Here is a 65,525-nt window from a genome sequence, read left to right on the forward strand (position 1 = left end):
CTTTCTCCCCCTTTGTCATCTAAAAAAAATGGGTGGGAGACTAAATGAATAAATAAATAAAAATAACTTGCCATTTCAGGAAATATCAGAGAAAAATGAATTAAAGGGCAAATGATGAGCAAATATGTCATTTTATAGATAACAGAAGTCAATACAGAAGGAGACTGTGAACACGACTACCATATGACAGACAAAAGCATAGTTTATAAAACACAGGTAAAAAAAAAAAAGGCTTCTCTAAAGCAAATAAAGCTAATAAGTGCACACAAAAGTAGGTTTGAAATGGAGAAAAACTATTCTAAGGAGAAGAAGGTCCATATTGGTTTCGAAATTCTGCAAAATCCTCATTAAGATGAGTGATTGCTATGTGCATTTCGTCAAGTTGAGTTTGTTATTTTTCAAGAGTGGCTTGGTTTTGACGAGTGCCTTTGAGAATTTCCAACAAGAGGGCACGATTGGTACGATTTTCAACTGGAACTTCCTAATTTTCATTATTGTCATCACTTTCATGTTTGTCTTCATCCCCATCATCAACATCCTCAACCTCTTCTCCTCTAGCTCTAGCCTCTTCGAACTTGCATTGCCTAGGATAAAACCGCACTCCATTGGAATCCCTTTTTAGCCCCATTGACGCAAGATTTGAGGCAGTGAGAATGTGTTTTGGCCTTGGTTTAACTGCTTCACAACTATCAAGCAGAACCTTCTTAGCCATAAAAATGTGAGTGAGAACCATGGCATAATATAGAGAGACCTTTTTCTTTCTTTTGCATGTAAGTAGGTGATGAAATATTATGTATGCAAGATCAAAGTGTTTGCCATTTAAGATACATCAAATAAGAAAGACATCCATGTGGGAAACTTTGGATCGACTGCCGGATTTGGGAAGAATAGAGTACATGATGATCTTGTGAATCAACCGGGCTTCCATAGTTAATTGCTTGGTGTTGACCTTTTTGGTATTGGTTTCATTGGAATCATAACTCATTTGCCGAATAGCCGTGAGTTTGTCAAAACCTTGTCCTTTAAACCAGTTGAAATGAGAATAGAATTGAATTCCATTCACAGGGTGAAGGTTAAGGATTCGAGCAATGCTGTTTGTATTGAGGTGAAAATATATTCCAGCCACATACCAGTTAAGTTTTTCTTCTCCAGGCATTTTTTCAAGATGAGTGTAGAATAGCTTCAGTAATTTTAGATAGTATCCTTCATTCATCCTAACAAATGATCCAATGCCAATTGCATCAAACAATCTATAGGTGCTGAGATTAAAATCATTGCAGATTGTGTCAGATAACACCATTGCTGTGGCCATTTTTCTATACTGAAAGAATTTGTCATATATGCTTTTGTATATGGGGGTTTTATATAGCATGGTGGCAGAGATTTGAAGTGGATGAGGATTTGGTTCACTAGGGCTTGATTCATCATTATGTTGAGTAGACCGTTTTTGTCCACGAGAAGGATTCATTCTACGTGAGGATGAAGTCGTGGACATTTTTATAAATTAAACTGAAATTACAGAAGGAATTCTCTGAATAAAAATCCAAGTTAAAAGATAATGAAAATTTCAAGACTCAAATTAGTTTAGACGGAAGATTAATATTATAAATAATAAAACAAATTGAACCAATGGAAAAGGCCTGGTTTAAAATTCTCATTCAGTTAGAATTTTGAGTGTAAAAAAAAATTGTCTAGACATGAAGAACCAAAATGGAATCATAATAGAGGATTCAAATTTAAACTTAAATGGAAGCACATGGAATTTTGACAAGTCAGTGCATGAAACAACCTAAAATTTTTGCTTGATAAACCCAATTTTTTTATATATAACATGCTTTAGGGATTGAAATAGATAAATTCATCTTAAGAGTAGAAATTCGACAGAATTTTGAAATGTACTACCCAAATGAACCATAGTCATCACATGTTTCAAATTTATTCAAAAATAAATTCAAAAAAAAAAAAAAAGGGGTTTGATAACAAAATTTATGCAATAACTCAAGATTTGATCTAAATATGATGGATCAACAAATTGATTAAAGGACAAATAGAAGCTTGTTGAATAAATTTTGAATTTACAGACCATAAACTAAGCAGATTTTATATGGAAGAGAAAAGCTACGGTATAGTTAAGGGATTCATGGAATGATGGATTAAAAGGATGAAATTAAAAATTAATGACTGAAAATACAATTAAAAGGCAATGAATTTATGAAATGTGGAAAGAATTAGATGGATATTCACTTACTTGTGAAGAAACTGCAGGAGAATGAAGAATGCCCTTGCTGAGATGCTATCTAGAAGTGGATGTGGTTTTGCCCAATAGTGAATAGATGTATATATATATAACATCCAACAATGCAGAGAGGAATTCGTGAGTGCCTAGATTCAGGGAATGGAGCCGGCTCTTGGAATTTTAATGGAGCCAGCTCTTAGATTGTTGAGCCGGTTCTTTGTCCATTGGCAACCGGCTCTTAAAAAATTGATGGAGCCGGCTCATTGCCAAGAAGTGATGACAGCCGGCTCAAGGAAGAAATGGAAATGGCTATAATTTTTTTTTTTTTTTTTGGAGACGGCTCAGATAATTTATGGAGACGGCTCTTAAAATTTTTGTGGAGACGGTTCGAAAATTTTTGGAGATGGCTCAAGTTATTTTTGGAGACGGCTCAAGCAATTTTTAGAGCCGGCTCTTTTGGGCTTTTGAGAGATGCTGAGAGTTGGTTGTTTAAGGTATTTTAGGAGCCGGCTCTTCCTTTTTGTTGAGCAGGCTTAATTGTCTGTAGAGGAGATCCCAAGAGTTGGAAGAAAATAGCACTGAAGGAGTCGGCTTTACCTTTTTCTAGAGACGGCTCTTCCTATTCCAATTTTGTATGCAGGTTGGGGAGCCGGCTCTTGTTTTTATAGAGTAGGTTCTTTCTTCAAATTTTTGAGATCCCGAGAGCAAGCAATTTGATATCATCTGTGGAGACTGCTCTGCCTTATGTAGAGATGGCTCTTTTTCTTCAAAGAGACGACTTTTTTTCTAAATGGAGCTGGCTCTGCTGCTGCTTTGCTTTACTGCTGTATTTCTTCTTCTGAGCACATTCCAATTTCCCTTCTAAGCAAACAAAATCTATCTTCTTGGAGTGGTTTTCTAAAAATATCGGCTAATTGTTTCTCTGTATTGACAAACATAAGTTCAATGTCGCCCTTAGAGACATGATCCCTAAAAAAGTGGTACCTAATTTCTATATGCTTTGTCTTAGAATGCTGAATCGGATTTTTTGAAATACAAATTGCACTTGTATTATCACACATTATAGGAACATGATCAAAATAAAGTCCAAAGTCCTCAAGTTGTTGCTTAATGTAAAGCGTTTGAGCGCAACAACTATCGGCTGCAATATACTCGGTTTCCGCCGTTGATAAAGCTACAGAGTTTTGTTTCTTACAGGACCAAGATACCAATGATTGTCCAATGAAGTGACAAGTCCCGCTAGTGCTTTTTCTATCAACTTTGCATCTTCCAAAGTCAGCATCCGAGTAACCAACAAGTTCAAATGATGTATGTCTAGGATACCAAAGACCTAAGAATGTAGTATAATTTAAATAGCGAAAGATGCATTTAACGGCACATAGATGAGATTCTTTAGGGCAAGATTGAAAATGAGTACATAAGCATACACTAAACATGATGTCCGGTCTACTTGCGGTTAAATATAAGAGACTACCAATCATACCTCTATATTTTTTAATATCCACATTAATGCCCTTTTCATCTTTGTCAAGTTTCAAAGATGAGCTCATTGGAGTATTGGCATGTTTGACTTCCTCTAAGCCAAATTTTTTTAGCAAATCCTTAACATACTTAGATTGGCAAAGAAAAATGCCATCAAGTGTTTGTTTGATTTGCAACCCTAAGAAGAAGGTTAGTTCACCCATCATGCTCATTTCAAATTCATTTTGCATACTAGAAGCAAACTTTTCACATAATACACTATGGGTTGATCCAAAGATAATATCATCAACGTAAATTTAAATAACCAACAAGTTGCAATAAATGGTTTTAGTGAAAAAAGTATTGTCAATTTTTCCTCGAATGAACCCATTAACAAGTAGAAAACCACTTAGTCTTTCATACCAAGCTCTTGGAGCTTATTTCAAACCATACAATGCTTTTGTCAATTTGAAAACATGGTTTGGACAATTATAGCTTTCAAAGCCAGGTGGTTGTTCAACATACACTTCTTCTTCAATGAAGCCATTTAAAAAAGCACTTTTTACATCCATTTGATATAACTTAAAGTTTTTATGAGATGCAAATGCAAGGAGCATTCTTATAGCTTCAAGTCGAGCTACGGGGGCAAAGGTTTCCTCATAATCAATTCCTTCTTCTTGATTATAACCTTGAGCAACAAGCCTTGCCTTATTTCTCACAATTGTTCCTAATTTATCCTTTTTATTTCTAAACACCCACGTTGTGCCAATGATAGTTTTATCTTTAGGTCTTGGAACCAAATGCCAAACTTTATTTCTTTCAAATTGATTAAGTTCTTCTTACATGGCCAAGAGCCAAGATTCATCATTTTCGGCTTCAAGAATATTCTTTGGTTCAAGTTGGGAAACAAAAGCTACATAGTTGCAAACATTACTTATTTGAGATCTAGTGTTTACTCCTTAGATGGATCGCCAATAATTTGATTTATTGGATGATTAGACACTTGCTTCCAAGCCTTAGGAAGAGTATCTTCATGAGAGTGACTATCTTTTGGAACATCTTTGGAGTGATCTTCAATAGATGAACCATTTAAATCAAGATTTTCAATGTTCTTTTCAATTTCAATCACATCTTCATTATCATCCAATGAGCACCTAAGAGGGGGTAATGGTGATTCATCAAATACAATGTGTATAGATTCCACAACCACTAGTATTCTGTTGTTGAACACTCTAAATGCTTTGCTACGAGATGAATATCCTAGAAAAATACCTTCATCCGATTTAGGTTCAAATTTTCCTAAACTATCTTTGTCATTCAACACGAAGCATTTACACCAAAAAACTTTAAAGTAACCAATATTTGGCTTCCTTTTGTTCCAAAGTTCATAAGGAGTCTTATTAAGAAATTTTCTAATGATGACTCCATTTATGACATAGCATGAGGTACTAACGGCTTCGGCCCGTAGAGTTCTAGAAGATTTATGTTCATTTAACATAATCCTAGCCATTTCTTGGAGAGACCTATTTTTCCTTTCAACAACTCCATTTTGTTGAGGAGTTCTAGGAGCCGAAAGATTATGATTGTATCCATTTTCATCACAAAATCTTTCTACATCTTGGTTATCGAACTCTCTTCCTCTATCACTTCTAATGGACTTAATCTTACACCCTTTCTCGTTCTCGACTCTCTTACAAAATTTAGCAAAGATTGCATGAGCCTCATTTTTGTGTGTAAGGAAAAATACCCAAGAGAATCTAGAGTAATCATCAACAATGACAAATGCATAGAGTTTTCCACCAAGAATAGCAATTCTCTCCGGACCGAATAAGTTCATATGAATGAATTCAAGTGGCCTTTTAGTTGTTATGTCTTTTTTCCTTTTAAATGATGTCTTGATTTATTTGCCTATTTGGCATGCGCTACAAGTTTTATCTTTAAAAAAATTAGTCTTTGGGAGGCCTTTGACTAATTCATTTCTAGATAGTTTTGAAATCAAATTCATACTAGCATGACCTAATCTTCTATGCCATAACCAACTATTTTCATTTGAGGATACAAGGCACTTGACATCTTGATCATGTAATTCACACAAAAGCAAAGTGTACACATTACCATTTCTTAGAGCATGAAAAACTTCATTATTATCCTTTTTGACAATGTATTTATCCGATTTAAATAAAACATCATATCCTTTATCACATAGTTGGCTAATACTAAATAAGTTATGTTTTAAGCCTTTAACAAGTAAAACGTTATCAATAGATAAGGAAGAGGAGATACCAATAGTTCCAATGCCAATGACCTTGCCTTTTGAATTGTTGTTGAATGTAACATTTCCTCCTTTGTGAGGTTTGATGGAGCGAAATTTTGATTGATCTCCCGTCATATGTCTTGAGTATCCACTATCAAGGAACCATTTGTCCTTGGATGAATATGAAGACTTCACGCAAACCTACAAAATGAATTTGAGTAATCTTCTTTTGGTACCCACATTCTTTTGGGTCTATGAGATTTAGGAAAAAGCACATAAGTCCCTTTAACAACCCAAACTTCTTTTGTCCTACGTGGCCTAATAGGACAATGATTGATCTTATGTCCTACCTTTTTACAATAATTACATGTTGGACTAAAGGAGGAATTTTTAACAAAGTAATTATTCAAGGGTTTTCTCCTTTTCAATAAACAAGTATCTTTGTTGTGAGGATCAAATCCAAGCCCATCCTTAGCATAAGCATTTCGTTGCTTTCCAAGAATGATGCCTAAATTCTCTCTACCTTTTGTGAATTTGGCTAAGGTTTCAACTTGATCCTCAATAATGACTTTCAATGATTCATTTTCAGAAATTAATTAATTGAGGCCGCTTCTTTAGCTAATTCTTTTTCCTTTTTCAAAGTTTCATTTTCAAGTTGAGATTTTTCAAGGTTTTGAGAGATGATAAGCTTTTCTCTTCTAAGGGCTAGCACACTTTCGAACCATTTTGCCTAATTCATCATGTAATTCTTTAAAAGCATCTAGCAAATTGTTATGTGCATCAACTAATTCATCATACGAAGTTTCTAAATCAAATGAGTTATGATTAGAATTTACCTCATCTTCATCGGCCATGAGACAAAGATTGACCAATTCATTGAGTTCATCGTCACTTTTGGATCCATTTGAATCATCATCTTCCCATGTAGCTTGCATGGCTTTGTCTTTCTTTTTCCTTTCCTTTTCATTTTTGTAGGCATAGCAATTGGATTTGAAATGCCCCGATTTTCCACAATGAAAACATGTAGGTGCTTCTCTTTTTCCTTGCTCACTTGATGAACCATTTCTTTTGAAGTTGTTACTCTTTTAGAACTTTTTCATTTGAAGGACTCTTCTCACGGTCTTGGTAATGAGAGCAACTTCTTTTTCTTCATCATCATTAGGAGCTTTATCAATTGTGACTTCTTTGGTAGTAGCTTGAAGAGCTATATCCTTCTTTTGAGCTTCTTTATCTTCATCTCTATTATTCATCTCTAACTCATAGGCCATTAATAAACCAATGAGTTCATCTATGGGGAGTGTATTGAGATCTTTGGCCTCTTTGATGGCCGTCTTCTTGGTTTCCCAATTTTTAGGCAAAGACCTAAGAATTTTTCTCATATTGTCAAACGAGAATACATTTCACTAATAGTTTCTCTATTGTTGATGGTGAAAAGTTCATATTTATGGACAAGTATATTCATTTTGGATTCCTTAATATGACTAGTCCCTACATAGGTAACTTCAAGTTTATCCCAAATTTCTTTGGCCGTTTCGCAATCCGAAATTCTATTGAATTGGTCTTTGCTTAAGGCACAATAGAGATTAGTAATAGCCTTGACATTACATTGTACAAGCCTACGGTCATTGAGGGTCCATTCAATATCAGGTGTTGGAACAGTTTCACCATTTACTATTTTGGTTGGAACATGGTCTCCTTTTTCTATGGCTTTCCAAACATCTATATCTACACCTCTTAGGAATGCTCTCATTTTGATCTTCCAATAGTTGTAGTCATTTCCATCAAACCAAGGAGGTCTATTATTAGATTGACCTTCTTAATGAAAATTTGTATTGGCCATGGTCATTCTCTAAGATGGTTAAATCATTTTCTAGAGATTAGGCTCTGATACCAATTGTTAGTCACTAATTGACTCTAGAGGGGGGGTGAATAGAGTCAAGGGACAATTTTTGCAATTTATAAAATATTAAATCTAACAAACTGTTAAGCACAGAGAAATTGAAATATTCAAGCAGTATATGGCACAAGTATAAGAGAGATAGAGATGAGAGATTGCAAACTATGACTCTGCGATTTAGCGAGGTTCGGAAACTCCTACTCCTCGGCTCAAGATCCCCCTTGAGACTTCCCAAATTCACTAGAGCTTCTCCTTAATAGTGGAGAGCAAACCTTCAATTGAAGCAAGACCTTGCATCTCTTCATTGCTAAGAGAACACCCTTAACCTAGGCTTTCTTTTGGGTCACACCAACCCTTTTACAATAACTTGGAATAGAAATGAATTGTACAATAAATCTCTTAAAGATAGAAGTACATAGTTCTGTTCACGACTATAGTAAAGATGAATATATATGAAGCTCAGAATTACTACAGTAGAATAAAATGTAAGAGAAGAAATGAAAGCTCAATGAATGCTTCTTTAATGCTTTTCAAGAATGGTAGAATGCTCTCTGTAATGGTGTATTTTATTATGCAGACCAAACTCTGTATTTATAGATAAATAATGGTCAATATAGATGTTGCAGGTGGCTGGGAAAGAATAAATGAAAAAGTTTCCGTTGTAGATCAAAACCCTAGAAGGAGCCGGCTCTTATAAACAAGAGGAGGTGGCTCCCTAGCCTTGAGAGCCGGCTCTCCATTGCATGGAGACGGCTCCCAGCCTCTGAGAGCCTGCTCCCTATTTTGGGAGCCTGTTCTTTGGATGGAAACTTTATTTTTCGTTGAAAAATAGCTTATAGGAATGTTAAGAGCCGTCTCTATTTTTGTGGAGCCTTCTCTATTTGAAATAGAGCCGGCTCTAATTTTCTTGAGCCTTCTCTAATTTTGTAGAACCTTCTCTACTTTCCTGAGCCTTCTCTAATTTTGTAGAGCCTTCTCTACTTTCAGTAGGAGATTTAAAATGAAATCCAGTATGATGTGAGGCTCATGTGTGAATGTGTTCAAAAACCTAATGAGCTACTTTTATGTTCTTTGAAAAATGAAATGAGAATAATATGCATGAATTGTAATTTTGAGCTTCAAAATATATTCAACTGAACTTTGACATTAAACCTTAAGCTCTCACCATCCTATCTACCCTTTTCTTCATTTATTGACCATGATCGTTTAGGCTTGATGAAGATTTGCTGAAGGGCTTGAAAAATCTTTGAAGTCCGAGTTTTTTTTTAATTTCTTGCACTTTGAGGCTTTCTTGAATCCATTGCTTAAGTATTTGGAATGCTTGGAATGAATTTTCTAGCTCAACATTGAGGATTGAATATTGATCAACTGTATATCATTCAATGAATAGAATCCTTAGGCCAATATATGTATATGCACCGGTATGAGACGATGGCATATTAGGGACGGCTTAGTTCAAAACACTAAGACCTACCTATTCTAGGGACGGATTAGTTCAAACACTAAGTCCTACCTATAGTGAAATAAGATGGATTAACTACAAAAGTTAAGTCATATTTATATCTATGTATCAGGTCAATAAACCTTTTGAATGACACACCTTGAACGAACTTTATATATTTATGTTATGGTGCCATGGTATGAGCTTGATTCTCATGATCATGGTTAGGGTGCGTATATTGCCTAGGATGGATAACTGGAACGTAGTTGTTGTTCCCTGGTAGGTCTAGGTACACATGACCACATTATGTTCGATTTGCATGGTATCTTTACTTAAGCTGAGACAGACCTATTGGACTAGTGAGCGTCCTATAGTGTGTACTTATACATATATGGACTACTCTAGCTATTGTTGAGCTATCTATGATGTATTTGCGTATCGAATTTCTGTATGGATCGTAGTAGGATAGGACTTGTATGTGGGCCTGACCCACTCTTTTATTTTTCAGGTGCTCGTCAGTTTCAGGGTTAAAGCTTGATCATGATAATGCAGATACAGACACTCATTCTTCCGACTACTTAGGATTTCCTTTCTTATTTTAGTTTTGGATATCAGTTATGTAATTTATTTTCACTTGGGATTATTAGGGGTCCACTGGATGGATTCCCGAGTTGTACGGATTTGAAGGATTTAAAGGATATTAATTTATTATTTAAAGTTTGAGGATTTTTATTTTAGTTTTCTTTCAGCGTATTATTATTTTATTCTTAATTCAGTTTTTATTCCTGCTTGTTTACATATTGATTGTTTGGTATCCCTCAGATCTGTACTCGGACTTGATCACCCGTGACTCTAGAATCGAGGGGTATCACACCATGCCTACCATTTTTCGTCACCATACTCCTTATACACAATCAACATGCTCCCCCCCCCCCCCCCCTCTTTTTTCACATTTTATTTACACGATTAGATCATCTAACTATTCCTTATACATGGCCATGTAACATAAACTTTAGCATATAAACATATAAATGTGCAAACACATAGCAAGGAAATATGTCTTTCGAAACTGTAAACACATAAACATGTAAACAAGTAGACAGTTAAACATGCTTTTCAATTAACAAAACACTTTAGCAATTAGTCACATAAATGATACAAATGACTTCCCACACAACCCTAGGTAGGCCTCTACCCGACGTCCTAATGGTATTCGAACCATTACTCTAGCACCAATTTTGTAACGACCCGAACCCGAGGGTCCGAATCGCTAATCGGGTCCTTACCCAAACCCGAGGTCAACTAAGGGCTCTACCGTCCTTTCATAAGTCAATACATAATATACGTGTCATCCTAGGGTTTATAAAATAATAATAATAAAATAAATAAATAATAATATGAGATCATAACTACAAAGTATGTCAAAACGATTTACTAACTCATCCCTGTGGAGGAGCGTCGTCCACCACTTCCCATCCATGTCTTGAAAAATGTTAAATATAAGGGGTAAGCAAATTGCTCAGTAGGAAGTGCCTAAGACACACTTCTTATGATCCCGTGAATCCATATAAAGAATAGAAAGTATGAGAACGGGATCATATCTTGGGAGTCGAGTAAAACCACTGTATCATCAACAAATATACATATATCAACCAACTACCAAATGCACCAAGTATGCCAATGATGCGCCATGCCATGCAATATCACTTTCTATTTCTGAAACAACGCCGTTTCAACTTCCAAACCGTTAGTGTAATCCGACCCAAGACACTTCCAAGGCGTCACGAAAGGGGGATTGGCTAACTATCCAGAACTACAAGGCACCTTCAAGGCCTCACATCCAGCCTAGTTAACTCAATCCCTAGTCCTCTCTAGACTGCACCAACACCACGGACCACTAGGCGTCTCCTAGGCGTCCAGTTTTCACAAACACTTTCCAAAACAATTTTTCCAAAATTATTTCATTTCATTTCAAAACAAATTTTCCTTTTCTTGCCCAATGCAATGCATGAATGCTTCATGCTTTAATCCCCATACCATATCAAGTTCACAATTCCATATAATTCATCTATATCTCATTTGCATGCTTTTGGGAAAATTAAATTAATAAACTCTAAATTAACAATTTTGACAACATAGTATTTGACATTCAAATATTCAAGTGTATATAATCAAAATCAATAAATAATACAAGCAATTTTAATCACTTTCAACACATTATACACCTTGCCATGCTCATTATATATAAAATGTCTATAATCATAAACAATACTCATAATTTAGTAAGCAACTTAACAACTTTTATAAGAAAACTCACAAAGTCAAAGAAAATTGTGGATTAGAAACCCCTACCTCAATGGAAGTGAAAACTTCCAAAAATTATCCAAAATTTTGAAATTCAATAGTGCTAAAATAGGACTTTGCTCTGATCAAAACGTAGATCTCGACGTGCTCGTTGGCTTTACCTTAAGCGGCAAAATCAAAATCCCTATAGAAATGCTTAGATTTAAGCTTATATGGGGTGAAGGAAAAAGAAAATTAAAAGCTTATTGAGAGGAGAAAAACTGGCGCAGAAAATGGGCTGAGATAAATGGTCATGTAATGATCTTGTAGTCATTATAATGATAAAAAAACATTTGTGAGCCCCACGCAATAATATAACTTCCTTTTTGCTTTTCTCCTCATGTTTTTCTTTTTTTAATCTATAAATCACCTAAGAAACAACAACATCAGTCGCACAAAGCCAAAGCCAATGACTTTTTGGGTAAAAGAAAATCCAAGTGGGTCCCACGAAAATAATCATCACCATTCCCTCACAATTTTCCTTTCTATCTTCCGATTGATTTTCGGCTGCCACCTACTTCCTTTAGCATAGAATATATATATATATATAATCAAAATATCAAACCCATTAACCCTTGTGGGACCCGCCACCCACCAATTTCCATTTCAATTCTCCTCATCTCCTTAGGAATCTATATACACATGAATCATAAAATCAACCCATTAGATATCTCAATTGGGTATTAATTATGACAATTAAAAATCATGAAATAAATATAAATCTTAAAAATTCAGATTATCACAATTTCATATCCTTAATTAATTCAAATAAATCTTAAATTTATAATTGACATATGAATCTTCAATTGAAAATATATATACCATCTCGTCGTCTGATTTGGAGTTGGGTATCGGTTAATTCAAGTTGTAGAGTTAGATACAAGTTAATCAAGTTGTAATGCTTTCAATAACTAACTTATCTTAGGGAATGTTTGCAGTATCTAAACAATCTCTCCATCTTTTTTTTCTGAAAATTATTTATGTTGAAAATATACCAAGTGCTGGGAAAGATTATTACTATTCTTATTTTTTTTTTCATGAATTTATTGATACGGCTATTGGAACTTTTAAAATATGAAAGAAACTATAGAACCGTTGGAATCATGGTTTGAAACCAAACTAAATCGGTCTTTCACGATTTGGTTCAGTTCAAAATAAAGTATCAACGATTCCAATTTTTTAGAAACGATTGGAATCAATTTGGTTCTGATTTAGCCTGAAATGCCCGTGATGCATTTATAGGTCTTCATTAAAATGATGAAATTGCCCCCTAGAGAGCAACACCCTTTCCCCTCCATGATCCATCACTTGCAATGTAAGCTGGCAGGGACCAATTTTGGATAATATTTGGATCAATTTTGGATAATATAAGTTAACACAAAAAACGAATCAAGGAAAGAAACCTTGAAATTAAGTCCAAGTCTTGATTTAAGCCATATAAGGCCGCAGCCATTGGGAGCCCTAATTGTCACTCCTAATAAATTCCCCCAATGCATAAACAATGATGTCTCAACAAACCACAGAAATAAGTATAGTTTTACCGCTAAAATTCTCAAATGCTTAACACAAATCACCACTACAACAACAAAACTCCATTATATATATCAAGACATTGAATAATAGAGGAAATAGGGGACTCGAAGGGTGTAAGAAACAACCAACAAAAACATCTATGCAAATAGCTCTTCATAGGAAGTGCAGTATCAAAGTCTTCACACTAGTGGGGCTCAGTGTGGCTAGGCTTGATTTTTATCTTACCCTTGGGTGAGGTGGAGGACGATGGTGCAAAGGTTGCTAGGCTTGACTCTGGTTTTTCATTAATGGTTTCAATCAATTCTAGATTCTCCACAACTTCTTTAATTGATGGCCTGTATTTGGGTTCACGTTCAAGACATCTTAGAGCAAGTTGAATCATTTGTGTAGCGGCTCTGGAAGGATATTTCCCTTCAAACCGGGAGTCCATTACATCCTTCAACTTCATTTTTTTCTTAAAATATGGTTTGATCCAGTCAACCAGATAGCGTTTCCCATTTGGACGGTTTGTGTCAAGTGCCCGCAACCCAGTTAGCATTTCAACCAATACAACGCCAAAACCATACAAGTCGCTCTTTACATCCGGATATCCTGTTAAATAAGCATGATATCAGTAACATGACACCATTTATTTAGTTGGCCAAGCTCAAGTGGCTTTAGATCATGCAAAGGCCAAAACTTTGATTCTGATCAACATTTAGCCATAGAAGCAACGAAGCTCAAAAAGGTTCAGGGGGTTACCTGTGGCAATATATTCGGGTGCAGCATAGACATATGGGCCGATAAGCCATGGTACCTCATAGATTTCACCATTAGAGGAGCCCACTTTTGCCATACCAATGTCTGATATCTTGGCATTATAACACTGGAAAAAAAAAAACGACAACAAATGAAAAAAAAGATAGAATCAGTTTATTGCATAGGATCTAATTGATAAACACTTATTTTACAATCAATTACATCAGCTTTCCTTTCCCCCCAATAATGTGGTAGGTTAGAAAGGGTCCAGGTTTTATTGGGGTAAATTGCATAGTGTTGACTGCACATAACTTACCGCATCAAGCAATATATTTGATGTCTTGAAGTTACTATAAATTATTTGTTTTTCTGATGTGTGTAAGAATTCCAGGCCCCGAGCTGCTCCCATTAAAATCTTAAACCGTATGCCCCATGGAAGTGACTGAACAGATAATCCCCCTGCACTAGTCAAAGCATTGGTGTTGAGTGAACCAACTAAATGAGTTCAACTAATTTTTAGAAGAAAAGTGTGTTAATATTGACTAATGTTAGGACATTTGCATTAATTCGTACACGCGCGCACACAGAGTCTTACTTCCAAAAAGGTGTTTCTCCAAGCTACCCTTTTGCATGAATTCATGGACAAGGAGTAGCTCTCCATCCTCCCAACAGTATCCCAGCAACTTAACAATGTTAGGATGAGAAAGCCTTCCTAGGAAATTCACCATAGACTGCAGAAATAAATGAAAAAACAAATACATTACAGCATTTAGGAGAACTACTATAAATTCCATTTATTAAAAACAAAAATAAAAATGGTGAAAAAATAACTAGTTCTCCACATGTCAAGGGGGGAAGAGTAAATTCAACGCAGTAGAGCATTAAGAACTTATAAATATTAGCCCCTTTAAATAAGAATTTATTTTTTTTCTAGTTGGAACTCACACACCTCTTCCAAGGAATTGTTTGCACTTAGTAGGAATCGATCCTAAAACTTGATGCTACATGAGGCACTAGGGCCCAAGTATTTTCCAACTAGATCAACCCATTGGTGTCATTAAATAAGAATTTAAGATTAATAATATCACTTCTCACATAATCAAAATTTCCAAGAAAGAATAGAAAATCACATTAATAACTTTTTTAGTATATAATTGTAATGTCTGTAAATTACAAAGAAAAAGAAAAAGAGAAAAAAAAAAAAATGTGTGGGACTCAAGAAGTTTAAGTGGTCATAAGACCACGTTTTTTTTTTCCTTTTTTTTTTTTTTTTTTTTTTTTTTTTTTTTTTTTTTTGTTCTCTGTTGTTTCTTCTCTCTCGTAGCTCTCTGCCTCTTTGTATTTCTTTTTTTTTTTTTTTCTTTTTCTTTTGCAAGCTTTCACTCTTGATTTCTCCCTCATCTCTTGGCAGATTTAGGTGCCGTTTGAGGTAAAACGACGAGCACGACGAGCTCTACGTGTTAGTACCAGAATTTGCAGCTTTTGGTCCTCTTTGGGAGCTCGACTTTAAGAACCCATTTCTAGGGATTTTGCTCATTTTGAGGTAGGGGCATCTTAATCCACTCCTTTCTTGTTCTATTGTGAATTACACCTCCTTGTTGTGTCAAACATGTTTAATTGGGAGTTAATTGTATCTATGATTGTATGAATGATGTCTAGAGAATTTTCAAGAGCTTGATTATGACTTGTTTCATGTGTAAAATATGTTTAGATGTTATTTTATCATGCCCACTATGTGTTAACATGCTAAAAATGACTAATGAGAACATGTTTATTTAGATTGTGCCAAATTTCCCATTGTCATAATATTGAGGTTATATGTACATCCATGCACATGTCATTGGGATGCATGAAATGGGAGAATTTGTCTTGAAATGAAAATGGGAGAAATTTTGGGAGAAGAGTTTTGTCAAATAGTTTTGATAAACCCGGTCGCTGCGGGGTTACCAACGGGCCGGAGGTTAATATAGCCTAGAGGGGACTAGGGAGTCGCCCTAGTGTGGTTGAGCTATTCGGGCCCCTCGATGACGCTGCGGGGTTACCAAAGGTCTAGGGACGATAGCCAATCCTCCTCTCGTGTCGCGGCGGGGTTACCAAAGGGCGGGTTGTATTAACATTTGAAAGTGATGGTTTTGTGAATGAAAATGGGGAGTGACATTAGCATGCATTGCATTTCATTGCACTGCATGGTTTATAATTGGCATTGACGTGCATATTGTTTTAATTCCCTATATTGCATGATTCCTATTTCCATTGGCCAATGCTTTGTTTGGATTCACAATGACATAAGAATTGTGTCTTAAGTGTCACCTATTGAGCTTTATGCTCACCCTACTATTTATATTATTTTTGTCAGGTCTTGGAAATGAACCGGTGGACGACAATCCACCTCAAGCTTGAAAGTTATTAGAAGGTTGTTTGCTATTTTGTATTTTGACCGTTTTATGTATATTCATAGTTGTGGGAATGTAACTAAGTTAGTATTCATGGCCTTGTAACTTAAGAACGAACTTATCTTTTGTTTGATGTAAATGAAACTAATGGAATTATGGTATATGTTTCCATGCAATTGTATCATGTAATGTTGTAAGACAGGGACTTTAAATCTTAACCATGTATTTTGGAAATGTAATTATGATAATTTAGATTAATTGGTGTGTGGATGTTCCACCATAAGAGGAACTATGTTGAGGTATAATGAACGGATGAATGGGATGCTGGATGATATTATATGTTTTGTGTATTGGGACAAGTTGTTGAAGGCCCATTTTTAGGGGAGGTTATGCCGATTTTTTTTTTAAATTTTGGCATCAGCTAGGGTCGTTACAAATTTGGTATCAGAGCCCATGGTTCGAAAACCATTAGGACGACGGGTAGAGGCCTACATAGGATTGCGTGGGATGTTGATTTCATTGTGTATTGACTATTTGCTACTTGCTTATTACTTGAACAAGCATGCTTAACTGCTTATGTGCTTACGTGCTTAAATGTCTATGGTAAAATGTTTCTTGCATGGTTTTGCATGCTAAGTGTCATTACGACATCATTTCACGTTGAGTTGTCTATAGTGGACTTTAGTGTTATGTCATTGAACCGTTTTCTCGTTTTGTAGCACGATGTCATGGCGGAGGAACAAAGGGAAGTTGGCTCCAGGCCGACTAGGGGTGATGTTGGCGAGAGCACCCGTCGAAGTGGGTGAAGGTTCTGTGGCACTGGAGTTGAATCGTTTGTTGCAAAATGTCGTGAGGGCAACGATTGCTGCTCAGTCGCAGTCGGCACCACAACCTACAGTTCAAGTTGAGGAGACGCCAGCTTAGAAGCGTCTCAAGATTATTAAGGGGTTTTCTCAGCTGATGCTGGTTATGTTTGAGGGCGGTGCGGATCCAATGATAGCAGATGACTACATGGAGCAAGTTGAAACTCAATTGATTTCAATGGATGTGATGGAGGATCATTTGAAGATCATCCTAGCTACTTATAAGTTTGCTAAGGATGCCAAATTATGGTGGAAGTCGGTTACGAGCCGGTATAAGGTGGAGGAGATGAGTTGGGACAAGTTTAAGGAATTGTTTTATGAAAAGTACTTTCCGCTTTCCAAAAGATGGGAGTTACAAGACCAGTTTCATAACCTTATCCAAGGGAGTATGTTAGTGGCAGAATATGAAAACAAGTTCACTTCACTTTCTCGCTTTGCTCCAGAAATTGTGAGAGATGAAGTTAACAAGACTCGGAAGTTTGTTTCTGGTCTTAATGATCGGATGAGGCCGTTGATCACGACACAGTTCATCAAGGTATATTCTGAAGCAGTGGAAAAGGGCTTTAATGTTAGAAGCGGATAACAGAGATAAGGATACGAGAAGAGAACAGTGGAAGCAGAAAAGGGGTGTAGGGCCATCCTCAGAAGGATCTTCTTGGAAGAAGAACAAAAGTGGTTTATTTCAGTTTCAGGGGCAGCAATCTACACGATCTGTTCTTACCACTCCTATGCCAGTTGGATCTGACAAGGGTAGAGTTGTTTGTTATCAATGTCAGCAGCTTGGGCATTACAAGTCCAGTTGTCCCATGAGATTGACTTCAGTTTCTTCAGCTCCTAAGGCTTGTTATGGGTGTGGCCAGCAGGGCCATTTGATTCGGGACTGTCTGAGTCAGGAAGCAGGCACCACTAGTGGCAGAGGGTCACGGCAGAGGCCGTTACAGTCGGCTACGGTTCAATCAGGTTTCAAACCACTGCCGCCACCACCACAGCCTGCCTTATCTTCTCAGGGTTCACGACCAGCTAGGAGGGATACTCCTACTGTGTCGGCACAACAGTCTGGTTTTCAGATTAGTAATTCACAGGCACAGGCACCGTAGGGGCGTGTATTTGCCCTTGCACCGACTGATGCATCTGCTGGATCTTCAGTTCTCCGAGGTATATTTTCAGTGTTTGGTTCGTGGGCCCGTGTTTTGTTTGATTTTGGTGCATCTCATTCTTTCATTTCATCATCATTTGCACTTGCATCGGGGTTAGAGGTCAGTTTTATGGATTGGGCGTTGTGTGTTGATACGCTAGTTGGAGTTTCAGTGTCTTTGAGCTGAGTCGTGAGGGACTGTTCCATTGTGATAGCCGGGTGGACTTTTGTGTTTGACCTTATTCTCCTGGAGATGACTAGCTTTGATGTCATTTTTGGGATCGATTGGTTAGCTTCCTTTCATGCCATGATCGACTGTTTCAGAGGAAGGGTTACAGTTTGTACTCCCGAGGGAGACTGTTTCTTTTTTCGTGGGAGATCGGAGTGATTCCCACATTTCATCATTTTATGGAATTCGTGGACAGAGTCGTGGTGATTACTTTTTGGCTAGCCTTATAGCCAAAGAGGATGATGTTGTGGAAGAAGATTATCCTTCAGTTGTTCGTGATTTTTCTGGATGTGTTTCCGGAGGATTTGACAGAGTTGCCTCCACACTGAGAAGTAGAGTTTACTATTGACTTGATGCCCGATATCACGCCGATTTCTATGGCACCGTATTGTATGGCACCAGTTGAATTGAAGGAATTAAAAAGACAGCTTGATGATTTGAGGATGAAAGGTTTCATCCGACCGAGTGTGTCACCATGGGGCGCACCGGTTTTGTTTGCTAAGAAGAAAGATGGTTCTTTGAGGTTGTGCATCGATTATCGGAAGTTGAATCGTGCCACCATTAAGAACAAGTATCCTTTGCCAAGGATAGATGATTTATTTGATCAGTTGAGGGGAGCCAGTTGTTTCTCCAAGATTGACTTGAGGTCTGGCTATTATCAGTTGCGGGTTAGGGATGAGGATATCCCGAAGACAGCATTCCGTACACGGTATGGACACTATGAGTTCCTTGTTATGCCTTTTCGCTTGACTAGTGCTCCAGCGGCATTCATGGACTTAATGAACCGCGTCTTTCACGATTACTTGGACCAGTTTGTGGTAGTTTTCGTGGATGATATTCTTGTGTATTCACGATCTCGGGAGAAGCACGAGATCCATTTAAATATTGTTTTACAGATTTTGCGGGAGCACCAGTTGTATGCCAAATATGAGAAATGTGAGTTTTGGCTACAAGAGGTGAAGTTTTTGGGACATGTTGTTTCAGAAGGCGGAGTGTCAGTTGATCCATCAAAGATTGAAGCTGTTTTGAATTGGGAGCAACCCAAGAATGTGTTTGAGATCCGTAGTTTTCTTGGTCTAGCGGGTTACTACCGGAGATTTGTGAAAGATTTCACCCATTTTGCAGCGTCTATGACCCGTTCAACCCGGAAAGAGATTAAGTTTGCATGGAATGAAGCTTGTGAGTCATCTTTCCAGGAATTGAAAACAAGGTTGACTACGGCTCCAATGTTGGTGATACCTGAGCGTGGCTTGGGTTATGTGATCTATTGTGATGTTTCACGTGATGGTTTAGGGTGTGTGTTGATGCAGGATGGTAGAGTAATGGTTTATGGGTCTCGACAGTTGAAGACTCACAAATATAACTACCCTACTCATGATTTGGAGTTAGCGGCAGTTGTATTTGCCTTGAAATGTTGGAGACATTACTTGTATGGTGAGAGATTCGAGGTGTACTCGGATTATAAAAGTCTCAAGTACCTTTTCTCCCAAAAGGACTTGAACAATAGACAGAGAAGATGGGTTGAATTCTTGGAAGACTACAATTTTGACTTACAGTATCATCCAGGCAAGGCAAATGTGGTAGCAGATGCCTTAAGTCGAAAATCTCGTGGAACTTTGGCCTGTCTGGCTATTCGGAAGTGGAAGATGCTTAAGGATTTGGCAGAGATGGGATTGTATTATTTTGATGACGATGTTGACAGTGAGCCAGCATTCTTGTTTAGTCTTGTGGCTCAGCCTACTCTTGTTGTACGAGTGATTGAGTCACAGAGACAGATCCTGGATTTAGATGACATTCACGCTTTGATCTCCAGTGGTGAGATAGTGAAAGATTGGGCCTTGTATACAGATGGGGGTCTATAGTTCAGGGGTTTGTTGGTGGTTCCTACGGTTTGTCGTGAGGACGTCTTACGGGAGTTTCACACTTCCCGCTTTTCAGTTCATCCATGTGGTACCAAGATGTATTACAATTTGAGACGTCAGTATTGGTGGAACGTGATGAAGAAAGATGTTGCATATTTTGTGGCTAGATGCCTTACCTGTCAGTAGGTGAAGGCTGAGCATCAGAGACCAGCCGGTTTGTTGCAACTATTACCTATAATGCAATGGAAATAAGAGCATATTGTTATGGATTTTGTGACAGGTCTTCCAAAGTCACAAAGGGGCAATGAGTCCGTATGGGTCATCATTGACAGATTGACCAAGACGGCTCACTTTTTGCCTATTAAGGCAACAGATGATGCAGAGAAGCTTGGTGTTCTTTATGTGAAGGAGATTGTAAGGTTACATGGAGTTCCTGTAACCATTGTGTCAGATAGGGATGCTAAGTTCACTTCGAAGTTCTGGGAAGGACTTCAAGCAGCATTTGGCTCAGCGTTGCATCTGAGTACGGCATTCCATCTATAGACTGACGGTCAGTCAGAGCGTACTATCCAGATTTTGGAGGACATGCTTCGAGCATGTGTGCTTGACTTAGGTGGTAGTTGGGAGGATCACCTTCCACTTATTGAATTTGCCTACAACAACAGTTATCAGGCGAGCATTCAGATGGCTCCATTTGAGGCGTTGTATGGTAGACCTTGTAGGTCTCCTGTTTGTTGGACTGAGGTAGGCGAGACAGCTGCCTTAGGACCCGACATTATACTTGAGACTACTGAGAAGATTAAGTTGATAAGACAGAGGTTACTTACAGCTCAGAGCCGACAGAAGAGTTATGCGGATAAGTGGAGACGGTCTTTATCCTTTGAGGTGGGAGACCATGTTTTTTTATGGGTTTCTCCACGGAAGGGATTGATGAGATTCGGGAAAAGTAGCAAGTTGTCGCCACGATTCATTGGACCGTTTGAGATTTTGGACCGTGTAGGAGAGGTTGCCTACAGACTTGCTTTGCCACCACAGTTGGATAGGGTCCACAATGTTTTCCATGTATCGATGTTACGGAAGTACGAGCCAGATTCATCTCACATTTTGAGTTGGGTTGATGTAGACATTGATAAGGATGTTCCCTACGAGGAAGGACCAGTTCAGATTCTTGACACACAACAAAAAGTGTTAAGGAACAAGACGATACCAATGGTGAAAGTCCTTTGGAGACACCACGGAGTCGAGAAGGCTACTTGGGAGCTCGAACAGGAGGTTCGCTCCAAGTATCCAGAATTGTTTTCTTCTCCAAGTATGTCTTGATTTCGGGGACGAAATCTTTTAAAGTTAGGGAGAATGTAATGTCTGTAAATTAAAAAGAAAAAGAAAAAGAGAAAAAAAAAAAAAAAAGGTGTGGGACCCACGAAGTTTAAATGGTCATAAGACCACGTTTTTTTTCCTTTTTTTTTTTTTTTTTTTTTTTTTTTATATTTGTTTTCTGTTGTTTCTTCTCTCTCGCAGCTCTCTGCTTCTTTGTATTTCTTTTTTTTTCTTTTTCTTTTGCAAGCTTTCACTCTTGATTTCTTCCTCATTTCTTGGCGGATTTAGGTGCCGTTTGAGGCAAAACGACGAGCACAACGAGCTCTACGTGCTAGTACCAGAAATTCCAGCTTTTGGTCCTCTTTGGGAGCTCGAATTTAAGAACCCATTTCTAGGGATTTTGCTCATTTTGAGGTAGGGGCATCTTAATCCACTCCTTTTTTGTTCTATTGTGAATTACACCTCCTTGTTGTGTCAAACATGTTTAATTGGGAGTTAATTGTATCTATGATTGTATGAATAATGTTTAGAGAATTTTCAAGAGCTTGATTATGACTTGTTTCATGTGTAAAATATGTTTAGATGTTGTTTTATCATGCCCACTATGTGTTAACATGCTAAAAATGACTAATGAGAACATGTTTATTTAGATTGTGCCAAATTTCCCATTGTCATAATATTGAGATTATATGTACATCCATGCACATGTCATTGGGATGCATGAAATGGGAGAATTTGTCTTGAAATGAAAATGGGGGAAATTTTGGGAGTAGAGTTTTGTCAAATAGTTTTGATAAACTCGGTCGCTGCGGGGTTACCAACGGGCCGGAGGTTAATATAACCTAGAGGGGACTAGGGAATCGCCCTAGCGTGGTTGAGCTATTCGGGCCCCTCGATGACGCTGCGGGGTTACCAAAGGTCTAGGGATGATAGTCAATCCTCCTCTCGTGTCGCGGCGGGTTTACCAAAGGGCGGGCTGTATTAACATTTGAAAGTGATGGTTTTGTAAATGAAAATGGGGAGTGACATTAGCATGCATTGTATTTCATTGTACTGCATGGTTTATAATTGGAATTGACGTGCATATTGTTTTAATTCCCTATATTGCATGATCCCTATTTCCCATTGGCCTATGCTTTGTTTGGATTCACAAGGACACAAGAATTATGTCTTAAGTGTCACCTACTGAGCTTTATGCTCACCCTATTATTTATATTATTTTTTTCAGGTCTTGGAAATGAACCGGTGGACGACAATTCACCTCAAGCTTGAAAGTTGTTAGAAGGTTGTTTGCTATTTTGTATTTTGACCGTTTTATGTATATTCATAGTTGTGGGGATGTAACTAAGTTAGTATTCATGGCCTTGTAACTTAAGAACGAGCTTATTTTTTGTTTGATGTAAATGAAACTAATGGAATTATGGTATATGTTTCTATGCAATTGTATCGTGTAACGTTATAAGATAGGGACATTAAATCTTAACCATGTATTTTGGGACTGTATTTATGATAATTTAGATTAATTGGTGTGTGGATGTTCCACCATGAGAGGGACTATGTTGAGGTATAACGAACGGATGAATGGGATGCTGGATGATATTATGTGTTATGTGTATTGGGACAGGTTGTTGAAGGCCTATTTTTAGGAGAGGTTATGCCGAATTTTTTTAGGATTTTGACATCGGGTCATTACAATAATAACTTTACACCTCCTTTTAAAGTGGTTGCAGATACCAAGAACCAACTAATTGATATTTAAACCAGAAGATTATGCCCACACATCTGAATCTTTGATTGAGCAACCAACTTAAAACTGCACCATAACAACTTTCAGCCATTTACCCAACAATTCATTTCAGTTTATGTGGTTCCCAATCCGTAATTTTTCTTTTTCTTTTTCTTTCTTCTTTCTTCTTTCTTCTCTCTCTCTCTCTCTCTCTCTCTCTCTCTATTTCTTCTAAGTGAACAGTGGAGGAAGAAGGGGTTTTGCAACACCTTTTCGTCTTATAATTGAAATCAGAATAGCAGCTAACACCTGATGCTACACTAGAAAGACAAAAAAAGATGGCTTCTGACTTCAATCATCGTTTTACAACAGCACTTCAGATGTGTTTTCTGTAATTTCAGAAAGTTTTAATTATAAATTTAATAAAACAGAAGAACCTGTGGTCATTTAATTCCAAAATCCACTCTCACTAGATTCACTAAACTCTTTGGCTGCAATTTCTGTTTTAAATTAGAAACATACCTGAAGGAGCTTTTAATCTTCCATATTTAAAATATTTAAATACTTCTAATTGGCGCTAGATTGTCAAATTTTTTTAACCAACTACAGGTGCTACATAGCCTTTAAAGAACGTACAGTTATCAAATGGGAACCTTGATTAATGTTAAAACATTTCCAAATTATTCTCGTGGATGGGTAGGAAATCTAGAAATATGAGGAATGGTTTCACTTCTCATACTACAACAATATTATAAGAATGAGGACAATAGAGAAGAGAAAGAGTAGAGAAATAAATTACTATGCAAGAAGGTAAAAGACAAAGAAACAGTACTAAATTTACATCTCATAAAAATGCACATGACTTGGGGTTTTATGATAATAAAAATGAGATACACATATTTCTGAACACAACCACCCTTCCCCACCATCCTCTATCCCTCCCAAGAGATGCATACACACCGGAAAGAAATACAAACCCTAAACAAAAATTTAAATGGGTAGTGACCACTTTACTTTTTCGTGTGAAAAAGTAGAACCGCCCTTAGCCATCATCAAGCCACTTTATGGTGCCAGTGTTTAAAAGTCCCATCCATTTAGAGAGAAGGAAATATTATCTCACAAAAATAGAGATGACAAGAGGTACCTGGATTGCACAAACCCCACCCAACCCAATAAAGTTTTAGTCCAAGGCAAATTTCATATTACTCCAATTAAAAACTGTTTTAGGTAACCATTAGCAGTTGATTGAACAAGATTGTGAAACCATTAATTCATTTTAGAAAACCGTTTCTTGATCAACATCTATTCATTTACATGGAAATGCACAAATATAGGAAATTTAGGCATTCATGAAAAGAAGAAATAATTAAATTTTAGTCTATGATTCTGAACTTGAATACTTGACAAGTATTAAGCTATGAAAGGCAAATTAAAAGCACACAAGAAGATCAAATAAGTAAAATGACAAATTGAGGAAAGTTGAACTACCTGCCACCCTACAAATTGTTGCATGCTCTCATAATACAACTTCTTGACAGCAATGACTGTTCTACCACCGTTCTTAGATGTCGCCTGCCACCCTACAAATTGTTGCATGATCTCATAATACAACTTCTTGACGGCAATGACTGTTCTACCACCGTTCTTAGATGTCGCCCTCTCATCGAGCCAACCCTTGTAAACTCTCCCGAAACGACTTGCTCGCAACTTATCGCAATGCAACTCTGTAGCACGTGTGAAAAATTCAGTTGCTGCTTCCAATTCCGCACGTGTGAAGATTCTTAAATTGGGGGTGGGCAAGATCTGCCCAGTTGGATATGCCTCATCCCCACCACTTGCAAAACTGAATACAGATTATAGTAAGTATGGGCAATAAAATGGTATGAATTTCGTTATCTATTAAAAAACTAGTAGAAAGATAATTACACCCAGATAATTAATTGAATATTGTTAAGACGCTGAGGTCAAAATAGGATTCTAGTTAACAATATACAGAATGGATTCTACTTACCAAAAATTGACGGATAAATTATTTTTGTTAAATTTTTTTTTTTCGTAAATATTTTACGACAACCAAACATCAGAAAATAAAAAAATATTTTCTATCCAAACAAATGGAGCCGAAATGACATTTAGCAGCTACGGAAGACATTCATTTTAGAAAAATAAAACTCCATTAAAATTACTGGGAAAGTGTAATGTCTAGACCTTTGTCGGCCGGCATCACTTGGCAGAACAATTTCTTGATCTGCATAAGAATAGGCCTTCTCCTCGGGCTGCAGTGAATACACGAGGCCAGCCGCCACATCAACCATTGTAAGCCGTTTACTTGGCAGAACAATTTCGTGATCTGCATAAGAATAGGCCTTCTCCTCAGGCTGCAGTGAATACACGAGGCCAGCCACCACATCAGCCATTGTAAGCCGTTCAGTTGGCAGAACAATTTCTTGATCTGCATAAGAATAGGCCTTCTCCTCAGGCTGCAGTGAATACACGAGGCCAGCCACCACATCAGCCATTGTAAGCCGTTCGTTTGGATTATTGTGCAAGCATTTGGTGGCAATTTCGGTAAAAACTTTCAAACAACGAGGCGATATTTGCTCCCTCACGCTGGGATCAACTATTTGATCAAGTTCTCCCTCTTTGATGCAATGTTTGGCCCATAGGGCTAGACCACGCTGCTCAAGTCTTACATCAACAGCCGGCCGCCCACACAATACTTCAAACAATACCACACCAAAGGCGTACACGTCAGATTTCTTTGTCAGTCTACGAGTCAAGAAATACTCTGGATCTAAGTACCCAAATGTGCCTTTAATATCAGTGCTAATGTGGGTGTGTGATTGGCCTGCATTGTCCATTTTACACAACCCAAAATCAGATATCTTAGCCACCCAATTTTCATCCAACAAAATGTTTGAGCTCTTCACATCGCGGTGTATGATACTGTGGTGGGCACCGCTACTCGTATGCAGGAACTCCAACCCACGCGCAGCATCAATACAGATGTTTAGTCGTTGTTCCCAAGAAAGAGGATAGCTGCCACTACCATTTATACTAGCCTTGTGGAGATGGTCAGCAAGGGTCCCATGGACCATGTACTCGTAGACCAGGATCATCTCCTGACAATCATCGCAATAGCCAATTAGAGAGACGAGATGATTGTGCCGAAGCATAGAAAGGGTGTTGATCTCAGCCCAAAACTCGTGAGCCCCTTGTTTGGATTGCGAATTCAACCGCTTTATGGCCACACACCTTGTCCTGTCAATGAACCCTTTATACACGTTACCAAATCCACCTTTACCAATGACTAGTCCATCATCAAAGTTGTTGGTGGCCAACTGGATCTCAACAAGTGAGAAGCGTCGGTGCAACTCCTCCGCATCCAATGACGACGAGCTCTTTATTTTGCTAGAGTTTGATTCTAAACAATTTAAATGGTAAACAATGAAATTCAATAAAGTGAGTACAATAATTATGCCCGTTGCAATCTTATTTTTGATGCCAAAAGCTGAAAATAATTTTCGGAGTCTTGGAGTCCTAGATGTCACAGCATATGATGTGAAAACAGGATTCACACCGGCGAGACTATTGTCGGGGTTGCTCAACTTAAATATCTCTATACCTTTGAGGGTGGCATGAACTTTTTTAGTGCTCGACTCATAATTCAGCTGCAAAGTTATGATTAGATCACGTCTGCACTCCATCCGGTCTCCTTCCATCATGACCACATAGTCCTTGTATGCTGCAACCCCATATCCACTGCTCGCATCAGCATCAATCTCAATAAACTTATTGTTTATTAGGAGATCAAACTTTTTTTGCCCGCTTTCAGTGATGATGGATTCAAGCTCACAAAAATGAAGCCTAACTAAATATCTGAATCCCAAATCTACTGGTAATTTCCACGTGAAGTTGTAAACTTGGTTTGTTTGTTGGTTCAAATCAATTGACCATGCAGTTTGATAAACTTTAAGCGGTGCAGAATATATGGGTATGTTTGTGTATGTGATCATATTTCTTGTATTGACTTGTAAAAAACTTGATTGTAACAGGTAATTTTTGTCCTCATTCCACATACGAAACATGCCCAAATCTTCTACTGCTAAAATGAATTTCCCACCAACATTTAACCGGTAAACCATCTCTAATGCAGTGTCATTATCAATATGGTATCGAAAAAACTTATTGCCAACGACATGAGCGCCCAAATCACCATCTGGAGTGTAATAAAGACCGGCAGGCATGGAAACGATCTCAATTCCGTTTATAAAAGCATAAACATTATCACCATATGAAGAAGTAGTACTTTTAAATGGAAAGAATGTTATGTTGAAGACTTGACTTTCTTTGATGTTCAAACAGAATTCTTTTGCAAAATAACTTACACCCAAAGCATCAGCAGTAAGAGGGGCGCTGAAATTGCTGAGGAGGGTGTAAGGACCAGCTTTAACAGTAAAATGGGCCTTAGATCTTTCAAAACCAGGGTATGAAGTTGGATAGAAGTGCAATCGGATGAATTTCTGACCTGGTCTGAGTTGAAATGTATAGGTGAATGGAGCACGAGAGATCCAAGCGGTCATGTAGGGAACAGGATCGGCAAAAAGTGATTGGTGGACAGTTGTTGATGAGCTTATTGATTTTCCTTCTGCTTCTTTCGGTGAAGTAAATGTTGAACCCATATCTCCGACCCATTCCCGGCCATCAAAAGTAGATGAACTTCCAGAGGAGCCACAGTTAACGGCAATGTCATCTACAGGATAATATTGGACAGGCGAGTCATTCGCGCCGGTAAACGTAAGAAGGTGGAAGAGGTAGACACCGGTGATGATTCTAAGATGAGAACGGTACATGGTTTTTTTTTTTGTTTCTCTGGGTAAAATCAAAGAGAGTCCTTCCCACTGCTAAGGGAAGGAGAGGAATAGAGAGTATTCTTTGGGCCAAATTAGAAAGACTTTACATGTCTTTGGCAGACTTTTCCACCAAATTAAAAAGGAGTTTGAAAAAGAGTTATTTGATATCACTGTCACACGACTCACCTTCATTGACCGACTGCAATTTTCATGGAAGTTGCTCTGTGTTTATATGTAAAAAATATATTCTAGATTATCTATCTAGAAAGTTAAAAATGTGATTGTTGGGAGAATTAGACGCCACTAATTCCCTTAGGATCCTGCCATCAATACGCACAATAACATGCACAAAATTATAAAACAATAATTTATACGTGATTCGGCTAACTTTACCTACGTCAACGGCACGCACCAAAAATTCACTATATTTGTTGAATAATTACAAGGTGTGAATCAGCAGATCCCACACACGCATACACCGTGTATTTCTCTTTCACTTTTGAAAAATACACTCAGTAGTAAGATTTATATGTACCACTCGCAAGCACACGAATCTTTGTAAATAGGGTTTACTTGTAAAGGTGTCGTACCCAAGGGACTTGTGTAAAATAAGTTTGTCAACAAATTTCTTAAATTCCAAATTAACTTGAAAGTAGGATAATCGAATTGAAAGTAGGATAATCGAATTGTGATGATTAATTCTAAATTAACTAAATAGAAAATAAAATAAAGAACAATAATTAAATAAGATGTAGAAAATAGAGAGAGAGAGAACTAGGGGTATGATTTCACCATTAATATCGCTCCACCAATCAATTATATCAATTTATTAGAGATATATCATATAACATGCATAGGGAATTAATCATGGCTACAAGCACATATTAATTCAGCTAGAAAATAATATAATTTAAAGCTAAACATGAACTTTCTTCGATTGGTATAAACCATCTACCTATCTACTTTATTCTAGGGTGTAACATGGTCTATGTTTTCTAGGCATAATCCATCAAATCTCTAACATTATATTTTGAGAAATACCACTGTGTAATCATCTCATTCATAACTACAAGAAGCGAATGAGTTGTGTTCAATCATAAGATTAAAATATCTAAGGTAAGATAGAAAAATATTTGTAATTGAATTAAAACTCTAAAACCGATTCTTATTGAAAAGTCAATAAAATCCTATAGATTACACAATTATGCATGATAAAAATTGTTCTCCAATAATTAAATACAATCAAACCAGTGTGCTAAGCTAGAGCTACATTACAACCCTAGCAAAGCGTTTAGCAAAGCATGACTCGAATGGAATTCTTCATGGTTGAGGAAGACATCTTCATCGCCATGGATTGATCCCTTCCTTCTTCTGAATGCTCCTCTCTGATCTCAGCCTCAAATTCCTCTGTATTCACAGCCTCAAGCTCCTCTGTTTTATCCTCCAATGTTGTAGAGGACTCTCTTTAAATAATAAAAGATCAGCCCTAAAGTTCCCTTTTTCATATATAAGACATTACATAAAAATTCTGTCAAATAAGGACTTCAAAATTCGTACAGACTTCCAGCCCAATTTTGACAAGGAAAACAGCTGTTTTATGGAATCATCGTGAAATACAAAATTGTAACTCTTCGAATTTCCTTTCAACTTAACTAAGAATTTAGCTATTTTGACACTCAAGGAGAAAGATACGGCCAGATTACCAAAACGGGTTCAAGTTACCAACTTTGGCGAAAGTTTCCTTTTTGGAAAAGGATTTTTCCTTTTTTTCTTCTTTCTATTCTCATCAACTTGTGTCTTCTTTAGACTATTTTCTAAGTATAATTAGATTTGGATCTTTAATATTGCTCGATCCCATGGAATGTCATCTTTTAAAACTCAGGAAATCACTAGTCTTAACTGATTTTACAATTAAAGCCCTGAAATAAATAAAAATAATAAAATAATGTAAAATCTCAAATAAACTCCTATTAAGATAATAAAACATGCAAGTAAAGGGGCTAAAATGTATAACATTCAGTGCCTAACACACTCTGTGTTCTCTTGCTCACTCTCTAAAAAATACTCATATTGTATTTATCTCCTTTTTCTTTCTTATCTCTCACTCTGCTTTGCTCTAATCTTAGCTACTGAGCTTTGTTCAACTCTTGTTTGTTGTTGTGATTGTTGTGATGAGTTGCATTCAACTTCTTCATCTTATTTATAGCTGAAAATAGGAGACAACATCCCTTAAAAATAGCCATGAATTAAGGCCAATGGAATGCAAAGTCAAGTGGTGGAATGCAGAGTCAAGTGGTGGGTGGCTGTCATCTAGAAGGCAGCCATAAATGTTAAAAAAAATGAGCCATATTCTAACAATCTCCCACTTGGCGAATTTTGCACAAGTAACTCAACTCTAGTGATAACGGTGGGCTTATTCATGTCTTCGAGCTAGAAGACCGACTAAAGTTTAGCACAACTTCAGTTTCTCTGTAGTGATTGTCTTGGTTAACATGTCGGCCGTATTCTTGGTGCCAAGTATTTTCTCAAGTGTCAACACCTCATCTTCCAGCAAAGATCTGATGAAGTGATACCGAAGTCCTATATGCCTGGTTCTCGAATGAAATACTAAATTATTTGCCAGATGTATAGCACTCTGACTATCACTGTGCAAAACATTCTTCACCTATTCGAATTCTAACTTTGCCAGCAAATTCTGTAACCATATCATCTACTTGCTAGCCTGTGTCATAGCAACATACTCTGCTTCTGTAGTAGATATCGCTACAATTTCTGTATCTATGAAACCCAACTAACTGTAGTCATACCTACCGTGAAAACATACCTAGTAGTACTTCTTCTGTGATCTATCTCACCAGCAAAGTCTGAATCTACATATCCCTGTAGCTTCATCTCGCCTCTTCTAAAACATAGACATCTGTTTGTGGTACCCTGTAGATATCTCAATATCCACTTCACTGCTTCCCAGTGTAGCTTTCCTGGATTCATCATGAATTTGCTTACAGCTCCCACTGCATATGTAATGCCTAGTCTCGTGCAAACCATGGTATACATTAAACTTCTAATGGCTGAGGCAAACGAAATCATAGCCATGAAGTTCCTCTCATTGTCTGTCTTTGGACACTGATCTTGGGATAATCGAAAGTGATTAGTTAAGGGTGAATTCACTGCCTTAGCATTACTCATGTTGAACCTTTTCAGAACCCGTTCAACATACTCAGCCTAAGATAACTGCAAAGTACCTTTTTGTTTGTCTCTGTTAATACTCATCCTAAGAATCTGCTTTACTGTACCAAGATCTTTCATTTCAAATTCACTAGACAACTGTTTTTTCAACTTGCTGATTTTTTGAAAATCAGAACCAGCTACTAACATGTCATCAACATAAAGTAGGATATGATGTAACTCGTCTCAAACCTCTTGAAGTAGCAGCAATGGTCAGCACTGCATTTGTTGTAGCCATGTCTTCGCATAAACCCATTAAATTTCTTGTACCACTGTTTCGGGGCTTGTTTCAAACTGTACAAGCTTTTCTTCAACTTGTACACAAGTTTCTCCTTTCCTTTGACTGAGAAACCCTCCGATTGCTGCATGTAAATCTCCTCCTCTAGGTCTCTATAGAGGAAAGCAGTTTTGACATCTAACTGCTCTGGGTGCAAATCCTCTGCTGCAACAATGTTGAGAATTGACCTAATGGTAGTCAGTTTCACAATCGGTGAAAAAATATTAGTGTAGTAAATTCTTTCCTTCTGCTGAAAGCCTTTGACCACCAATTGTGATACCCTTCGATTCTAGAGCCACGGGTGATCGAGTCCAAGCACAGATTCGAGGGATACCAAACAATTAATATTTAAACAAGCACGATTACAAAAAGAATTAAGAAATAAATAAGCAAGGCTAAAAGAACCTAAATAAAAATCCATAAAAGTTATATAATCCAAAACTGCCAAAACCTTCAATATGATTACAATTTGGGAATCCATTTAGTGGACCCCTAATAATATTCCAGCTGGAAAATAAATAACTGAACTAAAGGAAAGCCAAAACTAAAACATAAGTAAAAGTCTTACGTAGTTGAAAGAATGAGTGAATGTCTCTGCTCAGCACAAACAAGTCCTAAGTCGGGAACCGTCGAACACTTGAAAAAAATAAGAGTAGGTCAGGCCATGAGCAAGTTCTATTCTAACTACAATCCAAACAGAAACCCGATATGCAGATACATGCTAGATAACTCAATAATAACTTTCTAGTCCATAGGTATATATATCCACACTAAGGGACTCTTACTGGACTACAAGGCGGTCTCTGTAACGACTCGAATAATTACCAAAATAATAATAAAAATCTATAAAAATTTCAGCATGACTTCCGCAGAAAATGTCCCTCAACAACCTGTAGAAATACAAAAAAAATAAATGCAATGGCCTCATTGGGCCTTAAATCTAACTTATCCTGTCCCAACGTACAATTCAAATATTATACTACATTCCCAAAATGGTTATATACATACAAAAGTCCCGTTCCTCTATCTCATCCAAACATGGAACCCACTTAAGTTACATCAAATTACAGTCCATAAAATGTAGCTAGAATTAAAGTCCATAGCTTACAACATTATACTAATTAAACTAAAGTGTCACAAGGTAGTTAATATTACATTTACAAAATATTAGAGTCTAATACAAAAAAGAACAAAATAGAATGGGTCTTCAAGCTCATCTAAACCTGTGGTGGACCGTCGTCCGCCACCTCTTTTCCATATCCTAAAAAAAATGTTAAAAATAAGGGGGTGAGCATAAGCTCATTAGGAAGTGTCTAAGACACACTTCTTATGTCCCCGTGAATCCATACAATGAATAGATAAAAAAAGTGAACGGGATCATGCCATCGGAAAACATCCATTCTTAACCGCAATAACAAGTATATAACAAATATCAATCAATCACAAATTTTACCACGATGTCATGAAGTGCAATGTTATGCAAATGTCACTCCCCATTTCCGAAACAATTCCGTTTCAACAACCAAACCATTAGTGTAGTCCGACCCAAGACACCTCCATGGCGTCACAAAAGGAAGGTTGGTTAACTATCCACGACCACAAGGCACCTCCAAGGCGTCGCATCCGGCCTAGTTAACTCAACTACATTCTCTTCTAGACTACACCAACATCACGGACCACTAGGCGCCTCTTAGGTGTCCGGTTTTCGCAACACTTTTAGAAAATATTTTTCCCAAAATAATTTTATTTGTTCTAACAATTATTTTTCCCCCTTTCTCTTTCCCAATGGATGCATGAATACTTCATGCTACAAATCATTAATGTAACTATATGTTTTCACACATTTCCATTTACATTATCATCACAATTTAATGAAAATTTCTAAACATTCCTTTTATTTATTTATTTATTTATTTATAACCATAGCATCCATTGTTCTTCAAGACAATAATTAAATAAATAATCATGGAAGCATACAACACATCAAACACTAAGCATGCTCATTTACCGTAATAACAATAGACATGTATATGAACTCAAATAACACAAGGAGCACAATTATCATTGCAATTACAAAGAACTACAACAATAACAAGCTAAGTAATTAAAATTTAACATGCTTAGAATAAAATTTAAGGGGAAAAATTCACCAAAGGCCAAGAAATTGTAGTTTAGAACACCCCTACCTCAAATTGATGAAAACCCCCAATTTGAGCCCAAGAACCGTAGAATTTTGAACTCCCTAGAGTGCACCGAATGATGATTGGCTCCTATCAAATTAATGGCCTCGAAGAGCTCAACAACTTTGCTTCACAATGTTCTACCAAATTCCCAAAGGAAAAAGCAAGATCAAGGTTTGAATGGTGAAAGCAAAAAATAAAATAATTAGTCCAGAGAGGGAACTTGGAAACTGCCAAGAGAGAGAATTAAAATGTGCATCTGTAATGGCTTTATGGCCTTTTTGATGTTTTTAATATAGTGGTGGGGCCCACTTGTTTTATTTCATTTTCTTTTAACCTTAATTATATATATATATATATATATATATATATATATTTTATTTCATTTTCTTTTAACCTTAATTATATATATATATATATATATATATATATATATATATATATATATCACAACATTACATTCTCCCCAACTTTAAAAGATTTCTTCCCCGAAATCAGGCCATACCTGAGGGAGAAAACAACTCTGGATACTTGGAGCGAATCTCCTGTTCGAGCTCCCAAGTAGCCTCCTCAACTCCATGATGCTTCCAAAGAACCTTTACCAACGATATCGTCTTTTTCCTCAACACCTTCTGTTGTGTGTCAAGAATCTGAACTGGTCCCTTTTTCGTGGGAAACATCCTCATCAATGTCCACATCAACCCAACTCAAAATATGAGACGGATCTGGCTCGTACTTCCGTAGCATCGACACATGAAAGACATTATGAACCCTGTCCATCTGTGGTGGCAATGCTAGTCTGTAGGCAACCTCTCCTACGCGGTCCAAGATCTCAAAAGGTCCAATAAATCATGGCGACAACTTGCCACTCTTCCCGAACCTCATCAACCCCTTCCTTGGAGAAACTTAAAGAAAAACATGGTCTCCCACTTCAAAGGATAGCGGTCGTCTCCGCCTATCTGCATAACTCTTCTGTCGGCTCTAAGCTGTAAGCAATCTCTATCTGATCAGCTTAATCTTCTCGGTAGTCTCGAGTACAATGTCGGGTCCTAAGGCGGTTGTCTCGCCCACCTCAGTCCAACAAACAGGAGACCTACAAGGTCTACCATTCAACGCCTCAAATAGAGCCATCTGAATACTCGCCTGATAACTATTATTGTAGGCAAACTCAATAAGTGGAAGGTAATCCTCCCAACTACCACCCAAGTCAAGTACACAGGCTCGAAGCATATCCTCCAAGATCTGGATGGTACGCTCCGACTGGCCGTCCGTCTGTGGATGAAATGCAGTACTAAGGTGCGACGCTGAGCCAAACGCTACTTGAAGTCCTTCCCAGAACTTCGAGGTGAACTTAGCATCCCTATCCGACACAATAGCCACTGGAACTCCGTGCAATCTCACAATCTCTTTCACATAAAGTACACCGAGTGTCTCTACGTCATCTGTTGCCTTAATAGGCAAGAAGTGAGCCGTCTTAGTCAATCTATCGATAATAACCCATACGGCTTCATTTCCCCTCCGTGACCTAGGAAGACCTGTCATAAAATCCATTGCAATCTCTTCCCATTTCCACTGCGCTACCGGCAGCGGCTGCAATAAACCAGCTGGTCTCTAGTGCTCGGCCTTCACCTGCTGACAAGAAAGGCACTTAGCTACAAACTGTGCAACATCATTCTTCATTCCATTCCACCAATACTGACGTCTCAAATTGTGATACATTTTGGTACCACCCGGATGAACTGCAAAGCAGGAAGTATGAAACTCCCGTAAGACGTCCTCACGACAAACTGTAGGAACAACCAATAAACACTTAAACCGTAGACCTCCATCTGCATGTAAGGTCCAATCCTTCACGATCTCGCCACTGGAAATCAGAATGTAAATGGCATCCAAATCTGAATCATGTCTCTGTGACTCAATCACCCGTCTAACAAGAGTGGGTTGAGCCACGAGACTAAACAAGAATACTGACTCACTGCCATCATCATCATCATCAAAATAATACAATCCCATTTCAGCCAAATTTTCCAGCATTTTCCATTTTCGAATGGCTAAACTAGCCAAAGTCCCACGAGATTTCCGGCTTAAAGCATCAGCTACCACATTTGCCTTACCAGGATGATACTGCAAATCAAAGTTATAGTCTTCTAAGAATTCAACCCATCGCCTCTGTCTGTTGTTCAAGTCCTTTTGGGAGAAAAAGTACTTGAGACTCTTGTGGTCCGAGAACACCTCAAATCTCTCACCATACAAATAGTGTCTCCAACACTTCAAAGCAAATACAACTGCCGCTAACTCTAAGTCATGAATAGGGTAGTTAAGCTCGTGAGTCTTCAACTGTAGAGACCCATAAGCCACTACTCTATCATCTTGCATTAGTACACAACCCAAACCATCACGTGAGGCGTCACAATAGATCACATAACCCAAGCCACGCTCAGGTATCACCAACACCGGAGCCGTAGTCAACCTTGTTTTCAACTCTTGAAAAGATGACTCACAGGCCTCATTCCATGCAAACTTGATCCCTTTCCTGGTCAATCTGGTCATAGGAGCTGCCAAACGGGAAAAATCCTTCACAAATCTCCAATAATAACCCGCTAGGCCAAGGAAACTCCAGATCTCAAAGACATTCTTGGGTTGCTCCCAACTCAAAACTGCCTCTATTTTTGAAGGATTAACTGAAACCCCACCTTCCGAGACAACATGTCCCAAAAATTTCACCTCTTGTAGCCAAAACTCACACTTTTCATACTTGGCGTACAAACGGTGCTCCCGTAGAATCTGCAACACTATACCCAAATGGACCTCGTGCTCCTCCCGAGTCCGTGAATACACAAGAATATCATCCACAAAAACTACCACAAACTGATCCAAGTAATCGTGGAAGACACGGTTCATTAAATCCATGAATGCCGCCGGCGCATTAGTTAAACCAAAAGGCATAACAAGAAACTCGTAATGTTCATACCGCGTACGAAACGCGGTCTTTGGAATATCCTCCTCTTTAACCCGTAACTGATAATAGCCTGACCTCAAGTCAATCTTCGAAAAACAACTGGCTCCCCTCAACTGATCAAATAAATCATCTATCCTTGGTAAAGGATACTTGTTCTTGATGGTGGCATGATTCAACTTTCGGTAATCAATGCACAACCTCAAAGAACCATCTTTCTTCTTAGCGAACAAGACCGGTGCACCCCACGGTGACACACTCGGTCGGATAAAGCCTTTCATCCTCAAATCATCAAGTTACTTCTTCAATTCTTCTAATTCAATCGGTGTCATCCGATACGGTGCCATAGAGATTGGCGCGGTACTAGGCATCAAATCAATAGCAAATTCCACCTCTCGGTGTGGAGGCAACTCAGTCAAGTCCTCCGGAAACACATCCAGAAAATCACGCACAACTGCTGGATAATCAACCCCATAAAACTCAACATCATCATCAGCGAAAAGACTAGCCAAGAAGAATGTCTGCCGATCTCGACCCCTAACACCATAAAATGAATGAATGAGAAGATCACACCGATCTCCCACAAAACAGAAACAATCCCCATCCGGGGTACACACTGAAACTCTGCCCCTGAAACAATCAATGACAGCTCTGAAGGATGACAACCAGTCCATCCCAAAAATGACATCAAATCCTGTCATCTCGAGAAGGATGAGATCGAACTCAAGAACACGTCCGACAATTGTGATGGAACAACTCCTACAAACTCTACTAAGAACAACTGAACCCCCGATAGGAGTGTCAACACAAAGCGGTCTGTCTAACTGACTGACCTCTAAACCCAATGCCCGTGCAAATGATAAAGCAATGAATGAATAAGAAGCACTGTAATCAAATAATACACGAGCCCAAGAATGGGACACAAGAAATATACCCCTAACAACTGAAGGACTGGATGGTGACTCGGTTGGAGTGAGTGCAAACACGCCACCCTAGGTCCTTTGCCCCTGGGAACTGCCTACCTGATAGCCAGACTGCTGAGTAGGTGCACTCGAAGAAGCTCCCCTACCAGGTCAAGAACTCTGGGCTGACATAGCTGGCTGAGACGGCTGAGGTGGTGGTGGTGGTCGAAACCCTGACTGAACTGTGGCAGACTGTATCTGCCTCTGCTGTGAACCTCCACCTCTGCCCAAACCACTGCCCCGCTGTGGACAATCTTTCACCCTATGGCCCTGCTGGCCACACCTGAAACATCCACCAGACGCCACCTAAATCTGAGTACACTGGGACTTGTGATGCCCTGGCTGCCCACACTTGAAACAAATCATCTGAGCTACCTGTGTTTGAGTGCATTGGGACTTGTAATGTCCCAACTGCCCGCATCTGAAACAAGTAACATTCGGTCTAGAAGACCCCATGGACACTGAAGCTGTGGGTTCAGATCTGACTGGCTGCTGTCCCCTGAACCCTGACTGCTCATGCTTCTGCTTCTTACTTGATTGACCTTCGGAGAAAGTACTCATACCCCTGTTGTGCTTGTAGGACTCCCTGATAGCCTTGTTGTCCTTACTCTCAGCCTCAACCACTAAAGCCTTTCGCACTGCTTTTGCTTACTCTGTTGGTTCTGAAGCAGCTACAATTGGCCTAATAGTAAGATCAAGGCCATCAACAAATTTCTCTATCTTTCCTTCTTCATCATTAGCAATTCCCGGTGCAAATCTCAAAAGTGATGTAAACTTGTTTTCATACTCTGTAACTGTCATACTTCCTTGCTTTAACCCATTAAACTCCTTCTTTAGTTCCCTCCGCTTAGGCGCTGGAAAGTACTTCTCATAATATAACTTCTTGAATGTAACATATGTCATAGTATCCAAATTATGGGTGTGAGAAACGGTCTTCCACCAAATCTCAGCATCGCCCACAAAATTGTAAGTAGCCAATGTAATCTTCAACTTGTCCGTTGCCAAATTCATGGCATTAATATGCTTCTCCACCCTATCTATGAAATTATCCTCATTAAGCGGATTTAGACCGCCCTCAAATAGAGTTGGCATCAATTTCACAAACTTTGCAATGTGGTAAAGAGTATCATCTAACTCATTTTTCTTTGGAGGTGGTGGTGGTGGTGCCGGTGGTGGCACAAACTGTGACGATGACGCACCTGTCGGTCGATATGCATCAAAAATAGCCTCCTGAATGGCTAACCTCAACTGCTCCCTATTTATCTAAAAAGGTGGGTCAACGGTCCCCCTCGCTTGTCCCTCTCTTGGTGGGACCAAATCACGCAATAAGATATCTTCCTCAACTTGCTCTTGATCCCTTTCCACGAGATTGAAGCTAGAACTTTCCCCGGGATCCCTTCGTGTTGCCATGAAGCTATAAGAAAAGGAAACGGATCAATTACGATGACACTAAAATACGCACGAGACTGAAGTCCTCACACGAATGACTTGATAAGAATGGAAACACATAAACACCTTTCATACTTCCAAAATACCCAACTAAGGATAAACATAATCATAATAATATACAACAACATTAACCACTTAACACGTAATGATATAAGCATTTAAACAATTAAGCATGCCTTTCAAATAATTAAACACCTTAACACATAAACATATAAGCATGCAATCACGTAAGCAATTAAACAAGTAAGCAAATAACTCAACTCCCCATGTAATCCTAGGTAGGCCTCTACCCGTCGTCCTATTGGTATTCGAACCATCGCTCTGATACCAAATTTGTAACGACTCGAATAATTACCAAAATAATAATAAAAATCTATAAAAATTTCGACATGACTTCCGCAGAAAATGTCCCTCAACAACCTGTAGAAATACAAAAAAAAAATAAATGCAATGGCCTCACTGGGCCTTAAATCTAACTTATCCTGTCCCAATGCACAATTCAAATATTATACTACATTCCCAAAATGGTTATATACATACAAAAGTCCCGTTCCTCTATCTCATCCAAACATGGAACCCACTTAAGTTACATCAAATTACAGTCCATAAAATGTAGTTAGAATTAAAGTCCATAGCTTACAACATTATACTAATTAACCTAAAGTGTCACAAGGTAGTTAATATTACATTTACAAAATATTAGAGTCTAATACAAAAAAGAACAAAATAGAATGGGTCTTCAAGCTCATCTAAACCTGTGGTGGACCGTCGTCCGCCACCTCTTTATCATATCCTGAAAAAAATGTTAAAAATAAGGGGGTGAGCATAAGCTCAGTAGGAAGTGTCTAAGACACACTTCTTATGTCCCCGTGAATCCATACAATAAATAGATAAAAAAAGTGAACGGGATCATGCCATCGGAAAACATCCATTCTTAACCGCAATAACAAGTATATAACAAATATCAACCAATCACAAATTTTACCATGATGTCATGAAGTGCAATGTTATGCAAATGTCACTCCCCATATCCGAAACAATTTCGTTTCAACAACCAAACCATTAGTGTAGTCCGACCCAAGGCACCTCCATGGCGTCACAAAAGGAAGGTTGGTTAACTATCCACGACCACAAGGTACCTCCAAGGCGTCGCTTCCGGTTAGTTAAATCAACTATATTCCCCTCTAGACTACACCAACATCATGAACCACTAGGCGCCTCCTAGGCGTCCGGTTTTCGCAACACTTTTAGAAAATATTTTCCCCAAAACAATTTTATTTGTTCTAACAATTATTTTTCCCCCTTTCTCTTTCCCAATGGATGCATGAATACTTCATGCTACAAATCATTAATGTAACTATATGTTTTCACACATTTCCATTTACATTATCATCACAATTTAATGAAAATTTCTAAACATTCTTTTTATTTATTTATTTATTTATTTATAACCATAGCATCCATTGTTCTTCAAGACAATAATTAAATAAATAATCATGGAAGCATACAACACATCAAACACTAAGCATGCTCATTTACCGTAATAACAATAGACATGTATATGAACTCAAATAACACAAGGAGCACAATTATCATTGCAATTACAAAGAACTACAACAATAACAAGCTAAGTAATTAAAATTTAGCATGCTTAGAATCAAATTTAAGGGGAAATATTCACCAAAGGCCAAGAAATTGTAGTTTAGAACACCCCTACCTCAAAATTGATGAAAACCCCCAATTTGAGCCCAAGAACCGTAGAATTTTGAACTCCCTAGAGTGCACCAAATGATGATTGGCTCCTATCAAATTAACGGCCTCAAAGAGCTCAACAACTTTGCTTCACAATGTTCTACCAAATTCCCAAAGGAAAAAGCAAGATCAAGGTTTGAATGGTGAAAGCAAAAAATAAAATAAATAGTCCAGAGAGGGAACTTGGAAACTGCCGAGAGAGAGAATTAAAATGTTCATATGTAATGGCCTTATGGCCTTTTTGATGTTTTTAATATAGTGGTGGGGCCCACTTATTTTATTTCATTTTCTTTTAACCTTAATTATATATATATATACATATATATCACAACATTACAGTCTCAACCTAACTAGTAGACAACATGCAAAACACACCTGAAGTGGGCATGAGTACCTAGACCTAACAGGGTATGCCACTAACCATCATAGCCAGCTATGTATCCCAATGTATATACACTCTCTAACCATCAATCCTGAGATTCAAGCTCATATTGTGGTACCATAATTATATATATATAATCTATTCCAAAACCAAGGTAGTGCCGCTCAACTGTTTATTACCTTAACACGATATATAAGTAAGATTTAACCTTATAGTTAATCCATTTCCTTATTCCAGAGTAGGTAGGATTTAATATTTTGAACTAATCCGTCCCTAATATGCCACCGTCCCATACCGGTGCATACAATCCACAAAATTCATATAATTGACAGAACAGAAATAAATAGTTCATCAATCATAATCCAGAATAAGCATAATAAAAATTTAATAAGTATATGACCATATTATGCACCCAATACAAGATTTAAAAATCATATCCAGTCATTTAAATCGCTAAAATAAGATTAAGCAATTATATCCTTTGTATCCGTTAACAGTATGCAAAATTGTTTAAACTTTCACACTGTTCAAACCATTAGCAAATAGATATAAATTATGTAATAAGGGGTTTCAATATATCATGACATAATATTTAGAATCCTGATTATTAACCTAAAACAGTTTGGGAACCCCAAAACATCTAAACAGTGCCCAAAACATCCTCCAGTACGCATCAAAATAAGAGAGCCTACTCTCAAAAATTGAGAGTAGGCTCAACCACACATGGAGCCGGCTCCATACACCTTGGAGCCGGCTTTACACATGATGGAGCCGGCTCCCTATCACCTAGAGCGGGCTCTTTGCTTGAGGGAGCCGCCACGGAGCCGACTCTCTCCCTCTCTGAGAGCCCTAAACCTGTTTTACCCCTTTTGCCTCATCTCCAGCAAATTCCAACTCTTCTGTTCTTCATTGATACTGATCCTAAGAGTTTGAGCTATATCCAGTAGCATCCCAATAATTTATATAGAATAGTTTGCATTATTAACAATAATAAAAATAATTAATCATGATATATGCTTCAAGATCAATCAACTGTAATTTAAATTAACAAAACTTGTTCCAGATCAAATTAAACATGAACAGAAGATTAGTTTAACTTTCAAATAAATTCTTGGAGACTACCTAGGCATGCACAGAACATATAACTTACCTTTAGGTTTCAGTTTGAAACCTTGCATCGTCGTCTCTGAATTTTTCGACGACTGCTGACTATCGTCCAACCTCCCACTGGTCTGGCTCAAATCCACAAGCAATCCCCTCCGTCCTCCTTGGTCCGACCTTCAATTATGGCCGAAACCCTAACTGGTTCCCTCTGTTTTCCTCTCAAGTCTCTCTTTGTTCATGAATAGGGTTTTGTTGTTTTTAAACCCTAAGCAGACGTATAATCTTATATATATAGGCGTATACAACCCTATTTCTAACTATACTTAGAGAAGGAAAAGAAAAGAAAATAAAATAAACATATCACTAATTCGGCTAACCGTGATTCCATAAAAACATATAAAACCCTAATAGTATATTATACATTATATAATGAGTAATAATAAAACTAATTTAATTATTAATAATTACCAATAATTAACCTAACCCTATATACATATATATCATAAATATATGTATATACATCCGTAGGTAAAAATTGTACCCATTTAATCCCCTATCCAAGCCCAACTCCGTTTAAAATAAAAATAGAAATAAACATGTAATTACAACTAACCACTCAATCAATTTAATCAAATAAAACAATTATTTTCTTTTCCACATAAGCATATAATCTCATCCAAAACAAATAATCAATTTAAACAATTAAACAATTAACAAATAAAACAATCGTAAATAATCAAGTAAAGAATTTAAAATTGCAAGAAAACCATAAAAGAAAATTCTGAGACTATGCTTTTAAAATTAGGGGTATTACATTCTTCCCCCCTAATAAAAGGAAATCCGTCCTTGGAATTCGCTCTTACCTTTTTTCATTATTTCGGGAAACTGTAAATGAATGACATCCTCCCATTCCCAAGTAGACTCAGCCTCATTGTGGTGACTCCACCGAATACGCACCAAAGGGATAACTTTATTACGAAGAATTTGATCGCGACGGTCGATAATACGACACGGTGGCTCCAAATATGTTGCATCCGGTTGCAACTCAATCTTACCAACATCGATATGCTGATATCGATCCTCATCTCGTAGAAATTTCCGCAACATGGAGACATGAAACACATTATGCACACGATCCAATGATCCGAAAGTGCCAACCGATAAGCTACAGCTCCAATTCCATCCGTAATCATGAATGGACCGACAAACCGCGGTGACAACTTGCTTTTCTTCCCAAAGAGCATTACTCCCTTCATAAGAGACACTTTGAGGATAACTTGATCCCCAACCTAAAACTCATACGACGATCTACATAACTCTTCTACTACTCTGAGCAGTGCACATGCGATCTCGAGCGATTTTCTTAGAAGTATCCTTAATGAACTCAGGACCCAAAAATCTACTCTCGCCAACCTCTATCCAACAAATAGGAGATCGACACGGTCGAACGTACAATGTCTCAAACAATGTCATACCAATAGCCTTCTGAAAGCTATTATTATATGCAAACTCCATAAGTGGCAAATAATTCTCCTAGTAGCCCTTGAAATCAAGAACACAAGAACGAAGCATATCCTTTATGATCTGATTAACCCTCTCAGTCTGACCATCTATCTGAGGATGATAAGCAGTGCTAAGATGCAAATCTGTACCCAAAGCCTGCTGAAAACTCTTCCAAAATCCTGACATAAAGCTCAAATCCCTGTTCGATATAATGGATAATGGAATGCCATGTAATTTCACAATCTCTGTAATGTAAAGTCTCGCCAACTGTTTCGAAGTGAAATCAGTACGAATAGGCAAGAAATGAGCTGATTTAGTCAACCTATCAATGATGACCCAAATAGAATTATGATCCTTAAATGAATTATGTAATCCTTCCACAAAATTCATAGAAATGATCTCCCACTTCCACTCTGGTATAGGTAGGGGCTGGAGAGCTCCTAGCGGCCTCTGATGATCAATCTTCACCATCTGACAAGTACTACACTGAGAGATAAAAATAGCGATGTCCTTTTTCATACCCGCCCACCAAAACTACCGCTTCATATCCTGATACATTTTATCTCCTCCTGAATGAACAGAAAACTCAGAATGATGAGTCTCAGTCATCACATCCTTCCTCAAATTATCAGTAGAAGGTACTACTAAACACCCTTTGTACCTTAAACCTTCATCTGTCCTAACATAGTAAAATGAAACCTCCCCAGAAGCTATCTCTGCAACTTTGTGAATGCATTGTTGATCCGCGAGTTGTGCCTTCAAAACCTTATGAATGATAGAAGGTGTAACTACTATGCAAGCCATAAAAAATCAAACAAGTTGTCAACTGTCTTTAAAACATTCTACTCAGTAGTGAACAAAGCAGAAAGACTCGCATAGGGTCGACGACTGAGTGAATCAGCCACCACATACGCTTTCCCTGGATGGTACTGTATAGAGAAATGATAGTCTTTTACAAACTCTAACCATCTGTGCTATCTCATATTCAGCTCCCGTTGAGTGACCAAATACTGCAGACTCTTGTGATCACTAAATAATCTGAAGGACTCTCCCAAGAGATAATACCTCCAAATGCGTAAGGCAAAAACCACTGCTGCTAACTCCAAATCATGTGTTGGATAATTAAGCTCATGAGGCTTAAGCTTACGAGATCTATACGAAATTGGTCATTCCTCCTGCATCAAAACATACTCAAGACCTTGCAAAGAAGCATCTGTGTAAATAAGATACTTTATCCCGCTCTGTGGAGTAGACAGAATCGGTGCAGAAGTCAACTTGCTCTTTAGCTTATCAAAAGCTTTCTGACAGTGTTCATCCCATATGAACCGTACACCCTTCTTAGTCAAATGTGTGAATGGTCCCGCTATCTTTGAGAACCCTTGAATGAACCTACGATAATATCCTGCCAATCCGAGAAAACTCTGAATCTCGGTAAGTGAAGTAGGCTATCCCTACTCTACTACTGCTGAAACCTTGGCTGGATCTACCGCTATTCCCCTTTTTAACACTACGTGACCCAGAAACTTCACTTCCTACTGCCGAAATTCATACTTCTCGAACTTGGCATATAACTGGTGTTCACGAAGCGTCTGCAACACTATACGAAGATGCCTAGCATGATCGTCCTCCAACTTAGAATAAATCAAAATATCATCAATGAACACGATTACAAATTGATCTAAGTAAGCCCTGAATACTATGTTCATTAAATTCATAAAGACTCCTGGTGCGTTACTCAACCTAAAAGGTATGACACGAAACTCATAAGAACCATATCTAGTGAGAAACGATGTCCTAGGTGATAAGTGCTTAAATGTTGCACATTTCAGCACCTAAGCTAAGGTATTTCAGTCTTTGCATCTATCTTAATTTTATATTTTAGTCCTAATTTATGTTTATGTGTATTTCAGGGCAATAAAGTTAAAATGAGTTAAGAACGGTCCAATTAAGCCTTTTTGGAGTTAAGCAAAGATTTTCAGACAATGGCACAAAGCGGTCAATTTCGGGCCTTTGATGATGTTCCCAAAGATGGAGAAGCAAACCAAATAGCCCGGGGCAAAAATGGAGCTGAATAAGGCTTAAAGGAATTTGTCAACTCTGGGGGGATCGATCCCCAGGGTGGGGGATCGATCCCCCAGGACTTAGCAACATTACAGTTTTTATTTAATTTTTGGGCTCATTTTGGGAACTGTTGGGCTTTAATGAGATTGTTACTTAAGGCCCAGTGAGCCATTAGATTAGGGTTAGTTTTAGTTTTTATTTAGGTAAAGATTATTAGAAAAAAAAGAAAAAGAAAAGAGTTTTATTTTATTTATTTTTCTGTATCGTAGTATCGTATTTTCTCTCTGGAAAAACACGCGAAGAAAGGGAAAAAGAAGAACAGGCTAGGGTTTGGAAGAAAAGTTCAGAGAAGATGAAGCAGATGATGGGGATTGTCCTATCTTCGACTCCATCAACCATGAGTGGCTGATTCTTCTACTTAGGGTTGGATAAACCCTAAGCATGTAACCTATTCTCTCTCTCTTTTCATACTTTTTGGGGATTAATTTATGTAATTAGTGTATAGTCTTGAATATTATGAATTAAATTCTTCCAATTGATTATCTGTATTAATCTCATATTGTCTTATGTGCGGTTGATTGATAAACAAATTTTACACACGAATTCTTTGTTAATTGATTCTTGTGATGGCTATGCATGGTATTGCTTAGTTGTAATTGTGTTTCAAATTGATGAAAAATGCTTACATTTGATGGATGGTACTACATGTTTAGGTTAATTTGTTGTTTAATTAGTTTTAAATTCATGTTTAATTAGTTTAATTTAAGTTTAATTAATTTAATTGCAATTCAATTATTAGGTAAGTAGACCATCCATACTTATGTTTGAATTCCATACTTTTTGTCACAATTGCATTATCTTCTAGATTAATGTGTGTTAAATTTGTAACTTGGATTGATAAATCATGCTTTGAATGGGTGAATTGCACTACACTTAGTTTAATTGTCATTAGGTAGTTGATTCATGCTTGAAATTGATGGTTTACACTTTTCATTGCTCTTGTTAGCCACATATAGATTACATAGTATTATTTCCCTAATTAGTTGAAAGTGAGTGAGTTAGGGAATGTGCTTAGTGGTGAATCCTACACCCTAAGTCTCTTTCCAATCTCTTAAACTCTATTTCTTTATTGCAATCATTTAGTTTAAAATTAGTTTTAATCACAAACAAAACCCTTTTGGCAATCACAGAAGCACTAAAGTATAATTCAATTCTGGAAAACCTATAATTGTTTAGATTTCTTGGGACGATCCCTGCTCACTTCATACTCCATAGTATAAGTGTTTAGTGGTTTTATAAATTTTAAAATATGGTGCCCACTTGACATTATTTCTAAACCTAAAGTGTTGTGCATTATTTTGTGCACACGCTCGGTCGCACCATAGTTTTGGCGCCGTTGCCGGGGATCTAACTGTTTTTAAAGAATTGAATTAGACATTAGTTCTTTATTGATTGTTTACTTTTAAGTCATTTTTATTTTTATTTTCTCATTTAATGTGCAATTAGGTATTTGATACAAGAAAGGTGAACATTGGAGCTTAAAGCAATCATTGGAATTTTGAGTTGCTTAAGGACCTTTGTAAGCAATTCGTACCCTAATTGTTCATTTTTCTATGCTTGCGAGATAGTCCTTGTTGAGGCTTTCATATTGTTTAAATATTTTGTCCAAGCATAGGTCCTTGTTGAGGCCATTACTTTCATTGTTATATGCATGAGCCATTGTCGAGGCAATTATTTTATTGTTTTCGGATTGTGAATGTGAATGGAGCCCTTGTTTGATCCAAGTTTGGGGGAAAATTTTACCCCTTATCCTTATGCATCTCCATCATATCATGATCCTTATGAGAGTGAGTCCAATACATTTCATAAATCATTATCATATAATGGACTTGATCATTCTTATGATCCCTCTTATGACTATTACCCTCCCCCACCATTTTATGAAGAACCATCTCCATTACCTTACTCTCTCGGATTTGAAAATAAAATGTTAGCTCTAATTGATGAACTTAATGAAAGAAGACAACTTATTAATTATCATTCTCATAAGCTAGCGATGCTAAAAGCTCAAGTTGAGGAAATTGCAAGTACTCTTTCTCGTCAAGAGGAAGAGGAAGAAGAGGCAAGTCAATTAATGACTAATCAAAGTGAGCAAAACATGATAATAAAAGAGGGTGAGGCAAGTGAGCTAGTGACTAATCCAATAGAGCATAAATTGAATTATGAGGACATTCCTTATAATCTTGAGCATGAGGAAATTGATACCTTAGAGAGTGAGGAGTTGTTGACCACTATAGAGGTAGGAGAGGAAAAGGAGGAACTTGTAAAAGAGATCCTTCCTTTTATTATCCCCAATGATCCTCTTGAGGCGTGCCTTTTGAAAATGTATGAAGGATGTGGTTTTGACATCGAAAGCTCCACGTATGAAGTGAACTCTTTAATGAACTCCATAGCTAACTTGGAAAGTGAAGAGATGGTGATTAGTGAGGAAGAGAAAAGGGATGAAAAGAGTGCATTTCTTAATAATTCAATTGAGTCTTTGAAAGACGTTGCCTTGCCAAGTTCAAGACTGCCCATTATTGATTTCATTTTCAAGACCATTGATGAAAGGAAACAAATTGCATCTTACATCATTTCTTTTCAAGTCATTCTTTTGGGAGATGAATTTGTTGTTATGAGAGAGGATCCACTTGGGAAAATAGACAAACGGATTAATGAGGATGTCTCATATCCGGTTTTTGATACTTTTGATTAGCATGTTGCCTCAACGTCTTGCTAGAGACGTTAAACATTAGTATTTTTTGTAGAGTTTCACAACTTTATTTCTCCCTTATTTCTTTTTGTTTTTCATTTGCATTTTTATTTCTTTGTATTTTTATTTTGCTTATACATACTTTGTTGTAATTTTTTTTAAAAAAATTAATAATAAATAAATAAATAAAAATTTTGCCTATCAGGTGTCGGGCAATCATTCACCCGGCATTGGGCGGCCATCGCCCAGAGAAAACAAAAAAAAAAAAAAAAAAAAAAAAATTCTTTTACCCCTTGTATAATGCTTGTTTACTTTCCTTTTTTATTTTTATTTTTTATTTTTCTTTCATTTTGTTTCTTTACATGCTTTCATTATTTTAGTATATATATATTTTATTTTAGTATATATATTTCATTTTAGTTTTGCTTTATTCAAAAAAAAAAATTTAAAAAAAAAGGTAAAAAAAAAAAAGTACTAGTTAATTTAGGCTGGTATGTGATTTTATTTCAATTATATTTATTATTATTTTTATTTTTTTTTATTTTTATATATTTTTCATTTTAGTGTATATAATCTTTGTAGTTTTGCTTTTAAAAAAAAAAAAAAAAACCATTGGGAGATCAATCCCATTCTTTGGCAGAAAGCAACAAAAAAATGGCCCATGTGGATCGATCCCCCAATCATGTGGATCGATCCCTTTTTCCATGTATCTCCCCTTCCGCAGTTCACAGTGGAGCGAAAATTTTTTGCATAAAATTAACGATCCCTCACTTAGGGTGATCGAGCCCCTTAGCTTGCCCTACTCTCTGTGCCCAAACAAAATTTCCTTCCTTTCCCCGCAAATCTCTTCAATCCAAATACATCAATCTTCTATTTCCCAGCAAACTCTTAACCCGCATCCAAACCCAATTTCTCATCCATCCCTCACTGTTTTCTTCTTCTTTACCGCGGCATCAAAAGCTTCAAATTCCGGCGCCATGGACTGAGTTCTTCTCCGCTGACGGTTTGAGTTCGCCGTTTGCTTCGCCTTTTATTTTCCGACGCGGTTGGTACTTCCAACGGCGACTGGCTATTTTCTTCAGCGATCAAGGCTGGATCTTTGCGGCGTCGCGGCTTGTTCCTTCCGGCGAGTTTCTGCATCACCGTTTTCTCCGGCGTTTTCTGGCGAGCTCGTGATTCGCCATTTATCCGGCGATCAAGGCTGGATCTTTCCAGCGCCGGCTGGGTTATTTCCCGGCGATTTCGATTTCGACGTTTTCCAGCGCCGGCTGGGTTCTCTGTCGCGCGGCTGGATCGTTCTCTGGGGATTTCGGCGTCGTTCTTCTCCGGCCGTGATTCGCCGTTTCTTTCCGGCGTGTTTGTGAATCACGGCTGGTTTGTTCTCTGTCGATTCCGGCGGGATTTTCTCCAAGCGATTCCGGCCGTGCTTGTCCTTGACGTGGATGAGTCCTATTTCGGCTGGGCTCTTCTCTCCGGCGAGCTTGTGGGTAATCTTGGCCGGCGATTCTTGAACTGGTTTACCCAGCGCTGCCGGTTTCTTCTCCGGCGAGCTTGTGTTACATAAAAAAAAAAAAAAAAAAAATGTAAATAAATAAATAATAATAATAAAATTAAATAAAAAAATACATAAAAAATTAAATATTTAAAAAAAAAAAAAAAAAAAACAGTTGAAGTGTTGTTAAAAACAATTGCATTGATAATTTAAAAAAAAAAAAAAAAAACAAAAAAATTTGAATTGATTTATTTTTTTAAAAAAAATAAAATTTCGGTAGCATTCTGTTTTGCTAGAGACGTTAAACTTAGCTCATTTTTTTTTATTTATTTTGTAAGTTGTCTATACATATTTTTTTCCTTTGTTTTTTTTTTTTTAAAAAAAAATGATTTTATTTACATTTATTATTATTTATATATATATTTATTTTATTTTAGTATATATTTTTCTTTCTAGTTTAGTATATTTTTCAAAAAAAAAAAAAAAATACATCTGGGAGATCAATCCCATTCTTGAAATAAATAATAAAAAAAAAATTCAAAAATATGTGTTTCCAGTATGCCCTTCTGACTGGTTAGGAATGTTTTCAGATTTTATCAAGGGTTTCATCTCATATCTCTTTACAGCATGTTATATATTGTTTTGGACTGTGGGTATTGCTTATCCCATATGCTATTTGATGTGAGTTTGCTAGTATGGTTATACAACTAGGTTTTTGCATCCAAGTTTGGGGGAGACATTTTTCCTACTGGATCACTGCTGGACTTCATAATCGTTGCCATCACGGTATACTCTTTTCATCATTTTACATTGTTCCCATTGCACATTGAGGACAATGTACAGTTTAAGTTTGGGGGTAAGGTCATCATGCTTCACTCTATTTTAAGTTAAGCTTTAAATGCATGATGAGATTTGAGATGTGTTTGGCAATGATTTCGAACTTTTGAAGCATAGTGCCTTTAAAAAACAAGTTGTTAGAGTCTAATACTTCTTGTATGCTCTAGGATGCCATTTAGGGGTAAATTTTAATTTTTGACATCATGTTTGCTTTTGTGGTACACATCATCTTGTTGGTTGAAAATGCTTTGAGAGTTGATTCTAGAATTCTACATTTACACTTGCGCACACTAGCATTCAATTTGTGGGGTACATGCTTAGTTGATTATTGTTTTGGTTTGTTCCAATTGAGCTAGTATGCTTTGCAAGCTTTCATTCTTGATAAAATGACCTTGCAAAGGAAAGAAAAGAAATAAATTTAAAAAAAAAAAAAAAAAAAAAAAAAAAAAACTGCATTCTTTCAACATGTCAACTGATTAAAAAGGAAGACAAGGGAAGAATGTAAGATGTATGATTAGTTTGAGTTCGTAGCCTAGCCATTCCGAGTCATTACGCCCTTAGGAGTGTCTTTACACTTAACGCCCTAAGACCATCTGGTTTGGGAGTCGTTGGCTCAACGCTTGTTACATGGGGTGATTAGAGAGCTTAAGGAACTTGGACATTGCACATGGTCATACATAAAAATAAAAAATGAAATCAATAAAAAAAAAAAAAAAAAAATGTTTGATTAAATAACAAGGTTCATTCAATGTCTTGATGTCTGGTACTATATCTGCATGCTAGTTTGAGGGTAAGGCTATGCCATTACTTTGATTTGCTAGGATAGCAACACATTTTGATGCCGGTTCACTTAAAAGGATGATATAATTGATTCAATTTGCATGATTAATTGATTGATGTGTGGAGGACCGTTTTTGCTTACATGATGTTGAAACGTTGATAATAGCTTAGAAATGGCAGAAATTTGCATACTTGAGGTAGTCTACTTTCAACACTTGTTTAATATGTGTCGTTACTTCTCAAGTAAGAAAGAGCTGTTGATGTTTGTGGGTACCATTTCTGTAAACCCTCACGAGACTTCACTCGTCCACTAGGGGTAACCTAGGGGTTTAAAAGGCTTGTTGCATATGCTAAATGCAACCGTGATCCCTACGAAAGTGGTGTTATCTTTATTTGCTTTATTAGTTCATAATCGTATATATGTTTGTTTCATTTCCATGCTGTAGTTTATTGCTAGGGACTAGCAATATCTAAGTTTGGGGGCGTGATAAGTGCTTAAATGTTGCACATTTCAGCACCTAAGCTAAGGTATTTCAGTCTTTGCATCTATCTTAATTTTATATTTTAGTCCTAATTTATGTTTATGTGTATTTCAGGGCAATAAAGTTAAAATGAGCTAAGAACGGTCCAATTAAGCCTTTTTGGAGTTAAGCAAAGATTTTCAGACAATGGCACAAAGCGGTCAATTTCGGGCCTTTGATGATGTTCCCAAAGATGGAGAAGCAAACCAAATAGCCCGGGGCAAAAATGGAGCTGAATAAGGCTTAAAGGAATTTGTCAACTCTGGGGGGATCGATCCCCAGGGTGGGGGATCGATCCCCCAGGACTTAGCAACATTACAGTTTTTATTTAATTTTTGGGCTCATTTTGGGAACTGTTGGGCTTTAATGAGATTGTTACTTAAGGCCCAGTGAGCCATTAGATTAGGGTTAGTTTTAGTTTTTATTTAGGTAAAGATTATTAGAAAAAAAAGAAAAAGAAAAGAGTTTTATTTTATTTATTTTTCTGTATCGTAGTATCGTATTTTCTCTCTGGAAAAACACGCGAAGAAAGGGAAAAAGAAGAACAGGCTAGGGTTTGGAAGAAAAGTTCAGAGAAGATGAAGCAGATGATGGGGATTGTCCTATCTTCGACTCCATCAACCATGAGTGGCTGATTCTTCTACTTAGGGTTGGATAAACCCTAAGCATGTAACCTATTCTCTCTCTCTTTTCATACTTTTTGGGGATTAATTTATGTAATTAGTGTATAGTCTTGAATATTATGAATTAAATTCTTCCAATTGATTATCTGTATTAATCTCATATTGTCTTATGTGCGGTTGATTGATAAACAAATTTTACACACGAATTCTTTGTTAATTGATTCTTGTGATGGCTATGCATGGTATTGCTTAGTTGTAATTGTGTTTCAAATTGATGAAAAATGCTTACATTTGATGGATGGTACTACATGTTTAGGTTAATTTGTTGTTTAATTAGTTTTAAATTCATGTTTAATTAGTTTAATTTAAGTTTAATTAATTTAATTGCAATTCAATTATTAGGTAAGTAGACCATCCATACTTATGTTTGAATTCCATACTTTTTGTCACAATTGCATTATCTTCTAGATTAATGTGTGTTAAATTTGTAACTTGGATTGATAAATCATGCTTTGAATGGGTGAATTGCACTACACTTAGTTTAATTGTCATTAGGTAGTTGATTCATGCTTGAAATTGATGGTTTACACTTTTCATTGCTCTTGTTAGCCACATATAGATTACATAGTATTATTTCCCTAATTAGTTGAAAGTGAGTGAGTTAGGGAATGTGCTTAGTGGTGAATCCTACACCCTAAGTCTCTTTCCAATCTCTTAAACTCTATTTCTTTATTGCAATCATTTAGTTTAAAATTAGTTTTAATCACAAACAAAACCCTTTTGGCAATCACAGAAGCACTAAAGTATAATTCAATTCTGGAAAACCTATAATTGTTTAGATCTCTTGGGACGATCCCTGCTCACTTCATACTCCATAGTATAAGTGTTTAGTGGTTTTATAAATTTTAAAATATGGTGCCCACTTGACATTATTTCTAAACCTAAAGTGTTGTGCATTATTTTGTGCACACGCTCGGTCGCACCACTAGGAACATCTTGCTCCCTAACTCAAAGTTGATGATATCCAGAACACAGATCAATCTTAAAGAAATATGTAGCTCCCTTCAACTAGTCAAAAAAATCATCAATTCTGGGCAAAGGGTACTCATTACAAATAGTCACCTTGTTCAATTCCCTGTAATCTATATATAGGCGAAGTGAACCATCCTTCTTCTTCACAAACAAAATTGGTGCTCCCTAGAGTGAAGTACTCCTATGTATAAAACCCTGGCTGAGTAATTGTTGAATCTGATCCCTCAACTCTCGCATCTCCACTGGTACCATTTTATATGGTGCTCTAGCAATAGGCATAGTACCTGGAGCTAAATCCATCACAAAGTCTATCTCTCGACTAGGTGGCAACCCTGGAATCTCTTAAAAAACATCCAAAAATTCCTGTGTCATTGGTATGCTATCCAATGACACTGTAATCTCCTTCTTCGTTTCCTCCTCTACATGAAACAAATACGTACTAGTAACCCCGTTAAAACGTGGCATAGTGATGATAGCATATCCTAACCAGGTATGGTGAAAACAATAGACCTATCATAACAGTTAACTTGGGTATGGTAGTGAGATAACCAATCCATCCCAAGTATCACATCATAAGTTTGCATATCCAAGACCAATAGATTGGCTAGAAACCTGAGTCTACCAATATCTAGTGTCACAAGCCCATCACTCTTATGTAAAATGACAGTATCGCCTAAAGGTGTAGAAATATCATGAGGTCTATCGCATACTCGCATCGTCATCCCAGATAATGCAGCAAAAGATTTAGACACGAATGAATAAGTAGCATCCATATCAAATAAAACACGACCATTTGTACTATGTATAGGAAACATACCCTCAACAGCCTGAGATACCTGAACATCCTATGGCATGGGGTTGAATACCCTGTCATAATGCAACTACTTCAGTGCCTATCCCTAAGGCTGTGGCGGTGCTGGTAAAGCCGGATATATCTGCCCCCCTGAATCCGTAAAATCTGTAGAGCGGGTAAAGGTACCGGTGCCCTCTATACCTGCTGCACATGCTGTCCTTATCCCTGTCCTGCTTTAGGACACTGCTTAGAAGTGTATCCAAACTCTCCACAAGTATAACAACTACCCTTAAAGGTCCTAAATTATCTCCTCTATGATCCATCTTACAAAAATGATTACCACAAGTTTCTTTTATAAACTCATTGGTAATCATCCCATCTCAACACAACATACCTATAAACAAAATATTTATTTGCTTTCACAAATACCGACCACTCCATTTTGATATTTTTATATTATCGCACAATCACATTCCAATCAAACCATTTATGTAAATCTCAAAAATACTCATATGAAACAAAATTGAAGTGCCAAAACAACCAGTTCACTCTATTAAGAACTTCTTTAAACCATAAACTTCCAAAAGAATAATCATAAAATATTCTTTAAAATACCACTAGTGTACGTGATTAAATCAGTACTACACTTCTAGTAATACTTCCACTACTACTAGTAATAAAAATCACTCTTAAAAGAACATTCATCCTTAAACTCCGGTACCCTCCTTCTTGGATACTCCGGTATCTCCTCCATTATGGTCTTCTTCGGGGTCTTCCTCTCTATTTGACTCAACTTCAAGCACCACCAAAGTTGTGTTGGGTCCATAATATGGTGGCCAATCTCGCACACCAGAAATCTTCCTTAGCTTATACTCCGAAACAACACCAATTGGATACAATTTTTTGGTCTCCAATTCTGCCTTCTTAGTTTGCCTTCGTAGCGGAATCGTTGGACTGATCTTTTTCTTCCTTGGGTCCTTCTTTGCTTTTATCACGGATCATATCCTTTTCCTAGTGCCAAAATTATGAAATTATAGAATAAACTTGACATCAGTACGTTCTAAGCGAATCGTAAAGGAATACAACGAATCCTAAACTTAAGCTCTAAACATGAGAATACGCTACGCGAAAGTCTTATTACGAAATAACCCTAGAGACACTGAACCTAGAGTGCTCTGATTCCAACTGTGATATCTCTCAATTCTAGAGTCATGGGTGATCAAGTTCGAGGTCAGATCTGACGGATATAAAATAATTAATATTTAAACAAGCATGATTACAAGAAGAATTAAGAAATAAATAATAAAGGCTGAAATAACCTAAATAAAAATCCTTAAAAGTTATATAATCCAAAACTGCCAAAACCTTCAATATGATTACAACTCGGGAATCCATCTAGTAGACCCCTAATAATATTCCAGCTGGAAAATAAATAAATGAACTGAAGGAAGGCCAAAACTAAACATAAGTAAAAATCCTACGTAGTCGGAAGAATGAATGAATGTCTCTACTCAGCACAAACAAGTCCTGAGTCGGGAATTGTCGAACACCTGAAAAAAATAAGAGTGGGTCAGCCCCACGAGTAAGTCTATTCTAACTACAATCCAGACAGAGACCCGATACGCAGATACATCCTAGACAACTCAACAATAACTACCTAGTCTATAGGTATATATATCCAAACTAAGGGACTCTCACTGGACTGCAAGGCGGTCTTAACCTGACTAGTAGGCAACATACAAAATGCACCTGAAGTTGGCATGAGTACCTAGACTTAACAGGGTACACCACTAACCATCATACCCAGCTATGTATCCTAATGCATATACGCTCCCTAACCATCGATCCTGAGACTTAAGCTTATATCGTGGTACCATAATTATATTTATAAAATCAATTCCAAAACCAAGGTAATGCCACTCAACTGTTCGTTACCTTGACACGACATATAAGTAAGATTTAATCTTATAGTTAATCCATTTCCTTATTCCAGAGTAGGTAGGATTTAGTATTTTGAACTAATCTGTCCTTAGTATGCCACCGTCCCATACCGGTGCATACAATCCACAAAATCTATATAATTGATAGAACATGAATAAATAGTTCATCAATCATAATCCAGAATAAGCATAATAAAAATCTGATAAGTATATGACCATATTATGCACCCAATACAAGATTTAAAAATCATATCCCAGTCATTTAAATTGCTAAAATAAGATTAAGCAATTAAATTTTTTATATCCGTTAACAACATGCAAAATTGTTTAAACTTTCACACTGTTCAAACCATTAGCAAATAGATATAAATTATTCAATAAGAGGTTTTAATATATCATGAAATAATATTTAGAATCCTCATTATTAACCCAAAACAGTTCGGGAACCCCAAAACATCCTAACAGTGCCCAAAACATCCTCCAGTACGCATCAAAACAAGAGAGTTTGCTCTCAAAAATTAAGAGCAGGCTCAACCACACATGAAGCCGGCTCTACACATGAGGGAGCCGGCTCCCCATCACTTGGAGCCGGCTCTTTGCTTGAGGGAGCTGGCTCCCACTTCCATGGAGTTGTCTCTCTCCCTCTCTGAGTGTCCTAATCCTGTTTTACCCCTTCTGCCTCATCTTTGGCAAATTCCAACTCTTCTGTTCTTCATTGATACTGATCCTAAGAGTCTGAGCTATATCCAGTAGCATCCCAATAATTTATATAGAATAGTTTACAATATTAACAACAATGAAAATAATTAATCATGTCATATGCTTCAAAATCAATCAACTGTAATTTAAATTAACAAAACTTGTTCTAGATAAAATTAAACATTAACAGAAGATTAATTCAACATTCAAATAAATTCCTGGAGACTACCTAGGCATGCAGAGAACACAAATCTAAGGGAAGGAGTAAGATATAAAACTTGCCTTTAGGTTTCAATTTGAAACCTTGTACTGTCGTCTCCGAATTTTCCGACGACTGTTGACTACCGTCCAACCTCCCACTACTCTGGTTCAAACTGTGATACCCCTCGGATCTGAGACATGAATTGATCAGGTCCAGGCCCAAACCCGAGGGATATCAAACAATTAAAGTATTTTAAATCGAACACAGAATACAAAATGAATTGAAGAAATAAAATTAAAAGCTGAATGAAAACTAATTTAAAATCCTTAAATACATAAAATTATCCAAATCCAATAATTCAAAACTCCATAAGTTTACAACTCGGGAATCCATCCAGTGGACCCCTTATTAATATTCTCAATCCAAAACTGAAATGATTGAAATAAGGTCTAAAGCTAATATAGAGAAGATTCCTACGTAGTCGGAGGAATGAATATCTGTATCTGCTCTGCACGTCCAAGCTCTAACCCTAGAACTGACGACCACCTGAAAAATAAGAGAGTGGGTCAGGCCCACATGCAAGTCTATAATACCCCTAATTTTAAAAGGATAGTCTCGGTATTTATTTATTTGTTTTAATTGTATTGTTAATTATTTAATTGATTATTTAACTAATTACTTATGTGTTTAATTGAATTAGGTATTTCTGGATTATTTGATTACGTGTCTATGTATTATTTGTATTTGTCTATGTGTTAATTATTTAATTAGATTATGTGCTTTAATGGTATTTTGATTAATTGTAAATTAAATATTTTCTTTTATTTTATTATTTTATTTTATTTTTCTTTTATGGTTATGGTTAGTAGTAATGGGCTAACCAATTGGGTCCCATGGACTACTTGGATAAGAGGTTGGATGTGTGTGGATTATTACCCATGGATAGTTGTGTATGTATATATATATATATATATTATATACATATATAAAAAGGAAAGTAATTTATTAATTACTTTTATGGTAACTTGGGTAGTAATATTTAATCTGATGTATATGTTTTATATTTAAATAATAAAAATATACATAGATTTGATACGTGTTATGTTTTAAGTTACTTTATAATATTATGGTAACTTAAGTATTATTGGATAATCCACTAATAAATAATGGAATGTGTATAATTTATTTATTTAATAAACATATACATAAATTATATATGTAACATATTTTACTTACCTTTTTAATATATATAAAAGGGAAAGTAATTTATTAATTACTTTTATGGTAACTTGGGTAGTAATATTTAATCTTATGTATATGTTTTATATTTAAATAATAAAAATATACATAGATTTGATACGTGTTATGTTTTAAGTTACTTTATAATATTATGGTAACTTAAGTATTATTGGATAATCCATTAAAAAATAATGGGATGTGTATAATTTATTTATTTAATAAAGATATACATAAATTATATACGTAACATATTTTACTTACCTTTTTAATATTTTAATATATATATTTTTATTCACATTTTATATCAAGTTCCGTCTGGTGGAAGCAATTATGGAAGTGGATGCTCTTAACAACCGATAAGATATTTAAATCTTTCGGTTCGTTGATGAGTTATCAGTTGAATGTATAGTAGGTGTAATAATAACACTTGTTATTAGCAAGGTAGTTCAGGAGGTCAATTTTAAATATTGGAGCTAACCCTAGAGAAGGAGTTTAAGGTACTGGAGGAGAGTTAGTAGTTTCTGTAAATAGTGATATGACGGTCGGGCGACTGAGATGGAAATTTATAATTTTTCTTGGTATACCCAAATGGTTAGAAGGTACATCACGACATTAAATGTCAGTTTTGGTGAATAGGTACGGATAGGGACGTGTATATAATTGCCCTAAGTGTAAAACCTGCTACAAAGGTGGAAAGTTGATCATCGGATATCATAAGAATCTTTAGCCACTTCTTATAACAAATATGGAAGTTGAACTAAACAGGAGTGACGGTCAGTGGGAAGGATTGACATTGATTTGGAATTTTGATTTTTCATATGGAATCCGAGTGGTGGATTGAGAAAGATCGCTTGAGGACATAAATTTGAGTGAGGCTTATTTTAGAACTTCATAGTAGTTCTATAGTTCAGTGATAGTGGTGTTATAACATGTGGATGTCCATATTAGTGGATGCAAAGTGCTATTTTGAAAAAGCTTTATGAAGATTTTGGAGCAGCGGCTCTACTTCATATCTATAGACGGAGGAATTAATCGAGAGATTAAATTAGACCATACAGGATATGTTTGAGGCGTATATCCTAAATTTTCATAGATAGTTGGAAGTGTTTACTTCACTTGTCGGAATTTTGTTTGTGATATTGTTGGCACAAGAAGGTTAGAGTGACAACTTTGGAGGTTTTGTATCTTTCACAATGCATACCTCTCATTTGTTGGTTGGAAATGGAAGTAAAGGTTGTACAATTAGACCTCGACTTCATTTAAAAATATGCCGGAAAGAGATACTTCCTTTCGTATTGAACTGCGCGCGGTTGGGAGGCGACAGTGGGATTTTGTAAATAGTTAAACTCGTATACTAGAGTTTTTCTATCAGGGAGTAGTTTGCTCGTTCTGTTTTCCATGTAGGAAGAACGACGATTTTTGGAGAAAGGTCAATTTTACTTATTACATTGACTTTTAAAAGATTGTGTTTCGCAATTTAGGCAGTCGCCTCTGAATTAGCGTTACCGAATTATTAGTGCTGGGTACATAGGAGTTTGTGCGTATATTCTATGGCACTTAGAGGTATGTAGATCATTCTCTTGTCGACATGGGAGGATTACGTTGATACAACCTACGCATCGTATGATTATTGTGTTTCTTAAAATATAGGAACCCTGTATACCACTTGGTATAATGGAGTTAAGTGGAGCCCTTATAGTGAGGTTGCGTCTACTTGGGAATATGAGGATGTATTTCGCTCACAGTTTCTAAGCATAATGGAAAAAAGTAAGGGCGAATTCCGAGGACGGAATTCCTTTTGTTAGGGGGGAAGAATGTAATACCCCTAATTTTAAAAGGATAGTCTCGGTATTTATTTATTTGTTTTAATTGTATTGTTAATTATTTAATTGATTATTTAACTAATTACTTATGTGTTTATTTAAATTAGGTATTTTTTGATTATTTGATTACGTGTCTATGTATTATTTGTATTTGTCTATGTGTTAATTGTTTAATTAGATTATGTGCTTTAATGGTATTTTGATTAATTGTAAATTAAATATTTTCTTTTATTTTATTATTTTATTTTATTTTTCTTTTATGGTTATGGTTAGTAGTAATGGGCTAACCAATTGGGTCCCATGGACTACTTGGATAGGAGGTTGGATGTGTGTGGATTATTACCCATGGATAATTGTGTATTTATATATATAGATATATATTATATACATATATAAAAAGGAAAGTAATTTATTAATTACTTTTATGGTAACTTGGGTAGTAATATTTAATCTGATGTATATGTTTTATATTTAAATAATAAAAATATACATAGATTTGATACGTGTTATGTTTTAAGTTACTTTATAATATTATGGTAACTTAAGTATTATTGGATAATCCATTAATAAATAATGGAATGTGTATAATTTATTTATTTAATAAACATATACATAAATTATATACGTAACATATTTTACTTACCTTTTTAATATATATAAAAGGGAAAGTAATTTATTAATTACTTTTATTGTAACTTGGGTAGTAATATTTAATCTTATGTATATGTTTTATATTTAAATAATAAAAATATACAAAGATTTGATACGTGTTATGTTTTAAGTTACTTTATAATATTATGGTAACTTAAGTATTATTAGATAATCCATTAAAAAATAATGGGATATGCATAATTTATTTATTTAATAAAGATATACATAAATTATATACGTAACATATTTTCCTTACCTTTTTAATATTTTAATATATATATTTTTTTTAAGTTGACTTGAATTGGGAAAAGGGTTAGGGTTATTTTATTTACCCTATAAATATATAGCTATAGGTTGTAAAAGGGGGTTAGAAATATTCACGTGATATATTCTAGAGAGAGAGAGAGTTAGAGAGGGAAGGAGGAAAATGAAGGAAGGAGGAAAAAAACCCTGTAGAGAGAAGATCAAGGAAGAAGAAGTTTAACTTTCGATCTGAAATTTTAAGGCAAGTTCTTTTTCTATCTCTTTCCCTTTGATTCGTGTTTCTGTACATGCCTAGGAAATTTCAAGATTTATTAAACACATAAAATTAAATAATTATGTATGTTTAATTGGATTAAAAGCATAGGTTTTTATGAAATTGGTTCATATCTGTTCTTGTGTTATGAATTAAAAAATGCATGATTTTGATTTGATTTCTAGTGTGAATTTTTACATGTTTGAATTATGTATTTTTCATATCTGTGGAATGATGGAACGTAGAAACATGCCTAGGATTCCTGAACATTAAATAGGGACTAGGTTTGGGTTTAAATAAATTTAAATACACTCAATCATAACGATGCTTGCTATTTGAATGTTTAAACAAACGAATGGATTTAATCTTTTGAAATGCTTTAGCAATTGAGATTAAATGTATAGGATGAATTGGATATGGAGAATGCTTATTTGACGATATAATAAAATATTATCATGTATAAGATTCAGTTTGTGTAGGACATATGATATAGGAAGCTTAAATAAATAATAAGTCATTCATATTATGTGATAACTTGATATCATATTATCATAGTTATTTCTGGAATGTTTGATGTATTTCTTTAATTATTACATCAATTGTTGGATTGTGTGGTTTAATGCACCGGTATAGGACGGTGGCATTCTAGGGACGGATTAACTTATCAGTTAAGTCCTACCTATTTTATATAAGGGAATGGATTAACTAAAATGTTAAGTCCTACTTATATTCAAGTCAGGTCAGCTGAACAAGTTGAATGACTTATGGAGGATTAATTTATTATATAAGGGAATTGATTAACTAAAATGTTAAGTCCTACTTATATTCAAGTCAGGTCAGCTGAACAAGTTGAATGACTTATAGAGGATTAATTTATTATATAAGGGAATGGATTAACTAAAATGTTAAGTCCTACTTATATTCAAGTCAGGTCAGCTGAACAAGTTGAATGACTTATGGAGGATAAATTTATACTGGATAGGATGGTTACTAGATTTTATATATATAGGCATGGTGCCATGATATGAGCTTGAGTCTCAGGATCAGTGGTTAGGGTGCGTATATCGCCAGGGATGTGTAGCTAGATATAGTGTAGTTGTGTACCCTGGTAGGTCTAGGCACTCATGCCCACTATATGTGCGTTTTGCATGTTGCCTACTATTCAGGTTGAGACAACCCTATAGTCTAGTGAGGTTCCTTTAGTGTGTGTATATATATATATATACGGACTACTAGTTACTGTTGGATTGACTAGGATGTATACGTGTATCGGATCTCTGCTTGGACTGTAGTAGAGTAGAACTTGTTTGTGGGCCTGACCCACCATTATTTTTCAGGTGTTCGTTAGGAGTAGAGGTTGTTCGTGCTGAGCGGGGATCAGTCTACTTCATTCTTCCGATGCTACATAGGAGTTCCTTTATGATTCAGTTTCTTGATTTAGACAGTTATTGTTGCCATTTGTTTAGTTTGATTTTCTAGGGGTCCACACAGTATGGATTCCCGAGTTGTATTTTGGAGAATCAGTTGTATCAGAAGAGTTTATTAATTAATGAAAATATATTATGAGGTTTATTATTAGATTATCATTTTAGTTTCTTGTCAGCATTTTATTTATTCTTCTTTATTCTTTTGTACTCTGTGTTCATTTATTATCAATTTGTTTTGATATCCTCGGGTATTTGGGCGTGGGCCTGGCCAACCCGCATTCGGGAATCTGAGGATATCACAAAGTCCTAGTCTACTACGATCCATACAGTAATCCGATACGCAGATACATCCTAGGAAGACTCAACAATATCTAAAGTAGTCCATATATATATATATAATACACGCTATAGGACGTTCGTTAGTCCAATAGGTCTGTCTCAGCCTGAATAGAAAGCAATATGCAAATACGCACCCTAAGGTGGGCATGAGTACCTAGACCTACCAGGGAACAATACCTATGTCCAGTTATCCATCCTAGGCAATATACGCGCCCTAACCATGGTCATGAGACTCAAGCTCATACCACGGTACCATATAATATATATATAAAGTCCGTACTCCTCCTAATACAAAATACCATCCATCTGTGTAGTGGCCTGATATATGTATAACAAATCCATCCTGAAACCATAATAGGTCATTCAATTCTCAATTGATATGACACAAGTAGGTAATGGATTTAACCTATATGATTAATCCATACCTTAATCCAAGTTAGGTAGAACTTAATGTTTGAATTAGTCCATACCTAGTATGTCACCTTCCCATACCGATACATACAATCCTCCAGTTAACACAGTTGATAATACAGTAATTAAATAGTCATCAACTATACTCCAGAATACACACAAAATAAACTTAATGCATATACATATAACAGGCATTCAATATAGAGCCCACAATCCAATTCCAGTAATGTAATCTGCTATATTAAATTCAAGCGTTTACATTCTCCAATATAGTCTATGAATTGATACAGTTAACACAAATTTAAGTATCAATTATACCCAAGCTAAGCATAGGAACTTTTTAGTTAATTCTTTATACTTATAATACTATGAAAAATATGATTATATATATAGTTAAATCATACATAACAATCTTGCTAAGCTCCAGTAAATAGACCTAGTAAATCCTCCAATACAATCCACGAATTGGTACAATTTAATAACAATTTAAGTACCAATTAAATTGTACCTAAGTATAGTTGAGTTTAATAAGTCACCATACTTAAAACCCTGTAAAACATGATTTATATATATTATTAAATCCTTTAATAAAACCTTGCAAAGTTCTGAAACATAAACTAGTAAAACAGTATGCAAATATACCAGTTTTTCCTTAACTATATGTTACTCCATGATTTAATCAAATTGTAGATTAATATTTTCCATAGTTTTATAAGTCTATTACAATCCCAAAACACGTTTAGTACAGTTTAGAAAACATGCCAAAACACTGCACAGTCCAAACCACGCACCAAAACCTTACAGTATACAAAAACTGGCCAAGAGCAGGCTCCAAAATTTGAGAGCCTGCTCTATTTAAAGTGAGAGCCGGCTCTAGGCTCCAAGAGCCGGCTCTAGAGCCGCAAGAGCTGGCTCCCCACCCTTTGGGAGCTGGCTCTAAGAAGAAGAAGAACCTGCTCTTCCTCCCTTAGATGCCGTCGTCCGTTTCTGCGTCTTCTTCTCCAACTCCGATGATTAATAGAGCCTCTGTGGTGTTTTTAAATCCTTGTTCTAGGTTCAAACTCAGTCCTAGGTACATCTTAAACCATTGGCATCCTACCATAACATGTATTGAACACAACCTTTTGAAGCAACGACTTCAAAACAGATTTATTCAGTGAAGTTGAATACTATTTTTAAAACTTGATTCAGGGTTCAATCTTAGACCCAGATTCATTACAAGTCATCAATACCTAATCATGACCTCAATTTTAATCAAAGCTTAAACGCAACCGCCGAGAAGAACAAATAACAGAAACATCAAGGTTTATGTAAA

General features: G+C 36.6%; 1 protein-coding gene across 1 annotated transcript; it reads right to left on the minus strand.

Moving 5' to 3' along the window:
• Positions 1-13,209: 13,209 nt before the first annotated feature.
• LOC132285820 (receptor-like protein kinase FERONIA) lies at positions 13,210-28,415 on the minus strand. The gene is made up of 6 exons (XM_059788046.1): positions 25,637-28,415; positions 24,917-25,271; positions 14,499-14,634; positions 14,220-14,362; positions 13,907-14,030; positions 13,210-13,756 (listed from the first exon to the last, which is right to left on the minus strand). Exons 1-6 carry the CDS (start codon positions 28,279-28,281, stop codon positions 13,350-13,352), a joined length of 3,810 nt encoding a protein of 1,269 aa, XP_059644029.1. The 5' UTR covers positions 28,282-28,415; the 3' UTR covers positions 13,210-13,349.
• Positions 28,416-65,525: the final 37,110 nt, after the last annotated feature.

This window comes from Cornus florida, unplaced genomic scaffold (assembly GCF_030987335.1).
Source record: "Cornus florida cultivar Cherokee Brave unplaced genomic scaffold, ASM3098733v1 CherokeeBrave_3.0.0_Hap2_Chr11, whole genome shotgun sequence".
Classification (NCBI taxonomy): Eukaryota; Viridiplantae; Streptophyta; class Magnoliopsida; order Cornales; family Cornaceae; genus Cornus; species Cornus florida.

Excerpts from the sequence above, each read along its gene's own strand:
- LOC132285820 (XM_059788046.1), bottom strand. The coding sequence starts at position 28,281 with ATGTACCGTTCTCATCTTAGAATCATCACCGGTGTCTACCTCTTCCAC. Across the intron at positions 14,031-14,219 it reads CAAATATATTGCTTGATGCG|TGTTATAATGCCAAGATATC; the intron begins GTAAGTTATGTG and ends TTTTTTTTCCAG. Across the intron at positions 13,757-13,906 it reads ACCCGAATATATTGCCACAG|GATATCCGGATGTAAAGAGC; the intron begins GTAACCCCCTGA and ends CTTATTTAACAG.